The 66,729-nt window shown below is 40.3% G+C and overlaps 1 protein-coding gene across 2 annotated transcripts; it reads right to left on the bottom strand.

The window, feature by feature from the left end:
• Nucleotides 1–6,190: 6,190 nt before the first annotated feature.
• Nucleotides 6,191–50,199, bottom strand: SCAF11 (SR-related CTD associated factor 11). Of its 2 annotated transcripts, none has more exons than XM_065048603.1 (15): nt 49,931–50,199; nt 35,880–35,958; nt 34,895–35,049; nt 26,016–26,093; nt 24,265–24,362; nt 23,066–23,133; nt 22,366–22,421; nt 20,971–21,077; nt 19,958–20,047; nt 19,056–19,162; nt 13,456–15,963; nt 11,108–11,451; nt 9,925–10,143; nt 9,367–9,486; nt 6,191–9,001 (listed from the first exon to the last, which is right to left on the bottom strand). In XM_065048603.1, exons 2-15 carry the CDS (start codon nt 35,938–35,940, stop codon nt 8,873–8,875), a joined length of 4,140 nt encoding a protein of 1,379 aa, XP_064904675.1. In that variant the 5' UTR covers nt 35,941–35,958; nt 49,931–50,199; the 3' UTR covers nt 6,191–8,872. The 2 variants fall into 2 exon arrangements, with proteins under 2 accessions (XP_064904675.1, XP_005499971.2); XM_005499914.3 differs by lacking the exon at nt 49,931–50,199 and adding an exon at nt 49,087–49,808.
• Nucleotides 50,200–66,729: the final 16,530 nt, after the last annotated feature.

The following is a 66,729-nucleotide window of genomic DNA, read 5'->3' as shown; positions in this document are numbered from 1 at the left end:
CTTTCTGCCCTTTCAGATTTCACCTTAAAGCTTTGTTTTAAAATAATGTTTGTGTGACACTTTTAAAATACCGTGCAGCTAAGCTGGTTTATAAAAACAAAGCAGTCACTTGAGCCTTCGCCACCCCACGTGGATACGGTGCGGGTGGAATTTCAGGGGTGTCACTTTGGTTCGGGCGAGATCAAGATCAGCATGACCGACCTGTATGTGGTAGAAGTTTTTAAGCAGGCGACAGGTGACCAGGTAATGTCATGTTTGTGTCGCAGCCTCCAGCGCTGCTCTCTTCAGTACAAACACCCCTCCGCCTCATCTCCCGGTGCACCTCTGTTCTAATCCTTCTGTAAAGCCACAGCCTGACGACCGACCCGTATGAGAACCAAACCTGAGCCTGCACTAAGGCTGGAACTAATGAGCGTTTCCCTGGAAAACACAGTCATTTGTAGCTCTGTTGCACTTGCTTTTATTTAATGGATTTACATGATGATTTAGAGGGAGAAATGTTTACTGGATTGCAAAATGTGAATCTATGCATGCAGAAAGGAATTGATTGTATGAGTTCTAGGAAATACAGCATGAAATAATGGAATTAAAATAGGAGAGGGAGAAATGAGGTATGGAGTACTCTGGAAGGAAGCTGTAGAAATCCCAGTGCTTGGGATCACCCTCTTGCAAGCAAAGTCACCTGTGTGAGCTGCTGACATGGCCAGGATTTCAGGTGCAGGGCAGCAGCTGGACCTTTCCCTTTGATAAAATTTCTCTTGCAGGCCTTTCAGGGTGTTCAGAACAACTGGCACCTCAAGCAGCTGCTCCAAACAGTCCCAGGGCAGCCAAATGTCACCTTTAGCCACACGTTTCCTGATTAACTGGTGCAGGGCAAAGTATCGGGGACGTACTTCAGGTGGTGATGTAGAGTGGTGGTGTGTGTTACTGATTCGTGGGCATATTCATTGTTTTACTGTGAAATACTGGCTGATGGCTCCAGGAGAACATCCCATTTCAGAATACAGTTGCCAAAAAGGTGCCAGATTCACGCAGGTACCTTGGCACCATAACCACACATACTGCGGCGTGATTGCCAGCTCTGTGTCACCTGTGTTTTCCTGCTTGTTAGTGTAATAGTTCTGTGTGGGAGTTCGATGCAGACTTGCTGTCACTTAACTCTTCACAGATCCAAGTCGTTTGTGACAAATCCAATTTTTGGAAGTTCATTGAGGGGGAGAGCGACAAGCAAAATGTGTTTTGTGTTACGTGGGATACACGGCACACACACTGCCATTATACATATTTTTGGAGCAAGATAATGCATAATTTCTATTGTATGTATTTTCCTCATTGGAAGTTACTGCAGTGACGCCACTGCTCTTGACAACCGATGGAAAAAGCCCTGTGTTCTCCACTGAACGTTGTCTCAGGAGCACAGTCAGAATTCCTGTTTTGGCTCCACAGCATCTGCTGGAAGAAAAGTACAAACTTCCTGGGGAAAAAGAAACAAAACCCAAACCCATAACAAAACTATATTATGCTAATGCCAGGTTAGGTATATTTTTAAGATGTGGCATCTCCTGTATCTACAAAGTTCTCTTGAAGTGTTCCTCAATATAGTAAGGATGCTGAGAGCTCCTCTTGCCCAAGTAGATGTTATTCCTCAGTCGTCAGTCTGTGTTCTCTGGAGGTTGTTAAGTTACCAGCACAGTAACAGACACTTTGGTGTGTGGTGGAACCTCCACTGAAAACTACAGCCACAGCCTTGCCTGGGGGGAGAAACAGCATTACAGTTTTTCACCTTTAAATTGCCTCTTTTCCCAGGCTTTGCTTGATGATACCCGCTTGGTGTCTCTGGAATGCGCAGCCATCCATGTTTATTACGGCCTCTCTACCTACAGTTTGGGGCAAAGCGCATCCTGGACTCAAATTTATTTATTACTACTAAAAATACTTAATTTTCCTTGCTTGCTTTTTAGTTTCAGTCTCCAGCTTCCACAGGGGCAGCCCAGAGGGAGAAGCACGGGAGCGCGTAGCGAGGCTTGAGTTCAGTTCCCATCAGAGGTGTGTGTGGTTTGCAGTGGAACGGCCTCACCTGCTGCAGCGCGGAGATGCCGGCACTGCCCTCACCTGCGGGGGCACAAGTCAGCAGTTGAGCGCGATGTGGGGATGTGCAGCAGCCGGGGATACCCCACCCTCTTTTTTGTGTTGGTTGAAGGAGGTTCCCCTGGAGCGGTTTGTGAATTGTTTTCAAGTGGTGGAGAAATCAAGGTTGATTTTTGAGTCGTGTTATCACTTGCTAGTGGTGTTTCTGGCAAGATGGCAATATGTTCTTAAATTACTCTGGCCTCAAAACCATCTTCGGTTGGTTTTAATATCCTGCTGTTTTTCACATGGTTATACCACAACTTGCTGTTTCTCGCATCATCGTTGCCATTTGTGCTTTGGCTTCTCCCTGTCTGAAAACACAGAGTAATCTGAGCTTTTAAAATGCTGATTGCTTTTTACCTTTGAAAATAAATGCAATATTAGAGTAAGAGGAATCATAGTAAGGTTTCTGCTCTTATGTTGGGCAGCTGCTTTAGGGCAGGTTTTTATACCTCGTAGGGGGATTTGCCACCAGTTGCATTCTGAGAGGGTTTGCTGGTTTTGTTGTTTGGGGGTTTTAAATCCACGTGTCCACGTGTAACGTGCTGTCCTGGCTAAGAGTAATTTTTTCTGATACCCAAATATCTGCTTGTTCCTTATCTTTGGGCAGGGCTCTCTGTGTTGATGTAGTTGCGGTTGGAGTTATGTGGTGAATCATAAAGTACAAAACACGTACCCTGTACCCCATCCCAGTTCTGCTGTGGGCCTCGCCGCCCCCCTCGCTGCCCAGGAAGGTTGGAGTCTGCACCATTGCAAAAGTTAATATGATTATGTCATTCCATTAGATGTCATCGGGCTAATGAAGAAACAGGGTGGGTGCTGTTCTGGGTGCCGCTCCCTGTGTTGCTCAGATGGGACATGATCTCCACCACCCAAGAGCTCTGTCACTGCTCCGGGACAGCTGCTCTGAAGTGTCTGCAGGGTCCTACCTGTGTCACCGGGGGTGACAAACCTCTCTTCAAACCTCTCTTCTGTCACAAGCCTCTATGAAGTCTTGGCCAACCAACCCATGGCTAACCCTGTAGTAAAACCCACTGTGCATCGAAAAATTTAATCCGTTTGCCACAACCCATGTAACACAAGGTGCGTACGCTGCATGGTCGTCTGTGTTTTGTATTTCCCCCCCATACCCAATGCATGTTGATTAGAATTATTTAAATTTAAATTCTTGTTGAATTCCCCACTAGGAAGGGTCCTGGGACACCAGGCTGGAGCTTGCTGCTGGACAGGGGGCCACGAGGTCCATCTCCTTGTGCCCTCTTTGGCTTGATGTGGCTGCAGAGCTGCACCGTGTCAGTGAGAGAGAGGTGGGGGCTGAGTCAGTTATTTAACCCCTCGTGCTGAGGTGACAGAGCAAAGCCACGTGCTTTGCACAGGGAGCAGCAGCTCTGCACTGGGTTGGTATTAGTGATAGATCAGAGACCGATCTTGTGCTTCCAAGATACATCGTTGTATTTTCAGGGGGAATATCTTAGGGTTTATCAGTTTGACACTCTAACTACCAGGTACCATGTAAATAATGATGATCGAGCAAGCTGAGTGTATGTGTGTGCAGGAACATGGGGGTCCGTGCTCCTCCTGCTCCCCCTGGGCTTGGGGCAGAGCAAGCCCTTGGCCGTGCTTTGGCCATTGGTGCTCCTGATAAACATCTGCCCTGCAAATACCCGCACACTGAATGTCCCTCTGGAACATGTGGAGAGGAAAAAAAGGCAGCAGTGTTCCTGTCTGCTGTTCGAGAGGCTCTACCTGCCTTCCTGGTCCCTAAGAACCATGAGTTTCTGTAAAAGGGTCTGGAACGGATAGGTAAATTCTGACTTACAAGAGTGGTTATTTGCTTTAATCCCACGCTTGCTATGGCACCAAGGCATCTAGGAATCCCTGGCTATTTTTTGATTGATGCCTGTCATTAAAAAAATTCAGTGGTTGGTGGTTTAATTTCTGCAACACTCCAGGACTAATTATATGACAACCTGCTGCCAAACATTCCTTGGGTTTGGCTCCTGCAGCAATTTTTCTCTGTGTTGGATTCCATTCTGGGTTTGATTGTTTACTGTGGGTAATGAACATCTACTGCATTGCTGTAATCCCCTGTATTTATTGCATGAACAGTCTATGGAAAAGGAGGTGGAATGCTTACTGTTGGTGCAGAAGTCCCTGGGAGTTGTGAGTAATACTGGAAAAGTAAGTCCAGCTTAAGAGAAGTTCAATATCCCAGCCTGTGACTATCTCAGAGATTCGTCTCCTCTCATGTAAGTAGTTAATTGTGCCTTTTATTTTTTTAAATCTCCAGATTAATGATAAAAAAAAAATTCTTCATAGAGCTGCATTCATTATTTTGAAAGCTGCTGCATCTAAGTTATCTTTAATTCCCAGTTTCAGTAATCTGCTTTAGTGTCCTTACTCATGTCTGCACTGCTTCACAAACTATTATGTGAATATTGTGATACTTCATCTGTATCCAGAGCAGTTTCATCACTGTGATTCGAAAGGTGTAAGTAAGTTCATCCTCAGCACCCACATCCTTGTTTTAGACACTGATGTGTTACAATGCCCAAGATGCGGCTTCTGAGGAAAACCCGAACGCTTTGCTGGCAGCAGCAGCGATCTCTACAGACACTGCGTGCAGAGGTGGGACCCGGAAGGGCTTTAGCTGCGTGAACCAGACTCCACTGGCACTTGCTCAGCAAAAATGACAAACCCTGACAAGTGAGCCCTTTGCATATTCTGGGCCTGCTTGTGCCCATAAATGTTTCTGTCCTGGTGGTGACAACACTGACCCCAAACAAGGGATCCTTCTTCCCACCAGTTTGTTTGGTGCAGCAATCGCGCTTTGAGACGACCAGGGAGATGGTTCTTTGATTTTTTCAGTGCATGGAGCTCCTCACCTGTGGGAGAAGCTCCCTCCTCACCTGTGGGAGGAGCTCCCTCCTCACCTGTGGGAGGAGCTCCCTCCTCACCTGTGGGCATCTGCAGGACACCGCTCAGGATTTTTACAGGAGGAAGGCCCAGGAGGGAGTGGCAGACATAGTTTAAGTCACCCTGATGTATTGAAAAACCCTTTGCAAAAACACGTGGTGAGTTTTTGCTCTTGGGATGTTTGAAAAGGTCCTTGTCCCCAAGCATGCAGGTGGCACTAAACTGGTAGTCAAATTTTTTTCCTTTTCAAGACTATCTTTTACTGGAAATGATGTAGTTTTTTTCAGCATGTCTTCCCTCAGCCTCTGTTGCAGTGATCTGAACTGTATCTCCATCTCCTTGAGGTCACATCATCCTCCTTGTGACTGACACAACCCCTCCCGGCTTCACAAGATGATCCTGGCTGCAGGACAGGCCTCTGAGGGCACTGAAGACTTGGCCTCAAGGAACTGACACCTCTGAGCCTCCCTCTCCCCACTGACCATCATCCTTGCCAAGGCCCTTTGGTCTTTTCTTTAATTCCTACCCTTGCTCCCCAAACTCATGTCTTCTTTCCCAAGACCACGTGCCTGTCTGTTCAGGCACCTTTACAAAACGCAAAACCCAGACAGCAGCTGAGCAGCATCGGAACAAGACCCTCCTTTCCCACCCTCGATGTTCCCATCCAGCCGAACCAAACCAGCTCTCCCACGTCTGCTCGGAGTTGCAGAGCAGCCAGGCAGCACAGCTCCCAGGGCAGCGATCCCGTGCTGAATGCCCAACAGGCTCTTCCAGGGAAGGCCACTGTTTTGAGCGGTACTTCCCATGTGTAGGACGGGGCCAAGCCGGTTTGAGTGCTGCCCTGCTTTGGCCCATGCAGCAGATGACAGCACCCACCCAGCCCCACATTTTGTGCTTGGAGCCCCCCGCAGCACTCGCAGCCAAGGCACGTTTTTGCCGCATGGACTTGGTTTTTTTTCAGCTTGGAGCATCCGCAGACAGGCAAGGGAAGGTGAGGACAGACTAACTGCAACCAAAGCAGATGTGAAAGAGGGAGAACGAGATTAAATATGCATATGTAGAGAAGCAATAGGAATTACACTGCTTTCTGAATTAAACCACTTGAGCCAGAATCACTTAACACCAAACACAGACCACTGCCAGCTTAGTGAAAAGAATTTATTAGAAACTGTTTAGCACTACACAAAACTAGTTCTTAGAGTATCTTTTCAGTAGACAGCACTCCAGCCTTACGCTACAAACACTGCATTGTGGACTTTGGACAGCCGCTGTGCTCCTAAGATACATCTTTATGATGAGACATTCAAGCAGCATGCACAGTGAGACAGGAGCGAGGGCGAGGACAGCCCTTTGGATTTGCATAAGTAAGTTCACAGAAGGCAAACAGTTTCGTACTCATTTTCCTCAAGGCAAGGTGGGTGGAATGAATTACCGATGCCCTGGAGGCATCGAGGGGGCTCAGCGTCCCCATTGCTTGGCTTTCGGTGCTAGTGCAGGTTGAGATTCTTTCAGTACGAGGAGTTTCAATAAATAGAAACACAGCTTTCACACTATTTTAACAAAAGCACGACTACAAGGTTAAAGCACCTGCCTTCTTGGGCAGTCGCACCAAGAGACCTTGCTGCTTCCCAGGAAAAACAGGAGAGTCTATGTATTAAGGCAACGCTTTTTTTTCAGTTCAACATAGAAGTTGTAACAAACTGCATATTTTATGGCAAGTTCTGAAGTGTTTCATTGTAAAAAATAAAGTTACTGATCACACGCTGCTCTGACATTCTCCATTATGTTTTGCAATACAGTGGAGCATTATTTAGTCGCTGCCCCAACAACCCGCAGCAAGTGGCAGCTCATCTTCCAGCCACGAGCTGCAAAACAAGTTACTGACCCGTCCCCAACTCCTACCCAGCACCTCCATTGCTCCTCCACACCCATTTCCACCTCTTTAAAAACCCCACAAAACAGTGACCTGGCTCCTGAAAGGAGCTTTATAACAAGGCCCAGCGGTATGAAGACACAAAGAGTCACTGAAACCCAAAAATTCAGAGAAGGAAAATGTAATAAAAATAAGTACGCATGGCGTGGTAAACCAGGATAGACATAGCAATTTGCTACAACTTTTTTCAAAAAGTGCTAACCAATTTTAGCTTAAAATTCAAGAGATCATACAAATTGCTACCACAGTGTAAAACTGAGTATTTAGAAAAATCTAAGACCTGGCTTGACTGTAGAAAATGTAATATATCTGTTTCTAATGTACATAGTATTTTTATTTAGGCACACAAAAATAAATATAGACAGTCAAATGCTTCATTATGTCTGTAGAAAGTTATAATTAAAATCAAGTGATCAACTGTTGTAACAAGCCACTTTTTTATTTTTACACATACATATCTCTTCATATAATCATGTATGTATATAGGGGTATATATCCCTTGTTTGACCCTCAGGCTTCTGCAAAAGTTAATCACAGGTTGTTTTTTGCCACTAAAAGTTGCTTTGGGAACTACGGGCTATGAAGAGATTGTATCAAACCAGTTTTCTGAGAAACTTTCTCTCCAAATGGTCTGTTTGTGCTTTTGGGCCAGGAGAGCAAACAGCAAACGCTGCTACTGCAGCCGAGATTTCCATCGCACTGTGAGGAAGGGAACAACTATTTCTGTCTCGGGGTACATCTCAGGGTAAGGCTGCTTCTCCACTCAAACCCAAAAGGAGCCCAAGCTGTTCTTCCCATAAGGAGCACGTAGTTACGACAAGTGTTTCAGCAACTCTCCCTGCTCCTGCCTCAGTAAAACCAGTTTTACCTCAGCTGTAAGCATTCCCCCAGCACATCTGTTGAGCCCACATCTGCTTTTAAAATGCTTGTGGCGCCTCTATCCCTTCCTACATTAAAGTGCCCAGGGAAGCAGAAAAGCTGTTGCACGTGACTCCAGCAGCAGTTAAGAAAGAGAAGAATTATGCAGCCAAGACTGGCACAACTGGTGCTCTCTGACCAACTGGGAGCCCAGTAACACATTCCAGCTTTCTTGTTCTTACTAGAAGAAGAAACTGGCTTCTGTTCCCAACACCCAGGTCCAGCACGAATTCCCTAGGAGCTGGGGGCAGGAGGCTGTCCATGTGTGGTCCCTGAGGCCTTTCAGCACATCACAATTATCCAAGTCCATCCCGCTATCTTGGAACAAATTGAAAAACGTCACAAACAAAACCAAGCAGCATAATTTTTATTTGGTGTTACAACAGATGTGCAGCGGCCGTGGCTTTGGGCACTGCCTTCTACTGTTTATGATTTTTCTTTTTAAAATCTAAACAGTTCTTCTGTTCAGACAACTCCATGTGTTTTTTTATATACACATTGTGACCCCTGCATTCAGCCTGTCCAGTTAACACTAGAAATATTTGTCAAGGCAATACATTATTTTATCTTTGCTATAATTAGGGAGAAATCAAAAGAAACAAATTACTTTAATCTGACCGATTACATGTACTGTACATACCTGTTCCAAACCCAATGTACTCCGACAGAAGTTTCTAATTTAACACACTGTTATTCAAGTCAAAATGCTGTACATCTAAGTATCCACACAATCGTACATTCCTAATGATTCTTCTTTACACCTTCATTTTTCTTTTTAGACATCTGTTTTTAAAAAGGAATAAAGAAGTGGCCCTGTAGATCTATATTTCTTCAGAACAAAACATTATATACTACATTGAAAAATAATTTTATCAAAAGCAGATTCAAATCACTGCCATGTACAATTTTCAATTAACGGTTCATGTTGAAATTGCACTTTGCGGATAGAATAAAATTAAAAACTGAAACCATGTTCTATTTCCTTTCACAGGAAACTGCCTCCTCAGGATTTTTCTTCCGTGAATGTTTGTATTTGTCTACATACGCTTTCACTAGATTTGCCACTTTTGCAGAATTAACTTCTCCGCTCTTGCTGTGACAAACCTACAACAGTTTTGAAGAAAACAAACACTTTTGAAAGACTCCTGTTAATTTACCACTATTTCATATCATTTGCCTTCCCGACACCCCAAGTTTCTCCATCTCAGGCAGAATAACTTTGAAATCCCCCAGTACTTTCCCAATTGCTTCCCTAATACTTCCCAATTCTCATTCAGCTCTTTCAAACAAGAAGTGAGTTATGTTCTGAGAGCTGAGAAAGCTCTTGTGGATGGAGAAAGACCAAAGGTACTTTTGCTTTTCCTGCTCCCCCTCCCAGGAACTACCGGTTGTTCCCACAAGATCAAGAACTCCACCCCAAACCCACCCCAACCCAAACGCCCGCGTTTCAGATTAACAGGCCAACTTACTTTATCTACAGCTTTCCGCACAATTTCTTTATACTCTTCTTTAGTGATGTCTTTATTTTGGTAGAAAGGCTTAATAGCTAGTTTGACCTCTTGTGCTGCTTTCTCTTGAATTAACAATTTCTAATTAAAAAAAAAAAAAAGTAGTATTATTTTTCAGTGCCTGCATATGTATTTTTATCAACCACAAATTAAAACTCCAGAGACAGAAGTTACTCCAGAAGACTAGAAAACTGTGCTCCCCTCACAGTTCAGCTCTCATACGAGCTGTCTGTGCTTTACTAAGAACAGAACGTTGCTCCACAACCATTGCAGTGAGATTCATAACAGAGCTGCTTTAAAGAAAATTACATCAAAGAGAGTCGACTTGCTAGTTCATGTCCCACAGCTGCCATGAAAATATCACGTACATGATGGTATTGAGTATATTACAGACAAAAGGTATTGTCAGAGTTTGCTATTTTTTATTATCTCAACATTTTTATTTTATATATTATATATATTTGTATTTTTTACACACACACACACACAGACCACGCACACTCTCAACTTTGAACTTGCCTGGTCCTTCTTGGAGCTATCTGCGCTGGCTTCCACTGTTACATTTGCTTTGTTTTCTCCCAATTTTACAGCTGTGTTAGAGCTTTTGATGTGACTTGAGGATGTTGCGTTACCCGCGCTTGGTCCCTGAACTGTTCCCACGTTTCCCAGGACTGCTGTCGGAGCAGGCAAGGCTGGAACGCCCATGTTATTACTTACATGAGCAGCATTTGGGATACCCTGTTTTAAAAATTACCAGTAGTCAATACATTATCCTTCAGTACGAAAATGTGCCTTTCTAGAAGCCTCATCAGCTATGGAAAGAGCAGCAATGCTACGTGCTTTGGTTCAGTAGCTGATTTCTACACTGTCTATTTTTATGGAAGGTATGCACAAGTTGTTTATGTTCCTTTCCCTGATATGAAAGCTCTTAATAGAAACAGGAGGAGCTGATGTGCACAAAAGTGGTTTTAAGGTATCTTGAAAGGCACAAAAAGATGGTCTCACCCGCTGCAAGCGCATCAAACGGGAGGAATTAGTGGGAGTCAGGTGTCAAACAGGGCATGCAAAACCAAGAGATTCAAGCAAGAAGGGGGAAGTAAAACACACTACAGAAAGCCTGGAAATTATTAACAAAAAGGCTCAAAAGATTAAACGGAATAAAAAATGTGTGTGAGGAAGCTGCTGAGATAGCGACAGCTGGAGAATGGAAATGTGGAACAAATGGGTGCCATGCAGTACTTGGTAATTTTCCTCTGCTGATACACCCCATGGGATAAGAATTGCAACAAAGAGGTTCAGGTCACTTTCTACACCCTGCTGGATGGGGACACAAGCATTTCCTAAAGCTTAAAAATCAAGTTTTGAAGGGGAAAACTTAGTTTTAGAAATGAGGCACTCCTAAGAAAAAGGTGATGGACAACACTGACGAAATTGTTCAGTGTTCCACTACCCACCAGCACACCTCATTACCACAAAAATCCAGTTATGGTGTTGTATATTATTACTTGAAAGCTATAGACCCAAACCAACCCACGTCCTGATGGAGATTTCTACTTTAAATTTGGTATGGGGTGGATGACGACAGGCAAGAGAGAAAGAAACTGCAAGTATAAATTTATCACGACTATGCTATTAGACGTAAGAAACCCTTAACTGACGTTACGTCACTCCTGCCCATGCCATGGCTTCTGACAAAGCATACCTGCAATTGTTTTCCATCTTGCTGTGAAGCAATGTAGTTGAGTTGTTGAGATGGTGGGGGTGGAGGTGGAGGCGGAGGTAATCCCTGAGACAAATTGGTGGGAGCAGCTACCTGTATGAGAGGCACTCCAGCAGGGAGATGCATGGGCATGGGAGGGGGGATGCTGAAAGGACTGCGCTGCATGTTCATCATGGGAGGATGGACACCCACTGGGTACGGGAAGATACTCATGGGCTGGTGCTGTACATTCACTGGTGGCATTACATTCATTTGTTGTTGCATCGTATTTACTGGTAACTGGGAGCCATCACTCTGCTGGTTGCCCTGGTCTTTGGAGTTTGGATCTATCAAAAGAAAAAAAATCAAAGAGACAGCATATGAAGTAGAAAATCTGTACTTTAGACACTTGGCTCCACTCTGTTTTATAGACTCTTCATGAAGTATGGAGTATCAGAAAGCTTTCTATAATCTGAATATTTTAAAGATAGTGCATTACATTATTAGACAGCACTCATCACCAGACACATCACAAATGCTTCTGAGTTTACATTCAAGTTACTATGTATGCCTGTATTCTGAATTTGTTTCCTCTTCTTGTTCCCGTAGCACAGCTAAGTAGTTCTTTTGTCGCAATGAAACAATAATTCTCCCCCAAAGAGCAGAAAGACAACAGAACTTATCCAGCTTCTGCAATTGCAAACGTTTACCCATACGTTATAACGCTAATACACGAAGTTCTGCTTCCCTCTGCCCGATTCACACACACTCGCTGTAGCCACTTCTGGTAACTACAGAAATACTCTGATGGTTTTTCTTGTTGAATTATAAATCGCCCTCAAACAATTTCAATTAAGACGTTAATATTCCGAAAGAGTTGTTCAAAAGCCTTGTAATAGTACAAGAGGTAAAGTCTCGAAGTGAAAGTAACCTCAGGGGCTGGCACTTCTTTAAAAAAAAAACCAACTCTCTTGCTCTATCGTCAACAGAAGTAAAATAAAGTCTAGATACAAGCAGTAAGCCTTAAAAAAAAAAAATTAAAATAAAAAAAAAAATCAAGACATTAGCTCTGAGAAACAGTTGATGGGTTATAATCAGAAGTTCTTCCCTTAGAACCCCTTCCTTGAGAACCATCACTTATTCACAGAGATTGGGACCTTAAACCCTTATGCTTCACCCCAAATCACCGTTTTTAAAGATGAGGGGATCACAAAAATCACTGAGTTTGGAAGGGACCTATGGAGAACATCCAGTCCAACCTCCCCTGCTCAAGCAGGGTCAGCAAAACCAAGTTGCCCAGGACCATGTCATGATACCAACCTAAGCTGTTTTATCCAGCTTTGACAGATCACAGTACTATTCTAGCTCAATTGACATTCCAAAAAATTAATGAAACAGTGTGATTGTTTCTGAACTTTGTGAAATGAAGTCTGCAAATAACACAAAGCTTTTAATAAAGGTTTGATAGATTTTGCCCACAGCAGACAAATTGACCAAGTTCCCTCAGAACTAAGAAGCCACTGATGCAGTTGGCTCTGAAAAGAGGGAGAAAACTGCTGGCATGAAGGGTGAAAACGGATAAAAATGAAAGACAAACCAAGAAGACAATGGGCAAGCGTGGTTGCCTTCAGAACTGGATTTTGCAGTTTTTAGATACTATTCACATCTTTTACTTTACTTCAGAGCATTAATAATCTGTGGGTGACTTCTCAGCTATTCAGAGTCAATCTCATCCACAGTTAACTCACTTCCTACCAAAAATTTTATTTCTATCAAAGCAGTTACCTTTTAGATATAAAATACTCAAAAATATTAGACTTCTATTAAGGCTTTAGAGGAATTTTAATGCTGAAGTACAGTTGAAGTACCATTTTTGCATTTATAAATGTCCCTAGATTTTTTTAAAGCATATAAAGCGGAAAATGCTTATTCAGAAGCAGGATAAATGTCAACAGAAGGATTTGTATCTATAGAGTCTATTGTGTGGGTCTGCACATGCAAATGCAAATCTCCTTGAAAAAAAAAATACCCTTTTAAAACTATGCTAAAAGTAACCATGAAGAGGACAGACTTTATTTTCAACCAAATCAATTTACTTAAGTAGCACTCTTAGATGCATAGTCCTTAAATTGCACCTAACTTTAAGCAAATCCAAAAAGCCAACTAAATGCCATCAAAACACAAGAAATCCCCAAACTCCACACCTACAAACCTCCACGTTGCAAAAAGACTATAGGTTCTCCCTGAATTATTCTGAAGAACCAATCAACTCGAGACAGGTCAGTGTGACTGGGATTTTATTCAGCAACTGCAGCTGGGACTAAGCTTTTACGTTTTGAAACTATGAATACCTTGTTCAGGTGTCTCCTCTTCTTGTCTCATTCCCCATCCGGACTGCGGGCTTGGTGAATTGCGTCCTCTTCTTGAATAATAATTCTGCACATCGGCAGGTAAAGTCTTTCTTACAGCCCAGCTGGATGCAGATGTCCACCCAGATCTGTCAGCAGGTGTATCGAAAGAATAATCTTGCTCATTCTTACGCTTGTATGGCTGATGTTCTGGGAACCTTGCAGTTTCATTCCCAGAACCATTTGAGTTCCCTGAGAGTGGTTTTCTATTTTGCCACTGATTTTCACTCTGGTCTCCATACATGAAACCACCTCTTCCACGCCCGCCTCGGCCACGCTGACCTCTCCCTCGATTTGGAATCCAACCTGAACTGAAGTTTTTATTCCAAGAGTGTCCTGAGTTATCATGCCTGCCATCTTCCCAGTGTGGTTTATCCCTCTCTCTGTTCCTGGCATCAGGCACAGAGTTGATCCTTTCCATCACCCAGTCTGGACAATCATTTCTCCGCTTGTCTGCAGAACACTGATCATCATTTTTTCCTGCACTGTCCTTCTCTTTTTTAAGACATTCATTCTGTTTCTCTTGCTCACTTCTTCTGTATCGATCATTTCCTCTGGGACTCCTCCAGCTTTCATTTGCCCATCTCTCTTTCCATCGAGGTGAATGACTGTCCCTCTCATTTCTAGAGAATGAAGAACCTCTATTTCTTGTTCTAGATCGTGATCTTGACCTAGATCGTGACCGTGACCTAGACGACCTCCTACTTCTTCTTTCTCGGTCACGATCTCTTCTTTGACTATCTCTATCACTGCTTCGAGATCTAGATTTCTGCCTTGGAGATGAATCCTTAGTTCTTGACTGAGAAGACGATCTCCTGCTTTGCCTGGCAGTTTCCCTTTTGGGAGATCGAGATGGTGCTTTTTTTTCATCTTTGGGTGTCTCTCTCTTTGGAGAACGAGATAGAGATCTCCTTCCCTCCCTCACAGTTTCCTTCTTGGGTGATCCTGAGGTCCTGTCTCTGGTCACGTCCCTTTTAGGGGATGGTGACTGAGATTTCCTGCCCTCTCTCCTAGGAGACCAAGTTGTTGATGGAGAGTGAAACCTAGACCTTCTAGTTCGAGCCTTTTTATCTTTGAGTTCTAATTTGCACTCTGCTTCTTGAGGAATAGTTTCATCTTTTTCATCAGAAAGCCCTGCAACTGATGTACAGTTTCCTGCATCACACTGTACAGAGTTCGCTTCTCCTTGCTCTGTACTTTCAACTGGTGGTAACTGCTCCATCTGTGCTTCATTCTGGTCACTGCAAAATGAGTCACAATCCATTGGTATCATTTCATTGTTATCTTCACCAAAATGCTTATGTTCAGCATTTACCTGGGGTGACTCTGAAGTTCCACCCTCTTCACTTTCTGGCATGGTGTTCTCTTTTAAGGACTGTTCTGATGTACTGTCCATAGAAATACTGTGTATCAATGTATCTGGTTCTTTGTCCTGAACAACATTAAAGTTTTGAATATTTGTACTTGCACAGTCTACTGCTGTTTTTTCTTCAGCCTCAGAATCAACTGTTTCTATGGCTTCTGCATGCTCAGGCAATTTGCTTCTGGGGTTTTCTAATGGCTGATCTTTTCCCAAAGGTTCTTGACATTCCAGCAATTCATTTTCTGGACTAGCAACAGGTTGATCTATTCCTGTCAAAGTTTCTACATTCTCCGTTAATTCATTCTGAGGACTACACAACGTTTGATCTACTTTTTCAGAAGCTGCATGGTCACATATCTCATCTCTAGGACCAGCTACTGTTTCCATTTCTTCAAGAGTATTTTCACAGATGTCCTGATTCTCAAGATCTTCATTTTTTTCAGTAACATCTTTTACTTCAATTTCCTGACTTTCACCTGCCAAAGTTAGTACTGGAGGTTCTCGGACAGAAGCACTTAGATCCGTATTGCCTAAAGTATCATCATCTTTGCCACATTCTCCTGTAGTTCCCTCAATTTCTGCATGTTCACTACAGTTTTCCAATCCATTAGCAGATTCTGTTTCTGCATTATTTTTCTGTGGAAGGCTTGCATTATCGCTTTCACTATCTGATTGCTGGTCTTTATTTACTGTCAGAACTGCTTCAGACTCAACATCATCATCTTCCACTGAATCACTGAGCGATTTTTCAGAACGTGCAGAACTCCTCAGTTTCTTTTTAACCACAGGTGATTGTTGTTTTACTATTCTTTTAGACTTTCGTTTTGGAGGAGCCTTCTCTGATTCTGAAGGAGATTTATTCAGAGACGGGTCATTCCCATCAGGGGTACCGCACGCAGAACCGCCTGACCGAGGTGAGCGCCGAGATTGACTCAGAGTCTCATTTTTGCTGTTTCGTGCAGACCTTCTTCTAGGAGTAGTATTAACTGATTTCCTTCTAGTTCCTCTAGGGCCAGATGAACCAGAAGCTTGATTTTTCTCTTCTCCTTCTTGGGTACATGCAACGGCATATCCTTTGCCTAAAGATTCTAATAAAAGCAAAATGCATTAAAGTTTGATAATAACCATTTATCCAAACACAGTTAAGAACATAAAATGACCTTTGTCTGGCTTAATAGATATCCTCAAATAATACAATGCAAGCTTTACTATGAAACAGTGCCACAGTTTAAGTAGATTTTTTTTTTCAGTACAGACTTTAAAAACCAGAATCAAGTTAACAAAGTGACATCTAAACACGAATTTTAGAAGCGGTGTTGGCATAGCTATATAGACAGTAATGGTATCCACAATGAAACTGCTACTGATATTGCTGTTTAAAGACAGTCAGCACTTAGAGACAACTGTTAGAGAAGTAACAAATTAACCACACAACACTTAGTATGTTCCTTTAATTCTAAAATGCAGGCCTGTTGGCAATGAAGCCTCAATACTACAGAAATAATAACATTTTTAAATGCTGTCAGTGGATGACCACATGGGAAGAGGAGATCAGAAGCAGCAAGGACAGCATACATCTCTACAACACTGAATTTCAGGTAGTGAAAACTCATCCCCCACTTATAAGAGACCCTGCACACTCCGCAGAGTCAAACTCTGAGGCAAGGCCCCTGCATAAGGAGTGCAAGTTTTGGGGCGGCCTCGGGTGCATAATAAACTCCTAAAGCTGTAGGAAGAACGACCGTAAGTCGCACACAGCAGCACAAGACTTCTTGCTTTGATACTATATTAATTTCATGCAATCCGCAATTTGGCAGAAGTCTTTGTAGGGAAGCCAAGAGTCATATTCACTGCAAAAGGAACAGAATGTACTCTTGATACCTATGAACAGCTCAGGAATTAAAGCTTAATGATAAGTAAGTAAATATACTTGAATGTAATACTTCAAAACTAAATTCAATTATTGGGATGTCCATTAATTTGTTTCACACTTTGTGTAGATTTCAGAAAGCATAAAGAATTTGGTGCTTAAATTAGTTCTTTTTGCATCTTCATTTTCATACACAGACAGTAGAAACTCCCTTAGCAAGGTTAATTTCTATAGGTTTTGCAATGTATTTAGAACATAACACAATCCTGAAGAAAAACAGTTTATGCAACCATCTTCCAGGCACAATTTAGTAAGAATCACAAGATCCAGTTTGCCTTTTTTTTGGTATGCATCTATTTTCAGTATTTTGATTTTTTCTCCTGTCCTCCAGCTTTGCAGAAAGTCCCAGTGTTGCCTGTTTCTTCCATCTTCTGCCTTTCCCTTCATCTCTCACACTTCTTGTGAGAGAAGACCTTGCTCCTGTCTCCTTTATACATATTTGCCATGTGCCTTTAACAGTATTCGGGTGAGGTTTCTCCTTGCTTTTGTCCTTACTTCTTTTGTGCATGTCTGTCTTCTTCTCAGTTGCTGTATGAAAACTGAATGGGGAAGGAACACTCAGCTCAAAAGAACATGACCAAAATCCTCAAGGGTCATCTTCACATCCAACATCCCCTGGTTTCACCAGGAAATTAAATACTTCCAATACAATTCTTACTTCCTGCGTGCTTCTTATTAGTAGGAAGTTTTCAAGTCCAACATGAAACTTTAGTGTCAACTGCGTTTTATGATTTAATCTTGATGACTGTCTTCCACTTAGTCCACACTATAAGTAATATATTACATTAAAAATCTGAGCTTTAGTTCAGGTGTGACAAGAACATCTGCAAACATACAAAAATCGATAATTTCACATGTCATAATCACACCTTTAAGAGGAAGTGGAATGCTTATATAAAAAAATAACCAAGTTTCAATCAAGGTAACAAATGAGAAAATTCTGTACTAAAGATAAGCTTTAAAACAAAAATATCTGAAAAAATAATTTCCTTTTGCTGTCAAGACTCAAGCTGAAAATCTCCTGCCTCTCCCAAAAGCTACCATAGGGGATTTAGTTCCACGTTCTGTGTTAGGAGATTACAACATTATCAGTATTTGTACATCCATCGCTGATATTATCAACAGCAATCACTCACATGTTCTAAATAGTCTACTGTTGAAAAATAATTTGGAGCTTATTTAAATAATCGTCTTCCTGATGAGAGAAAAAACGTGGATTTTTTATTGCTTCTGGTGCATACCAACATAGAAGCCTGACTGTGCAAGCAGAAAGGTGAAGGGAAGTCAAGAGATATGAGCTAGCATGTATACTCATTACTACTAGAAGCAGAAATCATTACAGATCGGTTAAAATGCGCTGCCAAACATCAGAGGCCTGAGGAAGCAACTTATCAATTTTTCACTGGGTAACGTGAAGGTGAAATAATTGCCTTGAACAAGAATGAAGAATATGAATGAATACAGCACCTTTTTCATGATCTTTCTACTACCTCACTAACTCTTTCCAGAAATTCACTTCCTCACATTTTTTTTATAAGTCAAGAGACCCAAACCTCTCCTGTCTCTTTGCCTACTAGTCAAGTGAAAGCAGTATAACTCCCAATTGAAAGAAGGTATTATCTCTAGCTTTAAAAAACAGCACTCCTTTGTTTTCACTTCTTTGAACTTGTGCAGTCTGTTGGAAAAAACCCTACATTCTTGCTGAGTATGGAGAGACAGGCTGCTAAAGCAACTGGAAGGAGGTAATTCCTTCTATGTCTTTGTCTAAATCCCTGCCAGATCCTGGAGCTTGAACACTTTTGCCCTGTAGAGCCTGTAGGTTACTGAAAGAGATCCATACATTGCACTGGTTCCTGGCTACTCCTCTGTCAGAAAATAGTTTGTTCCTCACACTGCACAACACATCACTGAAATATGTCAACCTGTTCATAAAGTATCAAAACGAGATTCATCCTCGAACAATACAAAAATAAGTTGTAACATGAAAGAAACTGTCAAATTTAGAAATGGAATTATTATTTTAATCTTCAAATGGAGAACAATTATGCCAGTTTTGGGGTGGCTGGTTCATTTTCTATATTCCAATTTCAGAAATAAACGAGCTGGTTTTGAGATGGTGGCAAATCGCATGAAAACAGATTTTTTTTTTTCTGTTAACTGTAACTATACACTGGGCTTTGATGTTCAAGAAACCTATTTCAACAATACTCCACATAAGCTATAAATAAAACTTACAAAAAAAAAGTTTACCAAAGTTTTCCAAAGGTCTGATATTTGATGGAAGAACTGTCCCTGCTACTGCAGCAGAAGTGAGAAGAAAGGTCCCAGCTTCAGCTCCGTAAGACATTAAAGGAATTCTGGAAAAGAAAAAGCAACAATGTTAGTTGTTTCAGCCATGTGTAGCAAGTTTTGGAAACGGCACAAAACCAGAACATTAGGCAACTATGAAAGTTCCAACTTCATCACAGTTGGAGAGAAAGCCTTTGTTTCATGTCAAAGAGAGTAAAGAGATATTATACATAGTAAAATTAAGATCACAGACAGAACCAACCTTTTTCTATGTTATTTTTAAATCAGTTATTTTTATGCTTCTGCTTTATATTCCTGAAAATATCTTTACGGTATATTTTAACACGCATCTGCTCTCTAACAACAACAACAACAAAATAACTTTGTTTCATTTGATAGAGCTCCTCTCAACATTTGTTTATAACCAATTACAGAAAGAAGTGCTAGAACCAACTCATGAAAATGGGGGATGTCAGGGGGAGGAGGGAAATCAGAGTGAGATTGATGTTAAAGCAATCATAGTCTAAATTCTAATGACAGAAATAATTTAAAAAGCACACTGAACACTAGCTTCTAAATAGAAAATATATTTTAACTTGCATTTCTAGGAAAAAATTGCATATTAAGATGCATAAGTCAGTAGAATTACTATGCTTCTCTTCAGTATCAAAAAAGCATTGGCATACAGAATACATGGACATAAAAATAGCAAACAGCAAATACACAAAAATTTAACAAGTTACATGCATACACTATTCATTTTTATAATCAAATTATATTCTAAAGAGCAATATGAATTAACAAAATTCCAGACTTGAAGTATTACATTAAGATCCTTTGCACTATGAATACAAAACACATACCTCTCAACTCGAGCAAGGAGAGATGAACAGGACAATTCTAGTTCTTGTCTCTTCTGTCTGATTGCTGCATTGACTTCTGTGAATTCTGTACTGAAATACAAATTTCATTCAAAAAGTCACAAAAAGTAACTTTGTACTATGGCAATTTTGTATTTCACTAATTTCTTCCACCAATGACTTTTTATATTTAACTGCATTAGAACTTTCAGCAGTCGTGATGAAACTATGCACGATTATTGTTTAGAGGGAAAAAGTAGTCAAAGGAAACGTATAGGAAGTCGTAAATAAATGAGGCAGACAGAATGGAACAGGAGAGGAGATGTGTCTTCTGGGGAGCTGAAAGATGGAGAAACTTTGTATCTTTGACAAATAAATAGTATTGCGTGCATGAATGGCAAGAGGTTTTCTTCATTTACAGACTGCTGATCACACACAGACAATAATTTCTTAATGAGGCCATGATATCCAAATAATGTTTGTCTAGACTGTTCTTGTTCTCCCATCTTCTCAAGCAAAAAAATACTTTTTACACCTGTTCTGAAGTATTAGGCTCATTAAGCATAATTGCTTCATGTATGCTTAAAGTATTCTTAATGGAAACAAGGAACAAGAACAACAAAGATAGTTTCTGACACAATCCAGGATATTTACTGTTAACTGTTTTGCTAACTGCTGTTTTAATAACTGGACTAACCCTTTCCTACCCAAGGCTTCAATTCAAGAGGAAGTTTAAATATGAGCTAAAACTTCTTAACTTCTATTAAATCAATGAGATTAAAAGCAATCATTTAAATATTTTAATGCTGAACACATGACAAATTGGGGAATGCCCTTAGCAATACTAATTTTAAGATGTTTGTGTTTATCCTTTAACTAGTCTTCACCAATTAATACAAAACCGCGCCAATATTCAACATATTTCAAAGCATTATATACAGAGAGAAACAGAAGGAACTATGGCATCTACAATGCAGTAATCCATCAGTTTATAGTAAGCACTAGCATATACTAACCAGTCATTTCTGCACCTAAAAAAGGATTCTTCATTGCTACCACTGGCTGGAAGTGTGCTGAAGAAATTAGTTCTGACGCACTCATTCCAGCAGGTCTGTCTTCTGGGCTATGAATAAGAAAAAAAAATTAAAGACATCCAAAATAAAATAATTAACGTTTAACACATGAAGGTGCACTGAAATTAAATCATGTCAGCAAGACTTAAGCTCACATAAAGCAGGCACCATAGTAGCTCCATAAATATATGGTGAGATTTGCAGTTACTGCTGTTTATGTCTTTTCACCTAAAGGATTAATGACACATCAAATTTGACTAAAACATTCCTGTTCATTCCTCACGACCAGTATTTTAAAATGGGAACTTTCAGGGTCTTCCCATCATTTTCTTTCAGAATACATTTACTCTGATTAAAAAAATAAGATTTGTAATGGGATGTATATAAACGTATGTCTCAAGTATGCAATCATTACCCACATGCTTCATCAAACTGGCACAGAGAGCTGGTTTGGATGATAACATGCCCTATTTCACCAGTGTGCAAATTTTGTCTTAAAGGACTATTAATTTCTATTTTAAAAATACTATAATTTTGAATAATAACATTTCTCCATCAAAAAAGCTATCCAGATGTTCCACAAATAGCCTTATGAAGCAGTAGGTAGTAAATCAGTGCTTTCTTTAAATTATTTTAATTTTTGAATGTTTATCAAACAATTGAGCCCTGTACCTGCTCCTGAAGGTTTTTAATGGCTTTAGTTTTGTTTATGCACCTTCTTTGCAACAGGTACCACTTGAGACATGAATGCTATTAAGCAGTGCACAGTAAGTCAGTGCAACTAGATATGAAAGCATTCGCCCGCCTTGAAGTCAAATTAGAGGCTGATCTACCATTACAGGCTACAATTTATGAGCAAGAAAACTGGCAACACAATCATTGGAAGCAATCTCCCATCAAAAAAAACCCAGCTTGATGCAAACTATAATGTCCACTTATTCATGTAACAAATGACTTTGTTGATTACAGCTACTTATTTTCATGAAAATAATGAAAATCTTCATATCCTTCATATAATTGTACATTACTAACAGCTTGTAGCTGATACCATCTTATTTTGGTGAAGATGAAAACAGGGTAGCTAAAGCATGTTATAACATCCCAACTGAAATGAAAATATTTACTAACACAAAATTAGGTTAAATCCAAGAGAGGGGCTCATATAACCCAGCACTATATTCTAATTATTTTCTTCATGACAAAAAGAGACAAAATAACAAAGTTTGGATAATACTAAAATTAACAAATAGAAGTTAACCTTAAAAATAAGCAGAAAGATTGTTCTAAAAATGCTTTCATGAAAAAAATGTATCTCAATGTTTCATTATCATAACCAACCTTGTTTATCTTCACAGACAAAGCTTTCTTGTTTCGTTTGTCAAACAAAATATTACCTGTGTGGAATAAGTAACAAAACTTTGATCTTAACTTCAGCATATTAATTTTAAATTGTTTGTCAAAACCATTAATGCAATGACTGGTTAATGAAAACACATCTCAAGTGTGTTTACAACGTGTTTATATTCAAACTGAATAAAATTAAACTGCATGCACCTTTGTAATTGTTTTTTATATCAAACAGTTTTCACCTCTTCAGATATTTGCTTAGTTTTGTAAGTTACAGACACACTTACCAAACAATATTCATTAAACAAGCCTCTCAGAATGGCAGCTCCAAAATACAGTGAAGTGCTTCTTTCACCTGCACTCTCACCAAAAAACTTAATGTGAATAAAAGCTGCTCATAAACTGTGCACCAATGTCTGATGCAGAAAATTACCTGAGGCTGAAACCAAATCCATTTTGCTTGTGACTGAAATTGAAGAGGCAGTTTGTCCAGTAAAATAAGAACAGTAGTAGTTTCACATACTGCAATTCTGGTCTCTTATGTTCCATGCTTGTATTTCTTGGTATTTGGTTTTCATGCACAAATGTAAGTAATTAAAAAATATTAAATTGGCTCATCAAGAAAAGAAATTCTAGAGTTCCTTAATAAAAAGCAGCAATTCTAGCAAATGGAGGACAAATATCAACTTACTGTATTTTTTCTTCACAGCTTTGCTTAATTTTGCTGTTAATGGCCCTCTGTCTGGACACACAACTCTTCTGCAAGATTAACAAAAGATATTACAAAAGTCATTTCTGGGCATATTTAAGTTAACTGTACATACACCCAAATAAAATCAGCTCTTGTTTTAAGGACTTTTTATGTTGTGCACAGAAAGCGAGTTCTGATTGCTATTAAAACCTGAACTTGCATCACGTATATCATCTTCCATATATTAAAAGACACAGTGCTTCACAAAGGTTCCTGATGGAAAAAAGAATATTAATTTACACAACAACAGTTAATATCCTGTATTAAATCTGAATACATAATTTTGCTTGATTTCATGGCAACATGTGATAGGTCTTATAACCTACTTTCATAAATACTTCGAAGAATATAGAAGCCAAAGGTGATTCAGAATGGCGAGATGTAAAAATCAATCTTATTTATTTTCTAAGAACCACAAAAGGTAATTTACTTCCCGTTATCTTTTCTGTAGTGCTTCAAATTCAATCTCAAGAACTCAGTATATATCATACATTCCATTAAACACTGACTTCAGATTATCGCTATTTAGTGAAACTTGTCTATGTAATCCTGAGCTTTCCCTTATACAATGCAGTCAATGTGACAAGATAAACTTCTCAAAATAGGAATGGTATTTCCACAGTTCCCTCTCAGACTCACTAGAATTAGTTCTTGGCTACAACTTTTTTCCAGTAAAAGAAGAACACCACCAATGTTTATGATAACATGCAGGAATGGGGATGTCTGTTTAGATAACCAAAGAAAAAGATTACTATTGTTAAAATATAATCTATCCATAAAACCTTAATTCAAATTAATAAGAAAGTTGTCAGAATTGCTTCAAAAATGCAACTTGCACAGAGCTCAACACAAGAAATAGCTTGCTCCTTACTTTTTGCTTGCTATTTTAAGTATTCAAGCGAGAATTACATCAGTGATAAACGTAAAGCTAAACTACCGCTCATGGAAAACACAGGCCGTTTCAAAAAGATGGGCCTCTATTTGAAATCACTGTATCTTTGAAATCGGGTCCATCTTTTTGAAACACCCTGTAGCTTATTTTAAAGTAAACCTAATATCCATGGTGTACATTCTAAAACAGTTGAATTTATTTTTTGAATATTCCACTTAGAATGCTTAAAATTAAGTGGATGACCAACCTCACAAAAGTCCTCAGCTTCACATGGCTATATTTTCCCTTATTGCAGGCACAGTTTTCCTCTTCTTCTGTCCTCCGTAATTGTTTTTTAACCTGAACCTGTATTGAAAAATAAAATCAATCCAATCTAGAATCTTAGTATATATGGGCTTTAAATACATTCAAAGACTCTTCAGATCTACAGAGAAAATAACTTTAAACAGAAGGAACTGAAACCATTTCAAGTCATTACTTCTTTAATCTCACAGTTTACAGATTTGATCTTTCTTTCATTTGGTTTTCATGAAATAGAAAAAAACCCCACCTTGATATGTATGTTGGCTATGCTGAGACGCATACTGATGCCTCAGGACCAAAAAACCCCTGAACATTCAGAATGCCATGGCAAGTATCTCAAAGCTACGCTCTGCCTTCCATTGAGAATTTGGAAGTCAAGTTTTTTAGGTAAAGTTGGTTGATCTGAATACACAAGGTTCAGCTTGGGAAAATGCTGAACTACCACTCAATTTCAAATGCTTCCTCATACTTCAACACATCATTTTCCTCTAGAGTAAAATAACTTACAGATTTCACATAACTTCCCCCCCTCCCCCATCTTCAGAATTCTAAGAAAGCAATACAATTTTTATAACACACTATGGAGTCACTTCAACGGCTACATTGCAATTGTTTGCATTAGATATTTTGTACCTCTTCACTCTAGAATCTTGGCTTTATATGCAACTCCTTAAGCCGCTAACGTTCTAATTATGAATACGACGAAGGGAAAGCTGCCAGTGCCCTGATAGTGTCCCTGCTAATCCTGACCACCGTGTCAGGATTATTCTGGGTACATGTTCCATCCATCCCTACTGCTCTTGGGGCTCTTGCAGAGCAGGACCCTTGCTCTGTGCTCACCTGCTTACACTGCGGTTCTACAAGAACCTTTAACACTGCATTTTGATACAGTCTTTACACTTTTCCAAACGAAAACTTCAGTTTATCTTGTTTCAGCTGCTTCCTTGATTCTTTGTTAATGAAGAAGATAAAATATGCTAGCATGGTTTTCTATGAGAAGGAAGTATCTGTGTCTGTCACTCTGGTTCCTTCGCAGGTGACTATGGAATGAGTAGTGGAAGTCTGTTTTCTAAATGTAGGAAAATGCAACCCAAACAGCTCAGGAATTACATAAACTATAATCTCTTCCCAAAATTTCAAAACAGTACACAAAATTATCAGCATCTTTCTATATAGATTTTCAAGATCACCAATCAGAATCAAGTTTGATTTTCCTACTTGATAAACTACTTTCCAGAGAACTATTATTCAGAAGAGCTGAAAGATGAAAAAAAATCAGAAATTTTGGTTGAATACAGCTTTGCATTAATTGATTCCTCTTATTTTTGTGTGTTTTTGTGTGTGAACCAGAGACTGTGAACATAGAAGATTCACTTTAGCTCAAACAAACCCAAAAACAAAAGAAGGCAAGACTGCATGCTAACTGATATAGCACTTGTTTAAAAAACTTGGTTAAAAAACACTTTGAGACCAATTACTATACTTCTAATTCTTGGATAAATCAGCAACGCTCAAAGATACCATAATGTAGCAATAGGAACTTTGTGATTATTATTACTGTAAACACTTGCTTTGAAAAAATAAAGTAATTCCTAGCTTCGAATATGTAATAGAGACATTAAAGCAATGTATGAATAACATAACTTGGGTGTTCCTACAACTGAACCTGTTGAAAAAAATAAGGCTGGAACTTACCTTTATCTTCTCTTCTAATGCATCAAGCCTGCATACTGCTTGAAATGGTCTGCGATCAACAGGACATGAAGCCTGTGTCTGAAAGATTATTATTCTTATTACAAAATTTGTACTGAGTTAGGAGTGTCAGTAGAAGTAGCTTATAGAAATAAACAAATTTACAACTTGCTCGCATTAAGAATGTATTTGCCCGCATTATCTATACACACAGTTTTTTGTTTTATGTAAGTACATTTCTCCATAGGGGAAAAATCTACAGGAAACAAAAATGTAACTCAGAAGTTGTGTTCAAAAAAAACCGAAAAGCACTTTATACCAAGTTAGCTATATTTTAAGGTTTTTTTAATCACTGTTAGATAACTCTGATTTTATACCAATACACAAACGCCCTTTTTGTTTCTTATTTCCCTGTTGTTTTATTCCTTAATGTTCTTTTCAAAAGCAAGCGTGTTGAGTCATGTCCCCACCCAAAACAGAAAACTAAGACCAACAGCAAACAGGGTCACACCTTTCCTCACCTTGCATATCTTTTAAACTATATCACACCTCTTTTTTTTTAGAGTAATGAGAGAGAACAGATTCCCAAGTTTAAGACAACTGAAATTTTAGAAATCACTTTTCAAGAAAAGGGAACTGAAGGTTCTTGTACCCTACAGTTTGACAGAAATACAGATTTGCTTTTTTTTTTCCTGTCACCTAAATGCCCTCTTACAGAGGCCACACTTTACCAAATAACATGCACACACAGAGAATAAGAAAACTTTATTAACCACAGAACAGAGAAGCTTCAACTGAAGCTCCGCCCAACTGGATCATGTAGTGTATCGACTTTCAGAGATACGCATATTAGATACTAGTTTTTGCTGCAAGATAACTGTTTTAATTCATTTTAATTCTATATTATGTGTTTGTGAAGGGTTTGCTGGGTTTTATTTGTTTGGATACTTGGTTGTGTGTGGGTTTGGGTTTTGTTTTGCTTTTTGTCCTCCCCTTCACTCCATTGGCCTTTACAGGCTCAGTTCAGAACTCTTCTAAAACAAAGAAAAAAAGAAAAAGCCCACACCCAGCCTCCAGCCTTAACTAACCCACTGAACAAGAACCAGTATATGAATAGCATGCCCTTAAGAGGCACACAGTTTCTGTCCTTAAGAAAACTGTCAGGGTATCAGACTTTTATTTATGCAAGCAAGACACAGTATAGGATAAGCAGCTGTGAGAAACTTGCATATGAACTCTGCCCTGAAATTCAGTGAACTTTGTTCTTGTCTTTTCATTGGGGTTTTTAATTTTCCAGTTGATTCTGTTCTTCTCTCAATTTCTAAGAGTGCTCAACTGCTTTTTCACCTACACAGCCCCCAAACCTCAAGCATCCAGGCAGCTTCTGATTTCAACTGAAGTACAAAGTTAGACTGATTAAAAACAAAAAAAACCCCACCACAACACAAAAAAACTACCAAACAAAAGCAAAAGAGCCCAGGGGTAGTTTTGGGAACAAGTTGTTCAACAAGAACCTAAGTTACAGCCATTACCTCTCCTTTTGATGCTCTGTTATTCTATCCTAACTAAAAACTTCCCCCTGTTGGGGGACACCATTGTTCCCTGCAGTGTCATGGCCTTGGTTAAGAAAAGCATTTTGGGTAATTAAGCCAGTTCCCTAAGGACGCAGATCCCGAAGACAGCTTTTATCCTGCAGTCAGTATAAACCTAACCCACAGTAACATAGCGTTGTGTTGTTTAATTGGGATATTTGATAGTATAGCAACACTCTATGACTGTTGAATCAGCTGCAAACTTCAAGCTATTATGAATAGTCTGACTCTGAAGTACGCCAGACTGTCAAAGATAGGTAGGAGGAAGTTAATTTTCTTAGTTATTTTCAGTCTCATTTCAGGATTTACCTTAGCTGAAAAAATAAGTTTGTCCAAGAACACATTCTGTTTCTACATTAAATTTACACATAAATATTAAACTTGGGAACGTAACTTCTGTCACAGTACATTACGTTTATTCATTGCAATGAAATATCATAGAATGTGTTACTAGCAGCAATCCAAATGACAAGCGGTTTTGCTCCACTAGAAAAATTTTCACTGTTATATGTTCAGTTCTTCTAGATAAATGTTTAACAATTACATAAAGTTTTAAATAGTAGAAAAAGAGGAAAACATTCTGGAAGAATAAAAACCTATTGTTAGGTTCACGCATGTTCAGAAATAGTAGATGCTCTTTCCATTCCCACTCAGCTGCTTTTCATAGCTTTACCATTATCTGATGGTTTGCAACAAATCTCAGGAGAAATTCTAGTAAAGAAAAAGACAGAACAGTCCCATGTGCACCCGCAGTTACACTGCTGGGTGGCCCTGAGGTAAGCTAGACGTGACTTCATCTGTAAAACATTTTTGCCTAAAAATGAATGAGCTCTCATCTTTCTAACATGTAACAAGCCCTTTAGGTGAAAATGCAAGAAATAAAAAATTCCTCTGTCTCTTTTCCCAACAGCAAGACTGAGTTTGCTTATAGAAAGCAGGGAGTGCAAAAAAGTTGACTACACTTCTTACAAGACGCAACTGAAGAATGGCAGACTTATTCTCAAAAAAGATGAAACAGATGAGTAAACGGCTCAGCACCTAAAGGTGTTGAGACTTCTTTCATTCATGGCAAGTTAGCAGTTCCTCTCTTCTGAGTCTTCTGTTCAGGTAGCATCATAAGTAATAGTGAATGTACATTGTCCTTTTGGGGGAAAAAAATACTTAAAACAAGCCAAAAACCATTGAGATGGAATGAGTCCAAGCAGCAGCTGTCACTTTTATTGTGCATAAGGGAAGAGAGGTGTGGGATGCATCACAACTTTAGAACCATCACAGCTTCATATAATATCTTCCTTTAACATAGCTGTTTAAAAAGCAGAACATGTAGTATTTAATGTAATCACCAAAATCACTAGAACCTCACAGCTGGTACTTGTGAGCTGCTTTGCTTTTCTTCCCAACAGTGCTTTTCTTGGAAAAACACAAAATAGTAGCTCAGCACACTTCAAAATGTGTTTGATTGTTTTACTCTCCACATGAGACTACTCAGTTTCCATGTTAAAACTGCTAACTCTGCAGTGATTCATTCTTTCACCCATCTTGTAATATTCAGATAATTTTCTCCATAAAATATATAAGCATTCACGAAGTCTGCAACCTCTGAAAAGCTGTGAGTTGTGTGTATGATCTTAAGTTTTCCAAAAACTCATTCCATAGTATTTTGTTTTTTGATGACCCTCTAGGAAAATCTTGCTTTGGCTCCATGGGCATAACTTAATGTTCAATATTCCTATTACTGTAACAGCAACACAAAACTGATCTCTAAACTCAAGGAGTAAGTGTCCCTTCTTTCAACTGCATCACTTCAAACAGCATTTGAAAAACACGAAGGAGACAAAAGGCTGAGGCAGTTACTATATTCCAGCCAGGAATTTTCAGGTCCAAAACATATTTGGCAGATACAATATAAAGATAAAGTTCCATGTTAGAAGATTTCATAACAAGTGGTAACAAGATGTGAGTATAGAATTAAAATTGCTGCAATAAATCTCTTCCCCTGTTTTTTAAGTGGCCCATCATACAGTCTGTTCTTCAACTACTGCATTGAAAAGCTGATTCAAAAAGAAACACAGTCCTGCACTCTTTACTAGAGAACCTGTCAGGCAACAAAAATAGCAGATTCTTACAATTAAATTCAGGCTTAAAGGTGAGGTTTAAATTAAGAATAACGTGTATATTTCACCCCCCCTTAGTGATAACAGTACACTAAAAAGCCCACAACAATTTCACCATCAGCTTCAGTGAAAAGGGAGACTATTACATCACACATATTAAGAAACAACTCTCCACATTTTGATGAAAGGAGGAAGACATCAGGAAATTCTCTGCTTTCTATTGGAATGGTGGCTGTCTTTAGGAAAGGATGAAATGATTAATTTGTTGGAAGTAGCTGAATTCTGTAAGCATGTCACTGCACTTCCTTTGACACTATATTTTTGGAAGAACTGAAGTCAAACTCAAAAACACTCAAAGACTTTTGCACTACACTTTAACTTTCATAAGTTGCTACATGAATGTACTTGATAAACCACAGGATTACAAAATGCTTAAGGTTGGAAGTGACCTCTGGAGGTCATCTTGTCAACAGAGAAATACGCCAAGAACAACTGTATACGACAAAGAAAAACATGTGATTTTAAAAAAAGTTATCTAAAGCCAGGATTTTCTGACAGAGTTTGATTAATACAGTTCTTCTGTGAAGCAGTTCTCAGATGCATTGTCTATATATGAATTTCATTTGATGCACTTGAACAAGGACGTTTATTGTTCTGTTTTATAGGTTTAGTGTTTATTCGAACACACTGCAATATTTGATCTGCAACTGTAATCCTAATCCTGCCCACAGTGCTCTGTACTGATCACCATGGAGCTTGTTGTCACATCAGCTGAAAGAATACACATTAAGAATTCCAGTTAAAACACAGGTAACTCTCTCTACCCTCAGAAGAATATCCATGTGCAGTATACTCTACATAATCCATGATCCAAACCTATACTAGCACAAAGCAAACGACTATTCTAAGAACAGAACATTGGGCTAGAAACGTAAAGCGAGGCAGCTCTTTGTGTCTTGGTTTCATTAAGTCAAGCACTGATAACTGCACAGGGCCCACCTGAACATGCCCCAGTGCTTTGGAAAATGTACAGCTGAATGTACTCCACTTTCAAATTCTCCAGATGAGAAAAAATGAACAAGGGAAACCAGGTGCAGAGACACAGAGATAAGCTTAGTAGGGGTGGGTCACTGAAATCAATATCTCTTGCACAATCATTGTGAAAACGCAGACAACATAGTGAATCTTTTCTTTAGCAGTCTTCTCTCATGATGGTTCACAGGACGAATTAACAGAAGAGCAAGGATAGAAATCTCCAGTATATTTACTAGCACTCTGAAGAACTGAAGGAAAGTTGAAAAGCCTACAGTAAAGCAGAGTAAATATTTATCTCCTGTAATTTAACATTGTTTTATTTGAAAATAATAAAAACAACCCAACAGTTTTCCTCTTCCAATCCATGCAGGTAAGGCACTGTTGCTGCTAAAGCAGTTGTCTAAGCTGAGAAGGTTTTGGCTACTTGGTATATCTGCTTGCCATAGATATCTAGTTAAACTCCCTTCACATTAGCTTTACTTAAATTTTTTCAGAACTGACTATGGTAAACTAGAACACATGTGCTTACCAGCTGGAATACCAAATACAAGTGTACCAGAAAAACAATGTTAAAAAAACTTTAATCTAGTAGTGGTATTACAGACAAGAAAGAACACATAATGCAATTACATCCCTTGGTGTAACACAACAGTATTGATGGTATTTGAAGACTCTATAGGGTGGTGGTTTGTTGTTGCTGTTGATTCCCTTCCCTCCCCCTTTATTTTTTTTTTAAACCCTACCCACAACACAATAGCCAAAGCTCCCTCTTCATTATGTGGGCAGGATGTTATCACACATATATATGTTATACTGACAGCAACCCTTCCCTTACACTGTCCTTCAGCCCTCCCCTTGAAGGGTGTGTCTGATAATCTCAGCTCCACATTTAGTGCTTCTTATTTTTTATGATCTTTTAATGCAGCCCCACTGAAATACAGTCTCAATGCTGCAAGCCTCCATTAGTAAATTACTCAATGTGGGTTAACAGCAGCAGTTAACAGCTAGCACAGGATGAACAACATTAATGTTAAACTTTGAATGCCTACTGAAATAGTCCCCAACAGTCCGCCTGCCCAGTGCTGTCCAGGAATACTTGGGAGAGCGCTGGTTAGTCTCACCAAAGGCACACAGGGTGACAGTCTAAGAGTACAGGAGAATTTAAAAGTGTAGGCAACTGAGTTTAGGGTATAGCAACACTCTGAGATGCCACAATTAACTACGGTAAACATAGCCAAAGAGAGTGGAACAATTTAAGGGACATCTGAAAAAAAGATAAGGCAAAGACTAATCTATTAGTGGGGATTCTAACCTCCCCCATTTTTCTCCTAGGAGCTGGGCACCTTTCCTCAAACAGAAAGAAAATACAGCACTGATTCAATTGTAATGCTATTTAATTCTGAAACTAAATGCACAAATTTAGCTATCAGGATCTAACATATTGTATGTTCTGTGGCAAGTTTCCTATCCCTTTTTAGCCCTTCATGGAATGAGACAAAAGATAATCAGTTAAAAGCAATTTTTATATATTACATTTAAGTGCACGTTTATCTATCTATAGTATCTCCTTCTTAAAAAGCAAGATCTTCACAGTGTTATGGCTGCTGCTTGCAGACAGAAAACCTGCTGGAACAGGACACTCCACTTTCAGTTGCAATGTTGAGAATATCCCACAGGTAGAAGAGGGAGCAGAATGGTAAAGAAACTCTTCCTGCCTGCCTGAACTACCCTGGTTTTCATTAGAATCTACACAGTTATATAAAAGCCATAAACTCTCAGAAGAACAATTATTATGTACAATTTGAAAACAGCAGTTTAAAGAAGCAGTTGCCTCTGTTATATTTTGAAGTCTAGATGCAACACAGAAAGAGAGGAAATAACCAACTTGAACACAGACTGCTGGCAAAGCCTGTAGGTGTTTGGAGTATTACTGCAGATATACAAAAGAATACTTCAAGTAGTGTGAATATTAGGATTTTTAAAGATTTTGGTCAATCATCTTATTCTCAATTTTGTTATTCTCTGGCACTTACACAGGAAAACTATTTTAAGAATTTTTATTGGGTATAAATAGATTGGTTTTAATCTTTAAACAGAATTTAAACAGAATTTAAACAGTACCTTTTTTAAAGGGCAGATAATGTTTTCATCTTCATTACTTGGAGTGACTTGAAATGACTACTTGTCAATTACTTAGTGTTCATAAGTTATGATCAACCAAGAAATAGTAAATAAAGATAAATCTTATGCAACACACTTCTCAAAAATAAAACATTTACCTACTAAATACTAATAGTGGACACAAAAAAAACCAAGACATCAGCATGCTTCAGATGGCCACACACTTATAATGTATATCTGTCATTCCAAACTATAAAATCTCATCTGCTTCTCACAGCTGAAGCCTCTGAACATCTGTCAGCCAGTTTTCAATGTTTTTTTTTTTTTTTTTTTCTTTTGCTCCTTTACTTTTAATTAAAACTACCAGATTAGGCAATGGAGTTTCATTAACTCCACAGGTCCAACTGTCAAGTGTCCTCAGAAAAGGAAGGCTGGTTGGTTTTACCTATCAGATATCAAGATATCACTAATGGAAATAAGAAGTAGAAGCCTTATGTAGCTCTAAGAAGAACCCCTCACCATCTTCATGACATCATATCTACCTCACCTGTGAACTTATAAAAGCAAAGTTGCTTTTATTGCCTTTGGATAGCACTTCGTGCCAAAAAAAAAAAAAAAAACAAACCAAAAAAAAAAACAAAAAAAAAACAAAAAAACAAAACACTGACATAACAAGAAAGATGTCATGTCATTCGTCTCTTTAAAACAAGAAAAATTCCCTTTCTTTATTGGACTTAAAAACATGTTAGACGATGTGAGCAAACTGAAATCCAGCAGCAAGTCCTCCCTCTACTGTATGGCTTCCTTGTGCATGTCACTATTTATTGCCTTTCATCTGCCATTGTAACAACCAGCTACAGAAGTCAGGATAAAATTGTGGATTAGAATTTCCTGTTCCCTTCTAAATAAAAGCACTGCAATTAATCATTTGCAGAACAGAAAACCTGGCAATAGGAGACTTGGTTTATTATCTGGTTTGTGAATCTAATGCAAGTTTCACCTAATAATAACCTTTGTTTAATACTCTGAAGTTCATACAGAATCCTCAGAAAGAAGTGATTTATGTTACTGTCTACCTTCAGTAAAAAATAACACAAAAGTTAAGAATAAAAAGAATACATAAGGAAATTATATATATACATACATATTAGTGATACCAACCTTCTAAAAGATATACTAAAACCAAAAATGACTATTTACTTCAAAAGGAAGTTATTACAAAGAAGCCAAGTAGTGGTCTCTACTACAATAAGCAATCAATTCAGTTGCACCAAAGTAGGACAAAAAACCTCAGCACTTAATGTGAGTACCCTCCCTACCCCCCCAACAGTATAAGGCAAATGTAATTTGGTGTCTTACACTGAAAATTGAAAAAGTTACAGGTGGTAAAGATATCAAAGACTTAATGCAATAATTCCAAGTCATATATGAGGAAAAAGGGACAAAATAGAACAACATAATCAAGAATTTGTTCAACAAGTCATTCTTCTTTAAGGCTCCAGAACTATCAAGAAAGGTATTGAGACAGGTCAGATAACAGCCATAATCATTACTAAAATGAAAGTTTTATTTTAGAATAGGACTAAACATTTTAGCTGAATCCTCTTTAGAGTTAGAAAACTCAGGTTTTATCAGATTCATATTGTAGCCTAACATGAAAACTTAGTGGTCCCAGCCCTAAGAGTTGACAGTATGACAAACAACACAAGGGATAAGAAAACAAGATTAAGCTAATGAGACTGCAATACTGTCTGATCTTCCAAAGAGCCAATAATTTTTTTATTGATCTCTAATCTCTAGTAGCCATTAATAAGCCAGGATGTCTGATGAAAGAAAACACAAAGCAATAATGCACTAAGAAGAAAGTTTCCCATGGTCTATTTATAAATTGGTCATTGAAACTCCTCTGTGCAAAGTCAAATGCATAACTTATTTTCTTAAAAAAAAAATAAATCTGTAGTTATTAGATGTAATAGATTTTTTTTGAAAAATAAACACACACCTTGGTTCTCAGTCTTACCTCAGCCCACTTAAGAATACAAGTCATGCAGAAGGTATGACTGCAGTTCTCAGGAAAACCAATCTCTTGTTCTAGAAGGCAGTTCAGACAGATGGGGCACGTGTCACCGTCATACAATAAAGTAGAACAGGAACACCCTTCTTCATTTTCTTCACCTGGTATTATTAACATCAACACTTAAAATTTTTGACAGTTTCTGAAACAAAGTCCTTCTAGATTTGAATAATAAGGCAATAAGATACAATTTCCTGTAGTTAAAAGGAAATTAATCAAGTTTTCAGGTCTAATGAAGTCAAGATGCTGGCCAGAGTAGTTAAAAGAAAGTATTTCAGGTGAAAAACACAATGTAACATATTTAATCGACTACTGTACCATTATTTGTCATAAAAACAAAGGAAAGTTAGTTTTAGTGCTATTTAAATAAAGAATAACACAGTATTTCCTATTGACGATGTAGTAATTTAGACATTGTTCTCCCAAGTTTTTTCTCCTCAAATGCTTGCTTTCTCTCCCCATTAAGTAAATTAGACCAGCATATTCTATGTGTATTATCTCATATACACATGATCTACCTTTATTTTAGTTTTCCATTCTTAGAACTGTTTTAATCTGAACATCCTCAAGTATCTACCTAATCATGTACATTAAATAAAAATGCTCTCAATTTCATTGAAGTTATAATATTTTTTCAGAATATAAAAATGCAAGACCTTTTCTTCAAATAATTTTACTCTAAATTATTTTTCTGAATAACAATTGCTTTCTCCATTTTTGTTCTGCTACTAAAAGTCAATAAGTGAAAACCAGAAGATACAAGAGGACCCCACAGGCCGAAAGAAAAACAGTATGCTGAGACAGTGGTTATATTTACACAATTTATTTCAAAACAAGCAGCATACTAATTGAGAGAGCAAATGTAAAATCTGACCTTCACAGCCTGAACCTGAATAATATAGTTGAGTATTTTCACATGCACAGATTTTACCTTCTATGCCTTCATGTTTCTGTCCCTCAGCATCTTGAATACATGGCTTTCTGTGCTTCATCTTCTTACAAAATGTAGTCTGGAAAACATAGAAGCAGTTTGCATAGTTCATTTAGATTGCAATTTGAAAATAAACATGACCACTATGGACTCAATGAGTGTTCTCCAGTGCTCCCAATGCTGTCCATTTCATTACACCTTTGCAGAGTAGAAACCAATGACATTAAGAGTTAGATACAGATCATTCAGTCTGCTTGCAATTTATGAGCATCATTGATGCTGTCTAGGAACTATACTTCCAACTTGAAAATTGTTTTTTGTTCAACAAATGCAGAGTTTTTGCAGTGTTTCAAGACCACCAGTGGTTCATTAATTTTTAAAAGTTAAATGTACTGCTAAATTTCTATGCAAACCACCACGCCACATACCACTGCAGTAACTAACAGCTGCAAACTGACCTTTGTAAGTTGTTGAAACAAAAATATTAAACGCACAAGCACCAGAAGAGTTAGTTGCTTTCTACATCTAGCATGACCATAGCAGTGACAAGTGAGAGAAACAAAAGCAGCTTACAATTGCTTCCTTCCTGCTTTTGTCATACAATCAGAAGAGGAAAAAAAAAAAACAAACAACAATGAAAGATGTATCATTAAACAAGGGACAGGTCACAAGCACAGGTGCAGTGGAGTATCATGAATGGGGAGGATGCACCTTTAATTATTCTCCAAAGGAGCAGCATGAAATAAGAACATGGATAGAGAATAATCCTTGTGATTGACATCACACAGGTTGAAAGAATTTCATCTCGCATAAAAAAAAATCAAGAAATGTACGCTCTTTGAAGGCTTACCTACTACAGACAGAATGACACACACTTGAAATAAAGAGTATCTACACCAAGAACTAAATCTCCCGCATTTCAAACTCCTGTGGTCACAGCAGAGATGGCAGAAGCAGCTAAAGCTCCAACACAACAGCCCTAGAGGGACCAGCTATTTTCTTCACAACTATATGAAGCTTTTAAAATTTTTATTATTTAAGTGGATAAATTAAAACATGACAAGATATTGAATAAATCAGAAATTACCATGATCTGCTTCCTTAAGCATTCAAGCCTGAAGTAAACTGAGGTTTGAAATCCCTTGCTCTGTAATGCCTTTGCTAGAAGCAGTAGCTGAACAAAGCTGAGAGTGCCACAATCACACTCCTGAACTAAACTTCCTCTTATTTCACTTACAAACTATGTTGATTTACCCTTCACCACCTGGATATCCAGGAGAGGGAGAGACAGACTTTGCATCCTAAAGCTTTTCTTTGATCAAGTCTTTACTGCATGAATCAAATCACCTGAGGGTGGGAGAAAGGGAAGGGAGAAGGAAACAAAAACCCAGCTATAAGAGAATTTTACCCCTATGCTCCTATCCTATTTTAAAAATTACTTTAAAAGATGTCACTAGGATAAATGCCATTAACTGTAGAACATTTACTAGCACTAATGGTAAAACAGACTGTGTTGCAGTACATGCCCAAAGTTGCATACAAGTTCTGTTAGCAGAACAACCACTGACCAGACCACTACCTATTATCCTTTGCCAGCAATGCAAGACAAAACCCAACAAAAGCCAAATTGCTACTTTAAAATTTAATGCCTTAAACAAGAAAAATCTGCATCAAATTAGGACAGGTAAGACCACCAAAACCACATTTGAACTTAAAATATCAGATTGAAGTCTGTTGGTTTCACTCTGATTTGCAAGAGGACTTAAGTGGCTTTGGTCACAAAAAGATTAAATCATGTGCTGGTGTGTGGTATACACACTTTTATGTATAAAACATATGAACATTCCTTCTGCTCTACGTCTTAACAAAACCTCAGCAATGCTTTACAGCAGCAGAAAGATCCACAAGCTGTGCTCAAACCTCTCTCAACCCCAGGAGTCCCAGAACACATCACAGCTGAGACAGTTTAAAGACAAGATCAAGAATTCTGCACTCTGCACCCATCCATAGAAAAGATTTTACATGGACACCATCTAGATACCAAATTGTAACTTAAGCAGCAGCTGTAGAGTTCATGCTTATTGTTACAGAGGTCTTGAGTTCACTAAGGCAGATTGCAAAAATAGAACCCAGAGAAGCTCTTTAGATTTTTTTCTGCCAGAAAAAGTAATCTTTTATCCATTGTACTCTTTCTAGGCACAAAGACATCCCAGAAATTCTTGCACAGCTACAACAAGAGAAACAGAGATCCTAAAACTTTGACAGAATATCAGTAAATCCAAGATATGCAGCAACAGAAAACACTGATGTGGTGTTACATTGCTCTTCTCACAAACTTACTTTTGAACAGATACTGAGTGCTAATATGATCACAGCTCACTTTGCACAGCACACCTTTTTGCCAATTTGACACTGTGCTTTTTGTACAACATAGAAGAATTTAATACTACTGACAAGTATTTATAAATAAAGTAAAAGATATCATCAAAATTTACATACCATTTAACAAATTAACTTTGGAAAGACTATTTTTTCCGCTACTTCAAAAGGGGCATGACAGGCATTGGAACAGTGCAAGAGATAGCACTGCAGACTGCTGTTAAATTTATAAAATTAAAAAAAAAAAAAAAAGCTAAAAAAAGAGAACACAGTGGTTTAGCAGGAGCAGACAGCACAGAAAACAGAACTCTTATTTGTCCCAAAATACAATGTATTCCTTTACATTCTTTTAAATGTCAATAAAATCTGGAAGTATTTCTCAGACATTTTTCTTGATCATTACAGCTGCAGGCCATTAAAAAAAAAAAATCTGTCTTGGCTGAGGAGTGATACAGTGAAAAAAGCAATATAATTTTTTTTTGGTCATTCTCCCAGTCACCAAATTCCATCAGCTCACATGAAGATCATATTATGATCATATGCATAGCTAATCACATCTGATCAAGCTAATATGTATTTGAAGAATGTTGTTTTTATCCAAAGAGTACTCCTACCAGATTCCACTGACTCATGACCAACATGTTTTAGTTGTGATCATTCAGTTGTCGATGTGAAATATTAGAAAACTCCAAGACCCACACATGCAAGGCACTTGATAAGACTGCAACAAGCATTATATTACATTAGTGCTGACAAAAACAAAATCACTCCCCAACTCTATAGATAAAACACTTTCTAAGAATGCCTAAAGACAGCATAGAATTACAGCCAAGATGGTACTTTTCTGGTATAAACTTCCAGTGGAATCACTATGTAACAGAAGTACCTTATTTAATTTCAGATTTGAGATAAAGGCAAGAATACACTGGTATATAAAAATGAAAAGATTGAACAAGGACACAAGTACCCCTCCACCCTTTCTATTAAAGGAGTTAAATGTTTAAGTTTCTAGATAATTCATCAAAGGAAATTCCAATTCTTGTCTTCAAGGAAGGCAGATGCCAAAGACATTTACCAATAAACTTCTTAACAGAGTTAATTGTAGAATGTGGGAATAGATACATTTACTGTCTGAGGAATGTAGCTTCACGATGTACTTCAACACCATAGAACAGACTGATACAAACACCATTTACACACTAAACAATCTTCTATATCACAACAATTTAAGTGTGATTTACCTTTTTTATTAACACAAACTACTTCATACAGTTCATAACCTAAACATACAGATGTACTTCAACACTAATTCACTGTGCATGCAGAAAGAAAAAACTATTCAAAATCATGTAACTGAATTTCCTATTGAACGAAAATCTATTACATTAAACCCTTAAAATTAAACACAAAAATAATCTGATGAAAATCTGTAATTTGAAGTGACACACTACAAACCATTTACAGGGCATAAAGAATGCTTGTAAGTAAAATGCAACAGCTAAATACACTCTTCCTTCAGCACAGTAATGGTCTAGAGACCTATCTACACAGAAGTACACTTGTACAATTGGAAAAGAGGGATGGAAAGGATGCAACAAAATCTCTGGTAAACATGTGCAAAACGATGTCCAAGAGTGGCTTATTCTTGTTCCCTTAGCAGGCTTAACTCGAGAAACATCTGTAATTAACCTTTCAACCTCTTAGATACATCGTATATCAATATTGATAGGAGTGACTTTGCTATATTTCTATTAAAAATATTTTCTTTTAACAGGGATTTGTGGCATTCTGTTAGCTATATTTTGATTTCTTTACTAACTCAAGAAACAATCGGTTTCAAAGCTGAAACAAGACAGTCATACATTCAGTTTACAGAAATTATTTGCTTAAGAAAGCTACCATAACAGCCTTTACTCTCATCAAACTTTTGGGCAGCAGTAAGTTGGACTCTATTCCCTATGCATTTTCACAGCCTTTAAGAAACCTTGGAAAAAGTTTTAAGACCCTTCCCTCTGCAAGTATGTTTTTAAGCAGTCTAGCGCAATGCATTCTTCAAAGGAAAAAAAAACAACAGACACTATTGGGTATTTGCAAATGTACATTGAGAACCTTTACAGTTCTTTTCATTTGGAAAAACTTTTCATTTGTCTGAAAAGCCTGGAAGGCAGACTTGTTTAGGCGATAATTCAGTACTGTTGTTTGTCCTCCAATAAATGAGAGCTAAACTAAGGATCTAGAAGCACTTATCCTGGATTTGCTCCTTTGTCTAGTAAAATTTCATGGCCCAGAACATTTCTGAGAACAGAACCAAAAGACACACTCAAAAGAGAGCTTTTGAAGAAGATCTTCACTCTTTGTATGCTCAAATTGCACCTTGTGTGCATTCCCAAATGGAATGCCATAGAACCAACAAAGATGAAGAGAAAGAAAGAGACCAGTAGAATCCTTTTTCTATAGGTGGTTTAAGCCTACTTGTGTAGATCCTGGAAAGAATCAGTGCTATTCAGACAAGGAGACACCGCTGATTCAAAGACTCTTCCCAGACCCTCTAAGGATGCAATTTCCCAAGAGGGATAATCTAATCTAGCAGTTTGCTGCCACCAAAAGCAGCAGCTCTGTTTCTCACCAGTAGCGATGGTGAGCAGACTCAGTTGAGAGCTACATGTGCCAAAGAAATTGCAACTGACAGAATGTGGGAGGGAAGACATAAAACAGGATTGCCCCTTTTGGCACTAGCTAGGTACTAGAATAGCTAAGACTTGCTTGTTAAACTAACCCCCTTCAAGGACATAGCAGTACCTAAATTACTTGCCAAGTCCACAAAAACACAATGTGAAGTGACAGGAGAAAACTGTCAAAGCAAATGGCTAAAATTATACTATCTTAAACAGTACACTGCCTTCCTCCAACTCACCTCTTCCCACAATAAATCAGGAAAACAAAACAACACAGTGGATATCCTCCTCAAGATTTCTTCTTCCACAGCCCAGCAACAAGACACTGACAAGCACACTTCTGTTTCAAATGCTCTGGCTACAGCTACTCCCCTGCCAGATTCAGTGCTTTCGTTTCTGTGGCCACCTCAACAATAACAGACTAAATAGCAGCTGTGGACACTCACCGTTCATGTCCAGTCAGCATTTGCAGAAATATACAGGACAACACCGTACCTGCCTCCCAAGTAAGGAAAGCAATGCAGAAGTCAATGGAAATGTGCAAATACAGCTTGAGGAACAGCTGCCATGGCTCAGATGCAGCTATTATCACCTAGCAGCCTGCCTGACCATTTGAAGAGCCAAGAGTTTCAAGGAAGATATAGGACCTTGCAGTGGACACACACGAGGTGATCTCCTTACTGTATAAAGCTTATAATCATAAACTGGCTTAAAACCTGCCATACAGACCTTTTCATGTTAAGTCAATCAAGTCAAGGGAATAAGCAGCATTCCTCACTAAAGTTTAACAAAAAACCACCTGCAAAACACAGGCAAAACAATTTTATAAGACCTTACATATTTGAGAATATTCTATAAACTGTGGGGGGCATCACGTCTCCTATAAACATGGTATGTTGAAATGCTGCTACAAATCAGATTGAGCTCCAGCATTTAAACCACTTTAGTGTACTGGACAGTAAAAGAAGAGAGTGAAACAATGTCAGTAGTACCATTTAATGTATCCATGCCTTGACTAGTTACGCTGATCCACAAGTTTTAGTATTCTACAATTACTAACAGTAACTAAAGAATACTTTATTCACCATTTTATTCATATGTGTAAGGGTAAATTAGCATATTCTAGCTCTACTTAGAAAAATCACTATCCAAAAATCTTCAGTACAACACAGAACTAAACCAGACGCACTACCAACTTGAAAGAAGGGCAACACACATCACTGAACTTGTACTTGCTGTTAATACCTCTAACAACAGCATGGCGCTGATTTAGTGCTCTTAAATAAGTTAAATAAAGCCAAAAGAAACCCAAACCCCAACAGATTTATGCATATGAAAAACTGAAGACATTAACAAAGTTTGTATCACCAACAGGTATCCATTAAGGAACATCGCCTTCTATCTCTGTACTGGGAAATTTGTGCATGGGCCAAGCATCCCGTCACCTCAGAATCCCAGTCCTGCAGCTGCCCTTCTGATCTACCAGCTTTTGTGTTCCTTTCTTTCTTAAAGTAATCAGTTCTCATTGGTTTTTACCTAGTAACAAACAACAATGTAGCTTACAGAAGAACCATTAGCACTGGAAAACAAGCAGTAAAAAAAAAAAAAAAAAAAAGACCAACTTGAAAATGTTGTGCTAATTCAACTAATAAAGCTATCATAGATAGTCTTCAGCAAAATTCCAAAGCCCATCCCAAAAAAACAACCAAGAGTGGACCATTTTAAGTCTTCAATAGTAAGTAACTTAAGACAACACAAGACATGAAAGTTTGTGAAACACTTACAACACCCTCCTGCCCCCAGATACAACACACATGCAAAGGCTGATTTGCTCATCAGAATCACAAGCTTGCACAGCAGTTAGCAGCTTTTAGACACGACAAATTTGAGTTTGGTACTGAACTATAGTTACATTACTGTCACTGATAGGTAATTATCTACAGAAAGCAAATTTCATTTCTCATCATTCTGCACTGTCAACCATATAACAATTTGTTCCTAAGATAGGTGGCAGAAGTTTAGGACATCTCCTGAACTTAGATTAAGGGTTCACACCCAGCAAGCAGCAATGAGAAACTACCTCAGCAGAGTCCCCCCATAAGTCAATTTAAATCAAGCATTTTCAGTAACTGCCAGCAGCTGTGAAGTTAACCCAGCCCACACAAAATTACATACCAAAGTAGAGAGAAATGACAGCTCTATACTGTCAGTACCGACGACCAACAACCAAGATGGTTCAGTGCTTAGGCAAATTCAGCTCGCAGACCAAGAACTAGATGAAGCTCAACTTGCTAGTTAGCAAGGGCAGGAAAACAAACAAACCAGAAAAAGCACAAGTATGTATTTCACAGCTGGTCAATCTAACCTGTAATTTGAAGCTATGCTTGTGTCCCTACCAGTTGTTTAGTGACATTTCCTCAAGTTTGTGAGAAAAGCCCTTTCCACTTTGCCAGAGGACAAACTAGGCTACTCACGTCTCTGCCAGCTCTTGAAAACGCAAAAGCAGTGAGGACAAAGCCACGTAGTTTCCCTACACACTAGACTAAGGCAATTTGCAGGGTAGCTCCTCAGTAAGGCTGCCACTCATAAAACTGCTTTCCAAAGATGTTCTGAATTATGCAAGACAATCTCAGACCTAGTCTTCACTGATGTCCATGTCTGCGTCCATGACAGCCATAAGAAGGAATGCTTGTTGGAGCCATGGTTAACTCCCCCAGGTAAAACAGCTTAATTTATACAAAAGATAGGATGAATAGAACCTTCTAAATACTGATACAAGATGATGAAATGTATATTCACAGAAATTAAAACCACCCTATTTTGCTTTCCAACACAGTATTTATACAGAAGGCAATGTGCACTGTGCTGCTGTTTCATGTGTGCATGTATATGATAAGACTCCCAACAGAAGCAGCACTATACCACAACCACCCCCATAGGGAGAACACACATGCACACCAGGGGCTAAAGCATGTGGTTCCATATTCTGCTGATAAAACACTGAAGTACTGTAGTGATTAACATAATACAAAGAAATATTAAATATTCTGTACACAATATTCTCTCACAAAATGTACAATTCAGCACTTAGGTGTTTCTTCCAAGTAGTTTGTGACTAAACTGAGTGTAATTGAGATTTACAAATAACAGGAATTAATTAGGGATTAGGTGCTATTGTCATGGTGCACACGGTTCAGGCAACTAAATCAAATCCTCATAAACTCATGACCTTGCCTTCTGCTGCCGAGGATCCTTAATCACATGCATACTTCTGCAGCTGGAAGGCATAGCATTACACACCAAAGTCAGCAAAAAAGGCTCAGCCATTTCCAAGAACAGTTAAAAAATAATAATTAACACCCCCCCCCAGCAACAACACAAAAACATCCACCCCTCTTTATCTAGCAACTTGGAAGCACTTTGCTTTCCACCAAAGAGCAGTTATTTGGCAGTGCGTCACCAAGATCAAGAACATGCTTTCCACACAAGCAACCCTTTCAAATCCAGCCACGTCACAGATCTGGGGAAAAACATGTTTGCATTTACTCAATAAATCTTTGCTAATTGTTACATTTTATTTATTTTTTCCCCATGAACTGGATCTGTGCTCAGCATACACTAACGATTTGAAGTTCCTATCCCATTGCTACACTGCACATGCAACATTCCCACAAGATGAATGAGCATACTTCAGTCAGTGCTATGGCAACACAGCAGGACTTGCCATAATTTCTCTGATGCTAAAGAGACTAGGAAGACCATCTTTACTTTTCTTAATACCATCCTAAACACGCCCAAATAGCTGGACTTAAACACCAGAGATGCGGGAACTGAACCACAAGACCTTGATAGAGGTGGAAAAGAAAGAAAACAGAAAAAATGATGGGCAAAACTGATGGAGTAACACTGAACTCAAATGAAAAGCTCAGGGGTAGTAGCAATTGCAAGAAGCACATTTAAGATGCAAAGATCCAACATGGCAACAAAACCAGAGTGGTAAGTATATTGAGCCAAAGAAGAACAGGCTGAATCCAGCAAAGGAAGAAATAGCCTGCAATTGTCCTATTACAGACTACCATTATTTTTTCTTTCACATGGTAGTCTTATTTCTCAGCTTCTGAATACTGAATCCCTGCAAACTGAAGGGCATCTCTAACAAAAATTACATAACATACAGGGTCCTCTATAATTTAATGGATTTACTTAAATGGAAAAATGCACTACAGAAGATTGCATAGAACCGTATACACACACTTAATAAAAAAATTCTGTTCTTTCATACTGCATGCTGTTCTTTCATTTTCAGCATTAAATAAAGACTTTAGTGATACGACACGTTCTTTTGACATTAAAAAAAGGGTTTCCATTAAAAGTAATTTCAGCTTTCATATAATCTACACAGCCATTTATTCAAAAAACAAACACAAGAAAGAAAACAACAACCACTTAAAAGTACATTTTGCCTCTCTGAGGCATACTTTTTTTTTTTAAAAAAACCCACTAAATCTACAGTGTCAAAACCACCATCCTCAAGCTCCTTTTGACTTTGAGTAACAGTTTTTTCTAAGCTTGGGTCAAACACCTACACTAACCTCTTACAAATCTCACACAAATGGAAATTATATATTTTCTGAAAATGGTGGGAAAATAACATTTTCAAAGGATTTATGACAACTGAAATTATTTTAACGGTAACTGTATTTTGCACAAAATCTCTTCCTATATTCATAGAATAATAATGCATTAGATGACATTTTGGAAGTAGTAGATAGACGGGGGAGAAAGCAGTTTCAATTATTGTTGATCTTGCTTTCCCAGCCCTTACTCAGCAATAACTTCCAAGATAGCTAAAACAAAGCTAGAAAAACATAGCCAGGGATGGAAGACAGGTATTGTGAGAGAAGGCTTCCTTAAAACCAATAGCAGCACACAAAAGGTAACAGAAACTATTAACCAAGCTGGAGGAAAAGCCAGATCTGAGCTTGAAAATGCAACCTGAACTCCACCACATTTCCTTTAAACTTGTCAAGAGTCTACTCATAGGAAAACATGCTAATCACCATTTTGAGTTATTTTCACTATATAGATGGCATCAAGAAATCACCTGTAACAAAACAGTACTCTACTGTGAATTCTCAAGTAAGGAATTTAGAACAATCAACTATAACAAAACCTATCTCATTGCAAAGCTTCAAAGAGAACCTGAGCTTCCCACGTGAACAATACTGGAAGCTCCTTACAATGATGAACCCTGTTCTCACTCAAAAGTTTCTTGTCAGAAAAACCACCACAAAATAATTGCTGGTGTCATCTGACTTATCCAAGAATTGTATAAGGTGCCTTTCTTGCTCAGGCTGATGAAACTACATCTTAAAAATCACAATTGTGTAGGTTTACAGGGAAGAATACACTCTACCTTCATTATTACAGGTATCCTTATTTGGTAACACCTCTGAAAGAAAACTCCAACGAACTCAAGGTAGTCCTAACAGACTGCTCTTCTCCACCTGTTTCACAGGACTCCCAAGTACTTTTTATTACACCTATCTATCCACAGGGGTCATTACCTTTAACATCACAAGTGACAAACTAAGAACTTTTTTTAAAAAAGCAAAATCACGTATAAGAAGTGCTTATTTACTTGCTGTATAGAAAGCAAAAAAGAATTCCATCGATCTTCCTGTGTCAAGAATTGCTGAAATCATTCGCTCAGGATAGTGAGCAGTCCAATTAAGACCATCCATCTACCTTCAAATTCTACCTTCTAACTCAAGTTTTGAATATCAGTACAGTTTCATTAAGGGTCTCCATCTCTCCTGTGGCACACCAAGAAAGATACAAGTGGTTCAGGGTATGAAACCCAAGCAACTTTCAAACCCAGAACAGAGATGTTCGCTGCCTTCTGCCTGGCAAACTGTTTCCATACCCTCAACTGCCAGGTAAAGAGACCAAATAAGTAGGGAAGATAAAATGCCACTGGACTGGTATCCTCTGAGATGAAGGTCGCTGCCCTTCAAGCCAAGTCAGACTACTGCACAGAGATGAACCAAAACATGCCTACACTGCTGAAAAGCCACAAACCAGCCGTTGTTTTGAAGTACTCTACAGAATACGCACATTAGAGACCTCTGGTATTTATGCCTACAGAAGAAGAGTTAGGGTATAAATCTGTTTAACACTGTGTATCTCCAACTTGCAAAAAAAGCAAGCAATGTTGAGATTTATAAAATCTACTTCCACCTTCAACAGTTTAGCAGATTAGCTCTAACCCTTTCAGAATTCATTCAGAAAAATGTTTGATAGCTAAACTGATTATTCAGTGTTATCAGCAGAAACTGCACTGCATGTTTTTGTTACTATTAACCGGAAGGACATTTTTTTCTCTCTCACATTGGATTCCTGGCAAAGAAAATCCCCACAGTGAACACTGGACTGATAGAAGGCCAGGCTTCAAGAATTCTGGTGTCAGTATGGCAAATGAGTCCCAGCTTTCTCCAGCAGTGTTTTTCCCCCCCATTAACATGATGCATGTTAATAAAATCACCATTAAAATAATTACTAAAGCCAACTTTAAACAACAGATGTTTTTGCACCGGTTTTATAGTACTTTGAACTGTGGAAAACTGAGAAGATTCTGCAAAGAATCCCTGTAACAGGAAAAAAACAACAAAACCAAACAAAAAACCAACCAACCAAACCAACAACAAACAGATGTTTGTAACCAGAGCAGAACCACCTACAAGTTTTATAAAACCAGAAACTAGAAGTCCTGCATCAACTGTATCAAACTACAGTCAGTCAAGAGCACAAAGAAACACTTTATCGTGTGGATGCTTCAAAAGCAATAGCTGAATAACTGGAGGATAACCTACATCTCCCAATTGAGTCAAATTCAACAGCCTTCACATACTGTGTTTGAGCAGTATAAATTAACGTTCAAAAAACTCACCAAATTCCTACAGAAGTGTTCCCAATCATAAAGATAATCTGAATACAAGATAAACTAGTGAACCCAGTTTTACTGCTTTTAAAAGTCTGAAAAAACATCTCTTCCAAATGATCTTGAAAGACAATGTTTTCCTCCCCACTCCCCAAGGCCACAGAGCTGTTGTCCATTCTGCTTATTCGCAAGCAGACTTTAAGGCATGGGGTACATGAAAGCAAATTCACATATTTCTTATTTGGGCCACTTATCACTGTGAAAATTGACACATCAGCAAATGTAAACTACTGAAAGGAAAGCTACAAAAGATGTAACACTGTGAATCAAAGTCCAAATAGCCTCCTGCCACCTTAGCTATTTCTCCTCATCTAAGGAAAAAAGAGCAAACATAATTTCCCTAGAAATTCTAAAGGAAACATTTGAAAAAATACCTGGGATAATTTCCAAGTATTTTCCATGACACTAAAGAGGATGCTATCCGTTACTTGTAACTTCATAGATCTCTAAATACAGCTTTCCAGTTCAAGAAGAAACATGGATTACCATACGTAATCAACCAAACAAAGCAAATTTTTGTCACCCTGTCATTTAAGAAGCCCACTATTTATTTCTGCTATGATCACAAGAAACCACGGCAAAATTACTAAAGACTTCTCCCATTCTTCTTCTCCTGTAGGAATGGTCTGAATAGTCACACAATACAACTTAAAGTTAGATTACACTTCACTTAAAACTATGATCCACTGAAAGAGAATTAAAAGCCCCCAATGCATTAGCAATATACAAACACATCATCAGACACTAAATTAGCTAGATCTTCCTTTAAGGTTATCAAAGCCCTAAAAAGCTATAAAATTACAAACTCAAAATAGCTGTTCAAGAATGAGGGGCATTCCTATCCATTACGTAATTATTACTTAGATGTGTACAGTGTTAATCGTCTCTTGACACCCTGAACAAATGATTCTTCGCCAAGAGCACCTAGTTACTGATACTAAACAAACAGTAACTACCTGGCCTTTCTCTGTTACCTCATTCTTCCTAAAAACTAAAAATTAATTTGTAGTCTAAAATAAATCATTGTGAGATGAAGGGGACCAATTTTAGGCCTACCAAAATTGTTTTGAAGTTATAAACGGGGAGATAGGTTGTCAAACAAAGATGAGTTTTGCATTTGAGGCTCAGGCTAAAAATATTCTTTAATACTCACCAAAGGGAAAAAATAATTAGGACACTATGTTCTCTAAAACACAAGAAGAGTTGGATAGTCTCTCCCTGGCTTGGTAACTGTACCACTTCCAGGCTCCAGCGTCACTCTGTACAGCTTTACTGATGTTTAAGTCAGTCGCGGTTCCACAACAGCACAAAAGCAGAGCCGGGCTTTAAGTTGAGCCTTTCCGTGCAACTTCCTCCACAACTACAAAGTCTTCCAGCAACTCCTGCTACTGCCAGACACTCTTCCAGGCACCGCTGCCGGTGTTTACAACTCCGGGGGAGCAGAGAGCCGGCGGTGTCCCCCCGGACCGGGATCTTTGTTCAGGCGGAGAGGCCCCCGCGCCCACCCCCTCATGGATCACCGGGCAGCGCTGCCGCTCCTCCCGTTCCGCCTGCACAAAAGCCTTCGACGCGGAGGGGCCGGCGGTCTCCTGGGAGCGACGGACGGCCCCAGCCGCCCCCTTTTGTTTCCCCCCTTGCCCCGGGAGACGAGCCGGGCGGCCGAGCCGCCCCCCGCGCCCCGCAGCGGCCTGTCACGGCGGCCGGGGCAGCTTCCCGGCCGGCGCCACGACGCGCGCGGCGGGAGGCGGGGGGGGAGAAGCGGAGGCCGGAGCCGGCAGCAAACCCCGCCCTCTGCCCGGCGGGAGCACCCCGGCCCGGCGGGCCCGGGGCGGAGGGGAAGGCCCCGGCCGGAGCGGGACGGCAGCACTGCCCGCCTCCCCTCCCTCCCTCCCTGCCGCCGGCACCCTGCCCGCCGTCCCGCGGCGGGGAACAGCCCCGAGCACTTTCCTCACGGCAACTCCGGAGGGACGCGCCCGCCCTCAACGGCCGCTGTTCACCTGGCGCCGCGGCGTCCCCCGCGCGGTCACCGCTCCGCTCTGCCGCCACCCGCGCGCAGCGGGGTCTCCGGTTCCCCGCGCCTCCTCTGCCGCCTCGGGGCTTCTGGGAGCGGCGCCCGCCGCCCCGCTGCGGCCGAGGAGCGTCCGCCGGGCGGGAGGGCGGACTGTGCCGGGCTGGGCTCCGCGGGGCCCCGCTCAGCGCCCGCCGAGCCACATGTCCGCGCGCGGCCGGGACTGCGCAGCGCCGGCGGGGGCCGCGGGGGGGCGCTGCTCTGCCGCCTTCCGCCGCGGGGAGGGGAGGGGCGGGGCGGGGCGGGGCGGGCGCTGTCGTGGCGGCGGGCGGTGCAGCCCGCCAGCGAGACGCCTCCAAACCGCCCCGCGCCACCGGCGGGAGCATTGTGGGATAGGTCCTCCAGCACCGCCTTGAAGGGGGGAGGGGCGGGGCGGGGCCGCCGCCGAGGTGGTGGAGGGGGCGGGAAGGGGAGGGCACGTGACCCGCCGCCGCCACTGGCCGCCGAGCAGCCAATGGGAGCGGGGGGGCGGGCGCGCGGGGACGATCCGGGTTGGGGGGGCGGGGGAGGGTAATGTGAGGACGGCGCGTCGCAGGCGGGGGCGCCCTCTGGTGGCGGCGCGGGGGCAGGGCGTGGCTGCGAGACCCCGGGGCGTGACGTAATCTTACGGCGACGCTGGGCGCCCCCAGTGGTTTGTTTGTTTTGTTTTTTAATGTTGTTTTGATAAAATTATCCGGGCTGTCAAGAGCTTGGGGGTTGGGGTCACGCAGCATCGAACCCTCATCTGAAGCCCCCACAGCAACGCACCGACCACAGCAACAAGCGACAGGAAAGGGGAACCTGGTGCCCCAAATACTCAGGCTTGGTTGAGTGGCTCCTCCTGTCCAGAATGGCGTTGTTGCAGCCTGAGTGGAGTATAATATGTGTCAGCGTCAGTCTGTCAGGAATGATGAAATTTCATTAGTTGTCATGATTACTGATGGAATATTAATTTAGGATTAACTCGGAAAAACCTGCATTAAGTAAGAGCAGCCTGTGGGGACAGTGTTACGAGACTCCCAGGAAGAAAGAAAAAGACTGGATTCATTAGCAGGCTGCAGAGGAATATAGTAAGACTCTAGCCAAAGGTGGGAAAGCACAGACTTAAAATGGAGATGAAATATTTAAGATAAGACTGACTTTAAGGTTATTAAGACTAATGAACTCCCCAGATCTTCAGTGGGATCATCTAAAGAAAATAATAAGCTTTTTTAAAGGTTGAGATTAAAGAAAGGCCTGTTATAAAGTAAGGAAGATGACTTTCAGTGCTGCATCTTGAACAGACTGAATCTTGAATGACCCTAGAACACGGCTCCAAAGCAAGAAGGAAGAATGACAGCAGAAAACCAGCTGTATGTTAGACTAGCCAGCCACAGAATTAAGGTTTTGTTGCATATATATACAGAGCTGCTCTATGTTTTTATTTATTACTGTTGAGTCTTGTAATTAAAACAACTATGAAGTCACTTGGGACTCACAGATGCAGAGAAAGCCTCGGTGTTCACTGTTTCTGTCATAAGCCATGGGGATATTGCTGTCATCTGCTGCTGCACAGATCACGTTGCACAGAGGAGCCAGGGCAGCTGAAGAGAGGTGTCTGTGACTGAGAGGAATGCAAAGAGAAGACACTCATCACTTCTGAGGTGCTGTCTGTACTTCTGTTTGATCCTCTGATTGTATGTCGTCCATCCATGCCAGCACTGACCTTTATAGCTACTCACACAACCTCAAGATAAGTAGTAACAGAAGGACGTCTTTGGCCCTTTCTTATCTGCCTTTTGAGATGCTCACGTACCGTGCACTGTTTACAATGGAAAGAAAAATCCAGGGCTTCGCTGCTGTCAACTCTGGCAAATATGTCTTGAGTTTTCCTGTGTGTACATGAAGTTCCAGCCCTCAGAGGTTTTCGATCTGACTAGGGCTGAAGGACAGTGCTGTAGGTTGGATTTCTGCTTCCAGAACCAACCCATTGAGAACAGGCAATCGGTCAGTTCTGCTAAAGAAGGGCAGCGTGAGATGTGGCTCCTGCTGGCTGCTCTCTGCCTGATGAAAGGAGGGGTGATGAGTTCAGGATTTGTACAGGTATATAGAAGTAGCTGGTCATAACTCCCATTTTCAACTAACCTCTGCAAACCCTATGATATAGGCACATTCATATATTTATTGTGCTCCACTCATTCACATACCCATTAGCGTTTTTCTCAAAAACCAAGAAGAAGGTGGTTTGGCCCGAAGGGATAGATGAAATATCATTGGGAATTGCAGTGGACATGGCAGGAAAAAAGGTGTGAAACTGACAAAATTGATGCGAATAGTTACAGACATAATCTGTTACAATTTCTGGAATAGTGGACGAGCTGGAAGCACCAGACAGTTTCACTAAAAGAAAATCTTGCTTTCAAAATCTTATGATTTGGGAGCCAAGCTTGTGACTTTTGACTTTGTCCCCTCCATGTTTTAGGATGGTAAAAACATAATTTGTTTAGTCTGTTTTCACATGTACTGAAGTCTTTAGCTTCTTCAAGTGACTGATGGTAGAGGTGTCCTTAGCCAAGGCAGACACCACAACCCATCAATCCTTTGTAGAGGAAGTGTAGGATTAGTGAAGAAAGTTACTATTGTCTGTTGTCTTTTGTGGCTAGGCATAAGCAGGACTGTTTCGTCATTTTCTCAAATGTTCTACTCAAAGACTATAAGTAAACCCCAAGCTGTAGGAGGCACGTGGTTTTTAGCAGTACTTTGGTGTCCCTTTGTGTGTGCCCTGTGTTTTGTTTGGGGGATGAACTCTGTTCACATTTTCATAGTTGCCCTGTGTCCATGAGAGCTGGAAACTCCCCTGAAGCTGAACCTCTTGCCAGCTCGTGTGTCTCTCGGAGGACAGTGTTGTGTGAACACAGAAGCAGAACCATACTCATGGAACAGCTGTGAGGACAGGTAGGAGCCAGATGTGCCAGAAGAAAGCTGGAAGACACGCAGGGAGAACGGTGTGAATAAAGGTGTGGTTGTTTGGGAGGAGCAATGGGAAGCATGATACTAGAAATAAGAGTGGTATTAGGAGGAGGGAGAGAGGAAAATAATGGCAGAATGACTGAGAGATTTTGATCATAGTATGGTAGAGTATAGAAGAGGAGATGGTGGGTGAAGAAAGCAGGGATGAGTCAGGACATGAGAAAGAGTGGGACTCCTGCAGGACAAAATGGTTGTTATCTATGAGTACAGAAATTAGAATTGGCATAGAGCACAGAGGGAGGGATGGAGAAAGTTGCATACTTGTGCTGTGAATTTAAATTCTTAACTTGGAAACATCCTGCACCACTGAAATGATCCTATGCCGTTTACCATCTACACAACATTGCAACAAAGGCACAGGCTAGTGACTTTATTATTATTAATTTCTCAGTGTAATAAGCGTGTGTGATCCTGAAGTGGTATTTTCGGAGACTTGAAGCTGCCAGTACTGCATTCTGTCTCTGCGAGGGATAAGGTGAAAAAATTTTAGCCCAGTAGGGTGTTCTTCCTATTCTGACATTTTGGGGAGTGACTGGTTAAAGCTACCAAAATATTCTGTGCCCAGGGAACAAAAGAACCATTGATGATATAGTATTTTTGCTGTCTGGTTTCAGATGCTCATTTGAACAATGAACGAGTCATCTATTTATTTCTTGGATTCTGAGCTTTTGAAAAATGTAGATATATTCAAATGCCATTAAAAATTCCAAAGTGGACTCTTAGAGTTTATTCAAAGCTCATTCACCCTCCCTGCCTCCCTGCCCCCCTGCAGGGTCAGTCAGACATATGTTGTTCCTTCATTCAGTCTGCTCTTCAAGATCTCTGCTGGTGGACTCTCTCTTCCAAAGCCTCCTCAAGCAGGCTATTTCTCTGGTTATAAATTCACACTTTTGGGTACCTGTTCCTGATCTGTAACCAGGATCCTTCACACTGCATCAGAAGACCATACATTTGGTCTTGTCCACCATGAGCACTGGGAACAGATTGTCTCCTTTCTCTTTGCAACAGATTTTTATCTGCTTCTAACTCATAAAATTCCTTCTCAATCTTCTTCTTAGGTTAAACATAATTGAAAGGCCTACTAAAATAAAATAAACAGTAATTGTCCTATCCAAGGGACATGTTACTCTGCTATAAAAGCCAATGAGACTCGTTTGGCATCAGTTGTTCTTGAAAAATTTGTGTTGGTTCTTATTTTCTTCTTATCTTTGAAGTGTTTGCAAAGTGGTTGCTTGGTCATTTTTCCCAGAAATTTTCTAGGAATCTCTCTCTCCTTCTTTCCAGCAGTGAATTTTGATTATTGCTTTCATTTCAAATTCAACTTTGGCTTGTGTTTATATATTGCACAGAAAAAAATAAATGAACTGGAAATAAATTAGGTGGCTTGGCTAATTTTTCTAATAACATGTTAGTAGTATTCTGAAGTCTCTGTCTTTGGTACCTGCATTCTCATTACTTTTTAGAGAATTTTTAATTTTGAAGTTCTGCTGTATACTTGGGATACTTGGCTGCACTAACATTATTTCAATGTTCGAGCTTTTAATTCTGTCCTTGTTTTATAAATCTGTTTGAGATATTATGGTTTTTATTGTAGTGTGTCTTTGCAATGTGTCTTTGCTTGCAAGCACCATTGTTTGGAAATATAGCATGATACTCTATAAACAAAAGTAAGTGGGATGAGTTAGCACACACTAATTCAAGACTTCTGCTTTTTAGCCAAAGGGAATGCAAAAGTTTGGTCTAACACCTACCAAAAAATCTTTTTTGAGAGTATAGTCAGGGTATAGACAACTGGTAGGTGGGTTTATTTGTTTGGTTGGTTGTTTTTTGTTTGTTCGTTTTTCTCTTGTATTTGTTTTGATAAATGCTAAGGGCCATGTTGGAAACAAGTTATCAAACCTCTGCTTTGGATTTTTGTTTGGCTGTTTGGTTAGTTGGGGTTTTTTGGTCTTCTAACCCATTAGAAAAGATTAATCAGTTACTATTGGTTCTACTATTGGTGTTTGAACCCACCATGTTTACCATTTAGTAAGCTAAATACATAAAAAACCCATTGGCTTAAACTTCGGCAAAACTCAGCTTCAAAAGAATCCGATGGGTGAGATGAGATCAGATCAGCTAAAATTTGGCAGCACACATTTCACATTCACACTATGGCCATGTCCAGGAACCACGTGTCAGTTCCTGAGAGTTTCATGTTCAATTAAAGTATATTCTGGCTCTGGACCTGAAGGTTTTGGACAAAACCCTGGGAAATCAGACTCTTCCAGCTCTTTGTGTATAGCAGCAACTCTTTTGTATAGGATCAGAGGAATTTTGTAATGGTCTTGGCTGGAATTTTCCTCTTGCCATGCCAGGCTGTGGTCACACTTTGACTGTGCTCCATGGAGATAGACTGGAATCCTCTGGAATATGTCCCACTGTAGAAATGAAAGACATTATTAACAGCAAGATTGAATATCATGAAGAAGAAAAGGCTTCCTGTGTTTAGGGCTATGAGGAAACAGGATGTGAGATAATTAGCCATAATTTATAATATATAACCATATTGTTTCCTCAGCAAGAAATGGGAAGGGTGTTATCCTGCCATGGAGACATCATTCTTTAATTGTTGCAACAGTTCCCATGAGCATTTGACGAATGTTCTAACAGTGGGCTGGGACCAACCATGTTTATTCACAGTCTTAAGACAAAAAAACCCAAAACCAAAACAACTTGGAACTTTTAACACTAGCATATAGTATGTGCATACCTTGCAAATTCTAACAAAAACCCTACAGTGCAATCCTATGCAAAAATATCACGCATTCTTTTCTTGTTGCAGATTATGTTTTCTAATTTGTGGGGTGATGACCTGTCTAACCAATTTAGCACATTGGACTTAAGCTGAGCCACATTATGCAATGCTCCCCTTCGTCACCCTGGACAGGCTACTGGTTTCACTCCAATTTGCTGTAGCAGGTTGTGATAAATATTATTGAAAGTGTTTGGTTAAATTTATAGGTTGATTTTTTAAATTACTGATTCTAACGTACTTCATGTAAAGTCTCTTCTTTCCTTTTGACATAATTTCTTGATTAATGAGGGAATGGGTAAACTGCACCTTTCTGGTATATTTTAGGATATTTCAGATAAAGCAATTGTTAACTGCAAATGTGTCAGTTTGACTTCTTTAGCTCATGTCTTTATTACGAAGAGGTAATAAATTAGGCATGTCCAAGTGTTACTAACAAACTGGAGAAAACTGATGAAATTAAACCCCTTTGAGGCCTGTCAGATGGAAGCACTGGGTGGTACTTTGTCCTTTGCATGTTGACTCCTAAGTTATTACCATACAGCTGGACTCCATCCATGGAGGTGCTACTTCTGTTGCATACCAGCACTATTTTACATCCATGAACATATAATCCAGCATTCTTTCCCTGTATTTTCTTCTTCTTTTTGTTTCCCAAGTGGGATGAAAATATCTCATTTATCAAATAGCAGATGCAGTCTGAACCATACTGGAGGATGCTATAACACTGCAGCTTAGTAGCTTTGTTTCACCTGAATCAATTTTTTTGTACTCATATGAGTATCTAAAAGATTTTACTTTTTAAACAAATGCAAAAAGCCCGTTATTTGATCTTTTTACATTATAAGTAAGGGTGGGTTAATTTGTGTGATCTTCTTCCTTATTTAACCTTGAGATATTAGGAACACTCTGGCCTTTGTTGGTTTTACTATAGAAGAGCCCATATATTTCATTTGAAATGCTGAATCTTTAGCACAGACTTATTTTCTTCAAAGTATTGATTACCTACTACAGTTCAAAGATGCTAAGAACAAAAGATTATCTGGCTTGAAATCCATTTCCTCCTCAGTTGTCCAAAATTTTGAGTCTTGCAGTGTCATTTGCCCTTTCTTGAGGTTTTGAATACACCAAACTTCTTGAATTTTCCTGCAGTTGCCATTCCCCCTCTTGAGGAATTCTGTATCTGTAACTCTGTGGTTTAGCAATGGCAGTAACTGGAGTATTAGCATGAAATCCAGCCTGCCGTGCCATCTAGATATGGTTCAAGAGAAGTAAAAGAATGTCATGCAGAACGTCTCCATAAAATGTCTGGTCATACCAAGAGACATTACATTCCCATCTGGCCTAAGCTGTCCCTCTCCTGAAGGTTTCCATCTCAGGAAAACAAACAAGCAAACAAAAACAACAAAGAAACCAAAACAAAACCCCACCAAACACAACAAATCAACAAATAAATCCCAGACTGGTGGTTCTTTATGTTAATATTCTGTGCAGTTCGAAACATTGATTCTGCTGCCTGTTATGGGACGGTAACCATCAGTAAAAGGAGAAAACACATAACAACAGGTGGTAATACCCTCCACAGGAGGGTATTGCTCCACAGGAGTCAACCAAGCTTGCCTGGAAATGCCCAGAGAAGGCAGGAGATGATCCACGTTCACTTTTGGTAGTGCTGGTAGAGTTGGTGAGGTGGTGACAAGGAAAGCTGATTCTACTTGGTTGTGTTTTTTTTCGAGATGGTTCGTTTCATCTGTTTGGTGAGTCTGAGTCTGCCGAGTCGATCCCCTGCGCTGGCTGCACGAGTCTTACACAGAGAAGGCAGAAAGCAGGAATGTATTTCAGTGTCACACAAGTGGAAAGAGGAGTTGTTCTGAGGCAGCAGTTCTCAGGGGGCAGGGCATCCCATCCTCTCAGAGAACTTTCAGACTTTCTTCTGTTAACTTCTATTAACTAGTTTTACAGTTGTATATGTTTCTTTAAATGCATTCTTTAAGTACATTCAGCAAATGTCAAATCCAAGAGACTAAAATAAGAACAAAACTAGGCCATAACTTAAAATAAAATTCAGACTTCAGATTATTTGCTGTATAGCTCACATGAATTACATCAATGCCAACACCACCATCATCAGCTTTTCTAGTCATTTACCTTTGTGTTATTATCAAATACTTTATATTGATAACATAATTTGGACATTAGTGATTTACTGCACCCATAATGTGCTATGTTATTACAGTCCCTAGGCAGTAATCCCCAGCTGATCACCCAGAAGCAGCAGTAGAGTTACCCACGAGGTTGCTAGCTAATAGTTCAATACAAACTGAAGTGCCGTTAGATATCTAATAAACACATTTTTCATAGCAGGCTCACTAATAAGGGCACCACTAAAAAGAACATCCCTTAATCACAAATAATACCACTGGTATATTTTTAGACCACAATAAAAAATGTTTTTACCCAAAACAAAAATTAAGCATCCACTGTACTAAAAGTACACCCCACTTAATGCACTCTAAGAATAATAGTATGTTCAGAAGTCTGTTCAAATAAATAATTTCTGGCACTTCCCCCAAAATAACACTTCAACGAGCCTCTGCTTGTCTGCAGCTGCTGGGGCTGATGTTATGGGGACGGGCAGCTAGGTGGAGGAGTTGTTAATGTTATGGTGTTCAAGCTGATGCTCAGGCTGGACCGGAGGAGGTGCTGAGCTTTACGCACTATAAAGAGTTTTGTGGAATTGCTGAGATTACTCACAGGATATAAAATTAAGCAGGTATGTAATTATTTCCTAGGTCAATCATCACATGCCTCAGGGTTTTTCTAGGCTGTTTTATTTTGCTCTCCTATAGTTACATCCAAAAATGATTTTCAGCAGTTAAGCTAGGATTTTTTCTAGTGAGCCTTTCTCCACCTTTGAATTTAAAATGCTAAAAGAAAATCTAACCAAAGCACCTTCACACTTGTAAATAGTAACTACAAATGGTGAAGTAGCCTTCCCAGTAGGAATTGAGTGAGTTGGGCACCTTCTGACACCCCCTCTGCTGCAGTCTCAGGGTCCCCGAGCCGTGGGACACACCACGTGCTGTGGGGTCTCTGTCCCTGCTGATCTTGGCTCTGCGTGGAGGAACAGTGGGACTGCCACCATATGAACCTGTCACCAGCACAAGGCTTATGAGACTCAGAGGTGAAAGACAAATTCCAGAGTAGTGTCTGAAAGGAAAAGCTGTTGTCTATTCAGTGGGCCCATGAGATAAAAATAGTGACTGGGTTGCAACTATCATATGATTCCAAAAATCAAGAGGGATCTGAACAATCAAACCCAGTTAGCCAGCTATCGAATGAACCAACACTCGCTTAGTTATCTTGTGTCCCAACACCTTGCTGTTTAGGTGGAGTGCCTGCAGGTAGGTACCCGCAGCGACTCCTTAGTGAGCCATTGCCCTTCATGGTCCGTGTGTGCTTTTCACACTGGATATATCCTTGCAACCTGCACAGGGTGGTTGTGTATCCATTTGCTTATCAGACAGAATTCACAGAATCACAGAATAGTCAAGTTTGGAAGGGACCTCTGGGGGTCATCTGGTCATATGCACAGGCAAGGCCACTTAAAGGTGATTGCCCAGGACTGTATCCAATTGGCTTTTGAATATCTCCAAGGATGGAGACTCCACAACCTCCCTGGGCAACCTGTGCCAGTGCTTGGTCACCTCTCACAGTGAAAAAGTGTTTCCTGATGTTCGGGGGAATGTCCTGTGTTTCAGTTTGTGCCCATTGCCTCTGTTCTTGTCTCTGGGCACCACTGAAAAGAGCCTGGCTCTGTCTTCTTAGCACCTTCCCTTCAAATATTTGTACACGTTGATGAGATCCTCCCTGAGCCTCTTCTCCTCCAGGCTGAACAGTCCCAGCTCTCTCAGCATTTCCTCATATGTGAGGTGCTCCAGTCCCTTCACCATCCTTGTGGCCCTTTGCTGGACTCTCTCCAGTAGCTCTAGATCTCTGCGTCACTGGGGAACCCAGAACTGAACACATCATTTCAGGTGTGGCCTCACCAGTGCTGAGCAGAGGTGAAAGATCACCTCCCTAGGCCTGCTGGCAATACTTGGCCTAACGCAGCCCAGGATACCACTGGCCTTCTTTGCCACAAGGGCACTTTGCTGGCTCATGTTCAACTGGGTATCTACCAGGGACCCTAGTCCGTTTTCTGTCAAACTGCTTTTGAGCAAGTATGGGAAAAAAAAGAAAAGAAAATCCTGTCAAATTAGATGAATTGCTTTATAAATTTCTGAATTGATAGGCTAGAGAGCTCAGCAGATCATATAAATGCCATCATCCCAGATTAGTGAGAAGGAAATGTTATAAAGTTTTAATAAAACAGAAAGCCTCATTTCTGCTGATGGAGCATATTATATATTTTGTAGCTATTAATAATATTACACTGTTATGGGGAGTCAGTAGTGACCTGCTCAATTCAACATTAAACGTGTGGCTTGAGGCCATATCTGAGGTGTAACAAACCTGATGTTTCAAGTATTGGGGTACACTGCTCAAAAGGAACATTTTAACAACATGGTATAGGGGTGTTTATTTTTGCCCACCAACCTCTTTCATCTGCTTTAAAGTCTATAATGGAAGCGCTAAATAGACTCCAAATACAATTTTGTACCTTTTTAACAAAAACTAAATCCAACACTGAGACCGTAGGTCTCCAGCAGAGATGTGATGGGTGCTCTGTGTTCAGCCAACGCCTCCAGAATAAGTTGAATATGTTGAACATTTTGTAGGCCTGCAAAGGTAGTGTTCCCTTGATGCCATCTTACCTATCACAGCATCATTTGTTGGATGACAGAGCTCAGAGGGTTGTGATCGATCATGCAAAGTCTGGTTGGAGGCCTGTAGTTAGTGGGGTTCCCCAGGGGTCAGTGTTATGTCCAGTCCTGTTCAACCTGTTCATCCAATGGCCTGGGTGAATGCACCCTCAGCAAGTTTACTGATGTTACCAAACTGGGAGGAAGGGCTGACATACCAGCAGGCTGTGCTGCCATTCGGTGAGACCTGAACAGGCTGGAGGACTGGGCAGGGAAGAACCTGATGAAGTTCGGCAAGGGTAAGTGTAGGGTCCTGCACCGGGGGAGGAATAACCCCAGGCACCACTACGGGTTAGGGGTGGACCTACTGGAAAGCAGGACTGCAGAGAAGGACTTGGGTGTTCTGGTCAACAACAGGTTGTCCACGAGTCAACAATGTGCCCTTGTGTCCAAGAAGGCCAATGGTATCCTGGGGTGCATTAAGAAGAGCGTGACCAGCAGGTCAAGGGAGGTTCTCCTCCCCCTCTACTCTGCCCTGGTGAGGCCACATCTGCAGTACTGCATCCAGTTCTGGGCTCCCTGGTTTAAGAAGGATGAGGAATTACTGGAGGGAATCCAGCATTTGGCTACAAAGATGATTAGGGATCTGAAGCACCTTTCTTATGAAGAGAGACTGAGAGAGCTGGGTCTGTTCAGCCTGGAGAAGAGAAGGCTGACAGAGGATCTCATCAGTGTTTATAAATATTTCAAGCGTGGATGTCAAGAGGGTGGGACCAGACTCCTTTCAGTGGTGCCCAAGGGTAGGATGAGGGGCAATGGGCACAGACTGAAGCACAGGAGGTTCCATCTGAGTACGATGATAAACTTCTTTACTTTGAGGGTGCCAGAGCACTGGAACAGGCTGCCCAGAGAGGCTGTGGAGTCTCCTTCTCTGGAGACATTCAAGACCCGCCTGGACACATTGCTGTGCAATCTGCTCTAGGTGAACCTGCTTTAGCAGGTGGGTTGGACTAGGTGATCTCCAGAGGTCCCTTCCAACCCCAGCCAGTCTGTGATTCTGTGATCAACGTAGCAGTTCACATGGGAGGCTGGTGGTGTGATGGCCTGAAGGGCATTGCTGCCCATGACAGCAATTGTGCTGCTTCCTCTGTTTGCAGGCCACCTTTCCAAAAGGACTTCAGGGTAGGTAACCATTTTAAGGATGAGATAGATTTATCAGATGGCAACTGTTGGCTTCCAGCACAGGGCAACAAAGATGATTAAGGGAGTGGAGCATCTCCCTTATGAGGAAGGTCTGAGGGAGCTGGCTCTCTTTAGTTTGAAGAAGAGGAGACTGAGGGGTGACCTTATTGATGTTTACAAATATATAAAGGGCGAGTGTCATGAGGATGGAGTCAGGCTCTTCTCGGTGACAAGCAATGGTAAGACAAGGGGTAATGGGTTCACACTGGAACACAAGAGGTTCCATTTAAATTTGAGAAGAAACTTCTTCTCAGTGAGGGTGACAGAGCACTGGAACAGGCTGCCCAGGGGGGTTGTGGAGTCTCCTTCTCTGGAGACATTCAAAACCCGCCTGGACACATTCCTGTGTAACCTCATCTAGGTGTTCCTGCTCCGGCAGGGGGATTGGACTGGATGATCTTTTGGGGTCCCTTCCAATCCCTAACATTCTGTGATTCTGTGTGCTCCGTTTTTTTGTGATGGGAGAGGTGGACAGACCTCCCATGCTGCTCCTTGAAGCCATGCAGCTATTTGCAATCCACTCAGGACAGAATAATAATTCTTGAAAACTCTAAGTGGAAACAGAAACTGTATATGCTAGCTAAAATTGCCCATATTTTCCTGAGTTTTAATTACTTAGATAATCGCACGGAAAGAGACAAAATTATCTTTGAATAGGGCTTCTTCTCCAAATGAAAGTCAGAGCGAGCAGTTGGAAAGCCCCTTCACACGAACTTCCTGGGGCAGGTCCTGCAAAGCAACCACCAAGCAGCTATTATGTTAATAGGACTGAAGCTGAAGAAGGTGCAAGTAAGTGAACTAACCACATGATGGAGCTCGTTTTGAGGAGAAGAAAGTCAAAGCATCGCAAGAGAAGCTCCTCCTGCCTTTGGGGGAAGAGATGCTGCCTCCCAAACTGCTGGCAGGTTTCCTGCTTGGTATCTTCCAAACTTAAGTAATCAGTGAGCCTTTTAATAGAGAGCAAACACAGAAAAGCAGTTCCCAAAAAGGAAGAGATTTAGCAAGCTGTTCAGCAAAGCTAAATAGTGGGGTTGAATTCCAGGTGTGGACCCCAGATACTGATGCAATGGAAACGTAAGGTTAGGGGAAAAGGTTAATTTTCTAGATGTTTGAACATCGTGGATAATTTCCACCTGAAAAAAGTATTTCAGCAGGATCTAAACTGCAGCCTTTGACTGAGAATAAGCCTGTGATTACTTCTGCGAACACTACTAGCTGTAAAAGAGGAGTATAACTGAGCAGTGACATACTCTATTTCCAGCAAAAAAAACCCAAAAGGATTGCCACAGTAACTCCTTTCAGACAAATTTTCTGCTTGCTGTGGTGAAATGTGTTCTAAGTTAATTATCAAGCAAGTATCAATTAGTCACATCATTTGAAGGAGAGGCCAGAATTTATCGCTCCTGATGGGCCTTTCTACTAGCCAGAGCCAAAAGTGATCGGTGGCATCATGTCACCCTTTGAGAGGATAGTTTGGTGTGTGGCAACTCCAGTTCCTAACTGAGCTGGTTAGGAGAGACTGCAACCTCTGCAGAGATGCTGCTTTTATGTCACGTTGCATCTCCCTCCTTCCACAGTCCTTCTGTCCTCCAGAGGCTGTAAATTACCTGTCGCCAGTGTTCCCCAGATAACCATTTATTCCTCCCCTTTCCTTCCTGCTTCCCACAAACACTTCATTGTACAGCAGCAATATCACTTGTTTTTGCTGGAGTTTTATCCCATTTATCCTTTTTTAGCAAGGGCTAAAGGCAGCAAGCTGTGATTGAGTACAATGCCTGTCCCCGAGGAAAAGGGATGACCGGAGATGTTGTTAGTTCCTATTAAGCTGCGATGCCAAAACTTCACAGGATCAGGCTTTATATGACCGGACATATTTAGCATTTTAGCAGTACTGTAAGTGAGGATGTGCATCGTTTCCTGGGATTGTCAAGCCTTTGATGGAACTCTTGGTATGCAATGAATAATATTATTACAATACTGTACTTTCTTAAACATAGTGAACATAATTAAAGTCCCACCCGCAGAGGTCAGATCCATCTGATTCACTATTGTTAAGAGTTAAGAGACTTCCATTTATTTTAACAATGGCTTGTTTAGAATATGAAGTCAATGAATTTTGTGTATTTGTGGAAGGTGTCATTTTACTATGCCAGGGACAATGCGGAGTTCTGGAGTAAAGCTAAAAATAGAGGATGGATAGCACTGGATCCGTTTGCCACTTAACAAAAATTAGAGCCACTTTGATGAAATCAGTGAAATTATTATTTACATTGGTGTACTATCTGGTCCTGTGTATTTAAAAATGGGCTTGTAGGATTGCTAACCCAGTAGTATTGTAGATTGTATGAAGCAGTAACACTTTTAAAATGTCACTATTTCCAGGTATTTTACTTGCTTGTTTTATCACAGTAAACTGGTTTAGATAAAAAATTATATTTTTCATTTTAATGTCAGTTTCGCCATCTGGAGCTCTTGCAGAAGCACAGAACTGATGCACTCTATTTGTATAGAGTATTGCATTGGAACATTCGAGTTCTCCCATCAGGACAAAAAGAGTTTGAACCATTATCACCAATAACAGCGAAATAATTATTAATGAAAGCAGTCAGCAAAAAGCCATCTCTATTTTTCTAGCTAATTAGTCTATGCATTTGATAGCACCTTGTGTACAATTAGTATCATGGGTTTTACTAATGTGACCACTTAGATCTTCAGAGGCATTTCAGTTTGGAAATCTAGGGCAAGCCTGGTGCCCATGTTTCTTATTAGGAGCTTAAATAACTGTGGAGTCAGACATCAGTCCTGAGAATGCAAACACATTAAACTCTACCTAACTCTGTTACTGTGCGCAGCGTGGTTGTCAAGCTTGGGAAGAAAAACAGTGAAAAGCAAAACTTCTTTCTCACTCTTTACATAAGGAAAACAGGCAGAAAGCTTACATCCAGCAGTGGGGGGGATACCAGCTGGGTCTCTGCTGGGCAGCTTTCCAGGCGGCAGCTCACCCTGATGCAGAAGCTTTGGCAGGGTGACTGACCCAAGGTGTGGGGAAGGGCAGACGGCTGGCAAGAGGACGGTGCTATAACCACCTCATGAACTGGTGACAATTCCATGCAGGAATGCCTCTCCTACCCCTCTTAAAGCAAACAACTGGACCACCCTGGAGGCCAGACATCTCTCAAGGAGATGTTTCTGCAACGCTGCAAACCCAGCCTTCCCACCACGTGCCATCCCTGTGGTCACCCCTGGAGAGCTTAGGGCTGGCTGTGCTTGTCCCCATGGTCACCATGTGCTCAGCCTAGCCCATATCCAGATTTACTGACCACTGAATGAGGAGCAGACTCAATCAGCTGGGGCTGCAAGTATTTGCTATACTAGTTTTATTTCATACTTCTCAAATCATTCTCCAGATCTCTGCAATTTTTCGCTCCAAGTTGAAGGGGAGAGGGCAGGGTTCAGCACAACACTGGAATGAGTCTAAATTTTGTTCATGATTGATTTTGCTGTTCTGCTTACATAACCCATCTAATCCTGCCTGACGGCTCGGTAAATCACAACCCGCCGTCCTCTTCTTAGGCATCAACCCAAAGAATCGTTATGAAAAGCAAATCTTGTTTCCCACTGGCAGTGCAAGCGATAGAGAATGGAAAGTAAAGAGAATTTCACTGTTGCCACCTAGATTGAATCAGTTTCACCTTCATTTTTATCCAGTATTAATTCTTAGACAAAACCATCATGCCAGAGGGGTGGGCAATGAGGTAAGACTTGGACTACAGGATTTTCTGTGACCAGAGGAGCCCGGATCTCATGACGAAGGTGTGGGATTAGAGAGGAGCCATGTTTATTTCAGCGTCCCCAGTTAAGCCCACAAATGAGTAGTCAGGATTTACAAAGGGATATTGAACTCTCTGGAAGGGCACTCTCACTGGCATATCCTGGCCAGTAATAGCAATGTGAGGCACTTCTTAAAAATCTACTTTTATTTATTGACGTAAGCAGGAGCTGAGGTCTGCTGGCAATTTACCCCCAGTCTGGAGACAGAGCATCTAGGACATCTGACCTTGCACACCCTCCCTTGGTATCAGGGAGGTGCAGTTTTACCTTTGAATCTTTGTGTACAAAAATGAGGGCAGTGCAGAAAATACTCCAGGTGGGCAGCAGTGGCCCCTAATTCAGTCACTGCCACTTTGAAAAAGGCCAGGGTTTTACATGAGTAATGTTGGTCTTGTTTCTTCAGTTGTGTTTTACTAAAGGTGAATTTGCTCTTTGCTAGATGGAATAAGACATGGTTAAGAGGCATGTGGGGAGGAAGAGGACGGGTGAGCAGATGGAGGCAATGATGCGGTTGTGGCTTGCAGGAGCCTTTATGCCTCAAAGCATTTGGGGAAGTGGTGCTAGCTAGATATCTGCTGTCCTCCAACCATCTGCACCTGCAAAACTGTTCTTCTGGGTGAAGCGCTGAGCTACGTGTTCAAACCAACCCCTGCAGACTTGAAGGATGAAGCAAAGGAGGGTTGCATGGTGGGACAGCACCATCTTTTCTAGTCTGTCCTTCACCAAGGGCTTAATCTAACCCCAGGCAGAGCGAGGACACAGGGTCGTTGCTCCAGTGAGCAAATGACAGGTGGAGGAGATGCTATCAGACCACACATGGCCCCATCTCTCTCTGACGAGCTCTGATTTGGAACCTTGTGTTTTGCAGCAGTAGCATAACAAATACGATCAGGAAGGCCACATGAAATCAATGTCTGTTTAATTATTCATTGCATATCTCTATGCTGTACTGAGGAAATAATTCCAAACCCTATAGTACTCAGTTACTGTCAGCTGCCTTGCTGAAGGTAAGCATGTGACTCTGGTTTCAATTGCTACTGTAAATACACAATTATTTATAAACTACCT

This window comes from Columba livia, chromosome 1, assembly GCF_036013475.1.
Source record: "Columba livia isolate bColLiv1 breed racing homer chromosome 1, bColLiv1.pat.W.v2, whole genome shotgun sequence".
Taxonomy (NCBI): domain Eukaryota; kingdom Metazoa; phylum Chordata; class Aves; order Columbiformes; family Columbidae; genus Columba; species Columba livia.
This window is presented reverse-complemented; position numbering and strand designations above follow the sequence as displayed.

Coding starts and splice junctions, on each gene's coding strand:
- SCAF11 (XM_065048603.1), bottom strand. CDS start 35,940: ATGAAGCACAGAAAGCCATGTATTCAAGATGCTGAGGGACAGAAACAT. Junction 35,050..35,879: donor GAAACATGAAGGCATAGAAG/GTAAAATCTGTG, acceptor TAATAATACCAG/GTGAAGAAAATGAAGAAGGG. Junction 19,163..19,957: donor CTCCTTGCTCGAGTTGAGAG/GTATGTGTTTTG, acceptor TTTCTTTTCCAG/AATTCCTTTAATGTCTTACG.